Source organism: Vicia villosa, linkage group LG2 (assembly GCF_029867415.1).
Source record: "Vicia villosa cultivar HV-30 ecotype Madison, WI linkage group LG2, Vvil1.0, whole genome shotgun sequence".
Lineage (NCBI taxonomy): Eukaryota > Viridiplantae > Streptophyta > Magnoliopsida > Fabales > Fabaceae > Vicia > Vicia villosa.
In genome coordinates this window covers 50,391,654-50,463,742 of record NC_081181.1, presented here as the reverse complement: position 1 = coordinate 50,463,742, position 72,089 = coordinate 50,391,654, and the positions used below count along the sequence as shown (strand labels likewise).

Here is a 72,089-nt window from a genome sequence, read left to right as displayed (position 1 = left end):
AAATAATTCAAGAGAAAAAAGAAAGACAAGTGATGATGCAATAATTAATAGGTAGGTCAACCATATGTTTATCACATAACACACACGATATGACTCGTGAAGCTTTAAGATTTTGATTAGGATACCATTTTTTTCTTTTCATCTAAACTGAACCATAACCAGTAATTATATTAGGTGTTCATTACATATATAGCTACATGGTCACGAACACATACAATATTCATCCTAAATAAGGCAATTACAGATATATGTACTTTTGTTGGGGTTCATGCTTATGTGTACATCTACAATATAAGAAAATAACATGTTCTGCCAAATACCATTTTACCCCTCTGTTCTTAAAATTGGCCACGTGGATGACTTCTGCTTTAAGCTCTCATTTTATTCATTTGTTCATTCTTTCTTTAGTTGCTTTTTAATACAATCTCAAATTAATATATCACATAATATTCTAACCTTCTCATTTATGGCTTATGTTTCTCTCTCTTCATTATCCTCTCTTCTACGTCTTGCCATTCTCCACTTCTTCTTCTTCTTCTTCTATACAACCTCATAAAAAAAATTCTTTTACACCTTTCCACACACATTTTATAAAAAATGTTGTCTTTTAAAATGCAACATTTCTTCTATTCATTTTTTAAAACATTATTTTGTTTGCATTTTACTAATAATTTTGGTGCTAATTTTTGCAGATCTTCTATAATGAGATGAAACAAAAAACTTTTAGATCTGAAATGAGACCGTGTAAAATTAAAACGGCTTCCAGCAGATCTGAAATCAAAATCACGGGAACATCGGATCTGAAATTGAAATCACTGGATCTGATATCAAAACCACCAGATTTGAAATCAACTCTCATCTTCTTCATACTTACAAGGTTTGTCTTTTCACTTTTGCCATTGTTTTCCATGTTTTGTTGTGTTTTGAGGTTATGCTTTTTATTTTCGATTTTATCGTGTTCAAGGTCAAACTGTGAGCAATATGTGTGTGTTGCAATGCTGAAACTTTGATGTTGCGGTTTTTTTATTCTTTTCCTTTTGTGTTTTTCAGATCTCGCCATTTTCTTCTTTTAAATTTCACCTTGCTCAACTTTTGTATTTTGTCTGTTACGATTTTTGGCCCTGATTTAAAGTAAGTTTGTATTTTTTTTCATTTTAGAAAGTCTTTTGTAAGTGTGCAATTGTTTTTTATATTTCGGTAGCCAATCCAATGAGTTATTTGTTGAATAAATTGATATGTTAAAATTAATTTATATTTGTATCAGCAACTATAAAATTTTGATCCTAATTATTTTTCTGTAATTTTAATGTAGCAAAGATTTGTCAAATAATTATTATGTTTTGTAAATATTTTTAAGTTTGTATTGTTGTAAAATTCAACATTATTAATTTGTTATATGTATTGAATAGGATTATGAAATGGAACAATGGAAGGAGGGTATCAAAATTCAAGAGGTATCAAAAGGATTATGAATTTGAAGATTGTTATCGACTGTAATTTGAGTTTCAATTTTTGGTTTGAGAAATGATTCTATTTTAGATATCAGATCTAGTGGTTTTGTACCATTTTAAAATCAATAAAGTTTCAATTTATTCTATATATTCTATATATAACTTTAAAATGGTACAAAATCTGATTTACTTTTACACAATATTTTTTTTATCTTTTCAGACACGTCACATCAATCTTTTTCTTCTCTTTTCTCTCATGTCTCATCTCTTCTCTACAATATTTTGCAGGTATGAAAAATAATAATCTCACTTTAAGGCTTTTTGCTACAATAACTGTACAACTCTATCCAACTTTATCACTATTCAAAAAATGTGTGACAAGACAACACACATTTTAGTATATTTTTATGTGCATCATATATATTCAATATTTTTTTCACTCATAAACAAAACTATTAACTCTTTCCCATCTATACATTCCAACATAAAATAGGGATTACCACATAACATTTTAATTTTTTTTTAAAAAGGCACCAACTAAAAACCAATACTATATTATATCAACTTTTTCATATCTATTTTCAAAAATACTAAAACACAAAAAAACTTCTCAAATTAATTTTATAATTAAAAATTAAAAATTGTTTATAATAAATATAAATAAATGATTGATAAGTACCCGGATAAAAGTTAGCTAATATTTGGTCCACATATATTCAATAATATTCAATAATATCAAATTGTAAAAAGAATGATGAGATGTTAGTATTATTTTATACCATTTATAGTATTCAATAATAATTACGATAGTAATTATTAATGTTTTGGTGTTAATTTATGCAGATCTCTTTATTTGATTATTTTTGTTGAAAATGAAGTATGATCAATATTATTTATTGTGTTTATATTGATTTTAAAAAAAATTATGTGCAATTTTGTTTCTATTTTTAAGATTGATTGTTATTTGTTCTTGATATTTTAATTATGCTTTATTTAGACTGAATAATAATTACTTCTTTTGTATTTACATAATCGATGTATCAATTTGAAAAGGGACTGAAATATGTGTACAAGTTCAAATTCAAGTAAAAAAAAGCCACATCAACATGACAATGATATGATGTTTGTGTAGTGGTAGAAAATATCAGCATCAATGGTAATATCAAAGGAAATCTCTTATCTATTTCTTCCATAAAGTATAGATCTTCTTTTTCTATTTTTGATATTCATGCCACTTTTTTTTAAAATCTTTTTAACATCATTTTCATTTGTTTTGTTTTTTCAGGTTACTGATAAGAAAACGAAAAAGGTTAAATAAGATGGACATTTTCTTAGCATTATTTTCACTTCCTTTTATTTTTATTAGTTGTTCTCTCTTCTTTTCTGAAATTTGTTATATATATATTTTAAATTTTATAATTATGAAGTAATGTGACTATTTTTGTAATTTTTTTAAATATTGAGATTGAAAAAAAATTCTATTATTTATTTTAATTTAATGTCTTTTATCATTATTATTATAATTATTATTGATATTATTGTCATCATTATAATAAAACAAGTCTAAATATGTTTCAATAAGAAACTATAAATTTTACTGGATGTTATCATATAATGTTAAAATATTATATATAAGATTTTATTATTGTATTGTATCCTCTTAACTTAAAATCTTAAATTAAAATATTATATCAGGTTAAAATATTATATATAATAGTTTATCATATTATTCTATAAAAACCATTTAATATAATATATAATAGATTATAGAATAGGTCATAGTATATTGTGATGTATCGTGCAAGTCAAATCTACATTGTCTCTTGCAAGTCAAATCTACACTGGTCTCTTGCCTATGCATTTTTTCCTTTCATCTTCATTATAGAATAGGTGCATTTTTTTGTGTTGGAAATATGGATATTTCCAATTAAAAAATTTGCTACTATAATATTAATAAAGCACATAAATAATAAAGCACATAAATAATAATAATAATAATAATATTAATAATACAATCTTTTCAAGTTAGTGGCAGGGAGGAGAGATAATTTTTTTCTGATTCTTTTTTTAATGCTTTGCTATCTCATTAATTGTTCTTTTGATTATCATATGGGGAAATAGTGTAGGTAAAGAGAAAGAAAGGGAATATTTTTTAAATTTTTTTCTGACACAATGTCTCCTCAATGTTTAATTGATTTATTTATTATTTTCCCCCTTTTTTGAAAATCATGATTCATGATTTATCTCTATTTGTGTAGTGAAATAAGATAAAACCATTAATTTCTGTTTTACTGTTTTTTTCTTCATCATCATTATTGTTTATCCAAATTATTTCAAAATAATTAATTTTAATTTTATATTAAAGAAAATTTGAATTAATATTATTTTATAATTAATTTCTTGTATCACTTCTCTTCATTTTACCATTTTTCGTTTTCTATACTTTTTAAAAATATTCTAGATCTTTTTTTTTTTTAGTTTTTTAAACTATTTTTAATATTATTTTTTACTATTTTTAATATATATAATTAAATTTCTAATGACTAAAACTTTTTTGGATTAAATTCGAAAAGTGTTGTCAGCTCGTGTTGAAATTAAAATTTGATTTTATTCAATAGTTTATAAATTATATTCACCATTCTTTATGGTATATTTATATTACTTTTGAAATGATGGTTGATTAATGGATTTTGTAATTAAAACTTTTACTCTAGATACAAGACTTGATGAGATGAGATGACAATAACTTCTATAGTCACGTGCTCAAATGTAGAGGTCTATTGCGTGTGATTATTATACTTCTTTGTATCTGCTTGGCTTCCATCATTTCCCATCACCGTCTGCATTCTTTCCTTTCCCATCATATCTGCATCAGACTAATTTTTTTTTGCTTTTCTTGCAAACATGGGCTTACCCCTATCTCTCTTCAATATCCTTCCTAAAACTATTCCAAGTTTCATCTCTTTCAGAATCTCTCTCATCCTCTTACTTGTGCTAAAGATGGTTATCGTTTCGAAGATCCACCTTTAATCAAAGTAAATATTTCGAAAACCCATGTTTGAATCTGAAACAATAAAGCTTATGATTTTTGGTGAGATAGAGAGAAATAATGGAATTTATAGTGTTATAGTGTATTTTATTTAGTTTAAAGTTGGACTTTAATTGTTACTATAATATAATTGATATTTATTTAGTTAATGAGAATATGAAATGAGAGATTGATATTTTAGAGGATGCTGCACAATAATAAGTTGAGTTTATTTTTTTCAAGTGGGAGAGAGAATAGAGTATGTACAGTGGCGGAGCTAGAATTTTTTTTAAGCCTGGGCAAGTTTCAAACAGGCACCTTCATGTCCGTCTGTCTGTCTTTGTTATGGCGTTAATTTGTGAAAATATTAACGATATTTTTTTAGCGTAAATTTAATTTTAATATAAACTATTTATATGATAAAATACGTGATATATATATATATATATATATATATATATAAAAATTATATTTATAATATGTGATAAAGTATTAGTCTAATATAGTCATATATAATAGATCTTAATAATCAAAGTTCAAATTCTATAAAAATATATAATTTAAAATATATCATGTTTGAAAAGAAAAATAAATATGTTATTTGTAAAGCTATCAATAAAATATATCAACCGAATCATAAAAAGTATAAATTAAATAATCAAGAAGTGTGTCTCTCAATTTACTAAACAAATAAAAATTAACATTAACTATATCTTATTGTTGTTCCATATAAAGGTAAAACATAAAAACAGTAGTAAAAAATATCTCTCATTTCAAAAAAAAAATTGAACTAAATTTATTAATGAGCAATTAAGTGTTAATTTTGATGTTAATCTTTCTCTCTCTCTACCACCGTCCTATTCAACCATTTACTTTTAACCACATTTGTTTCATCACTAGCCTAGAGGTAACACTTTAATCTTTTCTTTCTTTTCATCTCTCTCACACAAATAAACCAACAACCCCTTCATCATCTTCAAGAAACCAAAACCAGAAACCCAGCCCACCCCCATAACTGTTGTTGTTATAACCACTCCAAGCAAAACATCTAACAGCACTAAAAACAACAAAAAAAAGGTAGCAACAACACTATTAAACAACACTATTAAGAATCATAAAAATTAAGGTGTGTTTGTTTGCGAGATGTGGAAGCGTAGTCGGCGGAGCCTGGGCAGGTGCCCAACCTAGCCGGGAGCTGGCTCCGCCTATGAGTATGTACACAAAACTTTGTATGTTAAAGTAAAAAAAAATTAGAAAACTGGAAACATAGAGAAATTGTACTCTTTAAGAAATATAAATATAATAAAAGAACGAGTTGTCAATTCAACTTTTCAAAGCAAAAGACAATAAGTAACTGCTCTGTCAAAAGTAAGGGCATTAAATGTTATGGTAAGTTCACGGTAAAATGTTTGAATCTCAGTATATGTTTTCTTCATATCTATATAAAAATTGATCGGAAAATTGTCAAATATACATGAAATTAGGTCCGATTTAGACCGTAATAAACCATTAAAAATTGGAAAGTGTGAACCGTGGTTATATCGATTCATTTTTAGTTATCCGTTTCTTTTTTATTTATCGGTTATATCATTTTTGGTTGGATTCGGTTTTTTTGTTCACCTCTAACAAATAGTCATAGTTTATAGCAAAAAAATTGATTAATTTGTTTATAGTCTCTACCACAATCTAAAATAATTACAACAACAATGACTAGAGTAGTAAGTCATAGCATACTGATTTTTTATGTCCAACTCTATAGCTTACTTTTCGTCTTTTACAAAAGATAATGATGTACTTATTTTAACTGCTACACTTTGATTCTTTATGCAAATGTATTTCACACTCAAGTTAATAGTTAATAAATATTTGAACACAAATGTATAAGTATTTATTTAATATATAAATCAACAAATTGACTATTTTAATTACTTTAAAAAAATTCATCCGATTTTTTTTATTTAAATTATGACTTGTAATATTATTTTAGAATTATAAAATAAACTTAAAAAAATGTTTATATGATTATAGTCTTATTATAGTATTTAAGGTAATAAATTGTGTATTTATAAATATAATTAAATATAGGACACATATTTATTATTATTAGATGAAAAATTGATATAATATGACAAATATTTATCGTACTATTTTAGAATTGATGATAATAATACATTGTTTGGTTGATTTTGAATATATAAGTTTGAGTTTTTATTTTTTAAAACTGTATTAAAATGATGCAGGTTGGAGTTTATGAGTAAGGTGTAGGAAGAGGAGGGGTGAGAGGCTAAAGCTTCAAATAGTCTAATACATTAACTTTTTTACCCTAAAAGTCAATACAGTCAAATCATTGTAATTAAGTAATTGGTTACATATAAATGTTGTCTTATCAATATATATATATTTTTTCATTTACAATGACTTAATTAAAAGAAATTAAGCATCTACTTATCTAGAATAGGATACAATACACATAAAAAAATAAAAAATATAGAAAAAATAAAACTTATACAAATCAAACTTAGATTTTATCTTTTAAATCTTAAATTTCTAATATATATTCTTCCGTACACGGAAACATGAAGTTATTGATCAAAATATTGATTATTAACGGGACATGAAGTTACTGATCAAAATATCATCTATGAACGGGACAAGAAATTACTGATCAAAATATTTTTTAAGGTACACGAAGATATGAAGTTGTTGATCAAAATAATATTTGGACACGAGAATATGAAGTTACTGATCAAAATATTGATTATTATCGGGACATGAAGTTACTGATCAAAATAATGATTATTATCGGGACATGAAGTTACTCATCAAAATATTTTTTAAGATACACGGAGACATGAAGTTATTGATCAAAATAATATTTGTACATGCGAACATGAAGTTATCGATCAAAATATTGATTATTAACGGGACATGAAGTTGCTGATCAAAATATTTTTTATTAATTATACATTCAATTATTATTTTTTCACGGATATCAGACATTTTTCTATTAAAAAATATACATCTAAAACAAATGCGCGTCCCGTACCAGAACCCGTGCGAACGCACGGGTTTGTTACTAGTTTGGTATATATAATATGAAACTACGTGTCCCTCAAGAGGTTTGTTCTTATCAAACTTTTTATTGCACACGTACGTGTCAAGTCATTGGCGATAATTTTCTTTTCATATATCGGTGGGAATATATAAGAAAAACTGAATACGAAAAGATGAAGAGTGAAATGCAAAATTACTCTGATGAAATTAAAATGTAATAATATGAAGGAAACTGAATGAAGAGAATCAACGGAAAAAAAATCTAAATAATCATGTTTAAAAAAAAAATTTATCCAAAAAATCAGGTTTTCGGAAAAATTATCTGTATGACCAGATTTGGGAGGTGATCTCTACGTAGGAGCCACATCCGGTGGCGCCAACACACAAAACCTAATAGATATGCACTACCTGGGGTGGTGCCATAGTTCATGTTGAACTTGCAAGCCACCTGGGGTGGCGCCAACATGTCCCAGTTTTTTTTTTTTTTTGTTTGTTTTTATTTTAACATATTTAAAAAATATATTTTATATATATATATATATATATATATATATATATATATATATATATATATATAAATATTAAATTAGCGCAGATAAGATCAGTGAATCAGCTAACCCGAGCGTTCATGGAAAACATTTATTCATTTATTAATTAAAAGGTACATTGAAAATAACCAACAAAAAAACTAAAACATCTAAGAAATTACTACGGTTAAAACAATATCATTGGGTCCATGCATCATTTGAATGCAATCAATGTCGTATTCCACGTTATCCCAGAAACTTATTGTTGCTCCAGTCACAGCATCGACCCTTGTTTTAAGTCTCTTGATGCTTCTTATCTGTTCGCCGGATTCGTACTCCCCCTCTAAAAAAGTCATGAGAGTCCTCCTGAGTTGCTCGACGGAAGAGATATTCCAAAACATAACCGGCATGGGAGGTTTGACGGGAGAGAATATGACATGTCCGTTCCTTCTGCGATACTCCGGTTTAGGTTCGATACGCCATGTTGATCTCCGGGGCGGCGGCTCTGTTGTCCGGTGACATCCATCTGGCCTAATGCGAGACATTGTTGTGTTTGGTGTTTGGAGTTTGTGTTTCTGTGTGTAAACTCAACCCTAGGAACCCCTAATTTATAATAGTAGTGGATAGAAAAGGAGTACTGTTGCGTACTGTTTACAAGCACGCCTAACTTGTATGATAAATGAAGGCACACTGATCAATGCATGGCTTGATGGGACTAGACGAAAACAAGCGTATTTGACTGTCCAAAATACAGACTGAAAGTATGGGTCATGAAGACAGTTTCACTACAAGACAAATACATAACTAGTTGATTTAATAAGAGATAATACAAATACATAAGCGGTACAAATACAAATACAAATACAAATACAAATACATAAGCAGTCCAAACACAAATACAAATAGAAATACATAAGAAGTACAAATACAAAATACAAATGACATACAACTAATTGTTGGTGGAGGTTGATCCACGGTTAGGACAGGTATTTTTGTTGTGCCCGACTTCACGACATATGCCACACTTTCGTACCATTTTCTCATGATCCATCTCGGTTCTGATCCGGGTGTTGTTTGGTCGACCCCTCCAACTCCAATAGGCAACCCAGCCCCGACATGAGTCCAGATGACGAATATGACCCAAACGAGCAAATGATCACTCAATCGTCACTTTACCATACATCCCAACAATCACAACAATATGGCTACACCACACCCCAACAATCACAACAATATGGCTACACCACACCCCAACAATCACAACACCAACAATATGGCTACACCACACCCCAACAAACAATGCCTTTTTTCCAAGGCCATTCAAGCGCTGGGTTTTACCGGCCATATTACGCAACTCCACAGCCAAGACCAATCTTTGAGGGCATGGGGACCCGAATATTTGACAGCAGGATAGAAGACTACATGTCAAACGAGCGCATGGAGGGGCTAATCTAAGGCCCACCTACCCAAACACAAGAAGAACAACCAAGGATTAGGGGGGGTCGGGCTAGGGGAGGTCGTCGAGAAGGGGGGCGTCGAGAACCTTCCCAACGGATTCGAACAATTCCAGATTGCGGAACTGGCGGTCAGAAGGGTCATGAATAGAATAATTTTAATGCTTTAAAAATATTCTCTTTTTTTTCCGTATTTGTAATGTTTTTCCCGTACTTCCCGTATTTGTAATATTTTTCCTGTATTTCCCGTATTTGTAATGTTTCTTCCCTATTTATATCATTAAACACTACCTATCTAATTATTTATTTAATAGTTTTTTTTGATTATGTTAAAACAATTTTAAAAAAATCAAAAACAAAAAAAAATAAATATGTTAAAACAACAAAAAAACAAAACAAAAAACAAAAAAAAAGAACCAACACTTATGCGCCACCCCAGGTGGCTTGTATGTTGGAATTGAACTATGGCGCCACCCCAGGTGGCGCATATGTATGAGGTTTTGTGAGTTGGCGCCACGGGAGGTGGCTCCTACGTGTAGGCCACTTCTCAAACTTGGTCATGCAGTTAATTTTCTCCAAAACATGGTTTTTTGGGTAAAATTTTTTTAAAACATGGTTATTTGGATTTTTTTTCAAAATCAACTATCTAACCAACTAAAATTAAGAAAATATTTATGATCACCTTAATTAAGTCTTTCTAACAATATTATTTTATACAGTGCATTGTCTTTAATTATAATTTACTAATTCAAAAGACATTGTTCAATCAAAATATTCCTTTTAAATAAGTGGTACTATTTTTTTAATTTGTCAATCCTCTGGTTTTCAAATCTTTAACCGGTCTTTCTTCATGAACTCTTCGGGTTTTTTTCCTTCCAATTCTAGCGGTTCGTCACACTCCTTGGTGCATCATACCGCTGTAATGTCATCTCCACCGCAAATCAATTCATCATCTTAAGGATTCACTGAAAATGGTAAAGTCGTTGTTAACGCGGTAAAATGGCAAACAAAAGATTAGAAGTATTTCAGGTTTTATCGTGTTCACAGAGAACGGTGGAGGCAAAGAATGTCATTCAACGGTTTCCGCGTTTTTGAGCTTGGGTTAAAATGAAATAAAAGTAAAAAATGTATAAACAGAAAAATAAATACATTCTTCGAAGAGTAGAGAACTCTCGGGATTGAATTTCATCTACATGTCAAATACTTAAATCAAGTGATCAATTAGTAAGCCGGTCTGGGCCGATTCATCCGATTTTGATATTATTGACCGATTTTTGCAAATATGCAGAAGTCTTTCTCATTATTATAATGGATCCTCAAAAAAAAAAGTTTGTAACGAATAAAATATATACTTCGGTTTTCTTGTATTAAAACTTTGGCTTGTAAACACAAAAGTACTGTACGCGCTTTTTTTAAAAGATCAGGTTCAGAAGAATTATTGCAAGAATTCTTTACAGAGGAAGAAGATATTTTTTCTTTGATTTTTCCAAGAGATTCCTCTACTTTGCAGAGGTTACATAGAAATCGGATTTGGTATTTGGATATTCTTTTCAGTAACGATCTGGTCCATGATGAATGATTGGTTATGGTATGATACTTAAATATTATAGATATTTCTATATTGAAAGGATTATGAAATGTTCATGTAATTCAGAGTTGAGTTTCAAGATTACTCTTCTCAACCTAAATTATTCATCAATATCATCATGTATCACTCACAATAGAGGTTATGTCTAACACAGAGTTAAGATATCAACCGTATTGTTTTCATGTGGATGTCTCACACAACTAAACAACACAGAGCATTGAGAGTCGACACTTACGGTGAATATTAAGTCTAAATCTATGTCTAGAGTTTAGAACCTAACATATATTCATCCATGAACAAGATCACACAAGTATGTGTCTATAACAACTCAAATCTCAACAATAAAGCAAACACAGAGATAAACACCGATAAAGATTTATAAAAGAGATTTTATACAATGTCATGATCAGTACATATACATACAAGACAAATAAACTATATACAATCCTCAACAAATGAAAAATACAAAGATAAGAGAGAAGATAAACAAACACAAATGTAATTTATCCAACAAAAGTGCACATTTCACTCCCAATCATCAAAATGCATCATCCATTGTTAATTTCCTAAGCCTAATCTAACCTAAGAATGTTGGTGATAGAATTGGGATAAAAAATCCTCAAAACCGTATAAACTATTGTAATACAATTCAATATCAAAACACCAATCCCAAAGAGCGACGCCATTTTGTTGGCTCAGTAAAGCAGCAAGGAAAAGATTGGAAGTATTTTGGAATTTATCGTGTCCACAAAGAATGGTGGAGGGAAAGAATGTTATTCAACGATTTCCGTGTTTTTGAGCTTGGGTTAAATTGAACTAAAAGTAAAAAGGTATAAACAGGAAAATAAATACACTCTTCGAAGAGATGAGAACTCTCGGGATTGAATTTCATCTATCTGTCAAATACTTAAACCTACTGATCAATTGTACTCAACCTAAATTACTCATCAATATCATCATGTATCGCTCAAAACAGAGGTTATGTCTAATACAGAGTTGAGATATCAACCATATTATTTTCCTGTGGATGTCTCACACAACTAAACAACATAGAACATTAAGAGTCGACACTTACGATGATTAGTAAGCCTAAATTTATGTTTAGAGTTTAGAACCTAACAAATATTCATCCAAGAACAAGATCAGAGAAGTATATGTCTATATCAACTCAAATCCTAACAATAAAAGTAAAAACAAGGATAAACACCGATAAGTATTTATAAAAGAAATTTTATATAATGTCATGATCAGTTCATATACATACAAGACAAATAAATTACATGCAATCCTCAACAAATAAAAATACAAAGATAAGAGAGAAGATAAACAAAAACAAATGTCAATATCTCCAACAAAAGTGCACATCCCACTCCGAATCATCAAGATGCATCATCCATTGTTGATTTCCTAAGTCTAATCTAACCTAAGAATGTTGGTAATGGAATTGGGAGAAAAAATCCCCAAAACCATACCCTAAAAATGCGTTGAAATGAGAAATATAAAGGCAAAAAAAGGACTGGGCTAAGCCTGCTGAGCGGGCTAAGCAGGACTGTGTTAAGCAAGCTCAACGGGCTAAGCCCGCTTGCGAACCCAACTCTTATTTTTCCAATAAAAAGTGGTAGCGCGCTGCAACTTGGGCTTAGAGGTCTCAAACATTATTTTCTTTCAAAATTACATTTTTGAAGCGCTGTCTTCGACGCTTTATTGCTCGAGGCTCCAATATGCACCAACACATATAAAATGAATGAAAAATGATCGAACGGTACATAAATGATTCACAAACTCAAGTTATACACAATATGTACAAATATAACGAAAATATATTCATTCACGCACAAGATGAGGAAAAAGAGTCGATAAGTTCCGCAAAACTATATATAAAAATAAATACAATTCTACACTTAGCAGTCATCTGCTTTCTCTTTCGAATCTGGTTGCATTCGTATTCCTTTCCGTTTACGTTTTCGCTATCGTTTTTACATTTCTATTTTAACTATAAATATGTGTATTTTCTTCTAGCTCAGGATATCTGAATCCTATGTAGGGTATGGGAAAAATGTTGTTTTGCGAGAGTTTCTGATTTGAAAAGAATGAAATCTGCAAGGACAAAGTAGCAATCATCATAAATTTAAATCCTGGTCTTGACGGTGAATGATTTCATCGATGATTCTATTGCGGCCGGAACTGAAATGATATTTGGTTCAAGGTTTTCAGTAAGTATATTTTTATTTTTTCTATGTTTTCCTTTTTAATCTTTTACTCTTCTCCTTATGATTATTTGTTTTGTATTAGATTTAAGTGCATTTCATATGTGGTTTATTCCATCTCTAAAAATTAGAGAGGAGAAGCATCTCAATGTTGTTGCAAGAAAAAAAAATGTGAATGGAGACGCTTTAGGAAAGTGAGACTTGCTTCTCTTTATCTCCAGTAATTGAAATTGCTATTATAATGAAAAATAAAATTGCAATTCGATACTCTTTGTATGAATTAGGGTGTTTCTGTTTATTTGTGACTGTAGTTTGGATATTGCATTGTTGTGTTTGTTGACATTAGATATTAAAGGGATTCAATTTCTTAAGGCTTATTAGATTTTTTAACTTTATGTAGTTTTTAACAACTAGAGAATTTGTGGAGCCACTATCGTGTTTAATTGCAAAATATTATATTTATGTTTTTTATAAATTGATGAAGATGAAAAGTACAATCACAAACTTTCATCTGGGATTTGTATTCCTCAGGTAAGTTTATTTTACTAACTAACCGCTTCAAAAAATAGTATTGTATTTTTGCATATTTGTTCATCACGATGATACCTTTTGTTTTTATGAATGTTCAGACAAAGAGTTGCAAACAAAACTCAGAGTGATGGTTCAAAGAAGCATTGGGTTTGTGTCCGTGCTGTGAAAGCTTTTCCTGTTCCTAAGGCCAAAGAAAGTCTAATAACAGATGTAGGAGATTAAGGATATCTCTTGACCAAACCATTACATACATGGGAAATACAAGGTCAACATTTAGAAACTGCTTACCATGTATTTAATTTGTGATTCAAGTTTGTTGTAATTGTTAATCATAAAATTTATATTCAAATATTACAAAGAGAAAGGATATATGAACATGCTTAAACTATAAAATGAAAGTGATAATATTTATGAATAATTATTATTTCCATGTAAAGCACATTATAGTGATTTTAGATGATTTATTATAGGGAAATTGAACTTTTGAATACATGAAGCTAACTGTAAAGTTCAAGTCTTGGAGAGAAACTGAAGGTACTTTTTTAGATTTTGAGAATGTTCTAAAATCACTTCATGTCATGGACACATGCGCGGTGCACCGGCTATATAGAGTACTCGAACTCTTTTATGTGCAGTTGAATCCTATATTGCACAATGCAACATAATGTAGGACTGCTGAATCTAAATGCAACTGCTCTTGAATTTAAATTTAATTGTCTTGATATCTATTGCACGGTGCAATTTCTCTAAGGGTTCAAAATCAATAACACTATGGAAAAATAATATATAGTATTGATATACCATATACCATATTTAATATAGGAACTTTGATGGACATGGTCTGGATCCTTCGCACCGCTAAAGCGCATGCGAACAAGAAAGGTAAAGAATTCTTATTCTTTAACCACAACTAGTCAGAATGTAAAACTAACAGTACAGTTTGTGATGATTTCAATTAACTAATTTTTGCATAACCAAGTTATGAATCAATTCATATCAGAGCTACATAAAAGGGCAAAGGAATTGAAGGAACAAAATAGCAAGTTATATAAGGTAGAAGCTAAATTCCTACATTCTTATGTCTGAGGTAGAAGCTACATTCCTACATTTATTATTTTTGTGGTTATAAAAAAGTGAAAGAGAAAATCGTGAATGAACAACAACATAGATGCATCTAAACCGTCATAGAGCAATGTTCATCATCCCTCAACTTAGGTAGTTAATTTGTGAAAAACCTAGATTCATGTAGTCAATTTGTGTTAAAACCTATATAAAGACCTTATCTAGTGATCCATGATTGATTATGTATCTTGTAATATTGGTTAGATGAAATGGAAAACCTAGATTCATGTAGTCAATTTATGTTAAAACCAAAATAAAGACCTTAGTGATCCGTGATTGATTACATATCTTGCAATATTGCTTAGATTAAATGAAAAATATTTCTATACTCGACACATTGTGTAATGATTGTGGGAAATACTAACCATTTGAGTGATACATAGTGAAATCATGATTCTAATGAATAATTGACCGTTGGTCAGAACATGTTTTAAAATTATAATTTAGTAAAACAGGTTTTTCATATTCATGTTATAATTTATGCATGTTTATAATGTTGATTATGAACTTGCATTTGAAGAAAATCATGTCATACTTCAAACCTATTTCAAAAACTTCTTGATTAAGTCTTAAGACCTCACAGGAACTATGCATATTGAAATTTTCTTAACCATCAGTATTAATTTTGTTAAGGGTAAACAAAAACATGAGTTAGGGAGAGTCAATATGTGCTAAAAATACGTAAAATACATAAGCACTTATTAACTTATTTTGCAAGCAATTAATGAAAAATCCAAAACTTTTAAGTAGAACCCGATAAAACGCAAGTATGAACGTTTTAATTGTGTATTCATTAAGTACATCTAAAAAGAACCGAGTAAACACAAAAACCAGTTAAAAAGCACCAAAGATCTCTAGTCCAAGAAAAATGTCTCATTAATCAAGAAAATGCAGCAAAAGAATACTTCAGAGCCAAAAAACTTCAAAGCTAAGCAATAAAACTAGCTTAGTGCAATGTCAAAATTGCTAAGCGAGGTATGGTGATTCACGACTTCAAGGCTAAGCTACTTCATGGGCAAGGAAGTTTTTGCTTGTTAAGCGAGTTTGGGCAACGCACTAAGCATGATAGGCAGAAAAGAAAAGTTGCAATGAGCTCGCATTTCTTAGTTGAGAAGAAATTAGGTGAGCTAAGTGAGCTATAAGCCTCACTTAGCGAGAATGGAATACCAGGACCTATAAATAGGAGTGCCAGTTAGTGAATTAAAGAGAACTTGGTAGAAAATTTGGTAGATAATAAGAAAAATTTAACACAACAGAATAGGAAAAGAGAGAAAGTTTGAGGGTGGAAGCGCTTTTTGAGGAATCATCACAAATATTATTCAACTTATTTCTTCTAGGTCTTAATTGTAAAGCTACGACGAGTAAGCGTAACTACTATCTCTTATGTTTAGGTTAGATGTAGTCTTCCTAATACTCATGCATCGATCTTGATCAATGCACTCTATGTCATTTTTCATGCTTTAATATTGATGAAATCTTTGTTTGTAATGCTTATTTTTTATTGACTATCTAAAACATGGTTTCATGGTTTAACTCAATATTCTAAACGTACTTGTCATTAATAGATCCATCTATTAGATTTGTTAAACTCTAGACATAGGTTTAGGTCTAGTATATATTTGAGTTACCAGAGCTTAATGCTATCATATTGGTTAATAGGCCGAGAGATTGTCTATTAAGCAATACAACTGATGTCACATTGTTGACTAAGACATGATCTATGATCAATAGGGATGGATGGTAATATTAATAGTTGGTTAGAATTGCATATTACTGATTAATGATAATACATAAGGATAGGTCAATGAAATATAACCCTAACAAGTTTTCTCAACTGTTAACACCAACATTTAATTTACTTTCTGTCATTTTAATTTTTGTTATTGTAGAAAATTCAAATAAACAACATTTGATATAACATCCTTAAAATTATAGGAACTACTGAGCGGTCTTTAAATCACAATCAATCTTATGGAGACGATAAAACACTTGCGCTTCTGTGCTAGCCATACTAGGTGTATGAAAATCTTATTTGGCATTTGTGAATGAGGAGACCCTTTTCCGTTCATGAAGGACCAATAGTCGTCAATCTTCTTTTTGTCTGAAGGTTTCACTCTTTTCAAGGATAGAGATAATTGGAGTTGGAATCATGGAAAAAATGATTTTCTTATGGCATCCTCTCCTTATAAAGCTCAAATAAATCTCGATAATTCTTTCACCTTGTCTCATGCCAAAAATATGACCCTTTCCCTCATCTAAGTTAGTTGGGTTCCACCTAAGGTGATAGTTTTTTGGCAACTCTTACAAGATAGATTCCTTTCTAGAGAGAATGTGTTTATACGGAGGGTGTGATCAAGTCGTTTTCTCATCTATTTGTCACTTGTGAGATAGCTTTGATTATGTAGTAAAAGATCTTTAACTGGTTAGCGTGGCAGGTGGTTCTCTTAGAGTTCTTAGACTATTTTTTATTTTATTCTCTCATTACTAGAAAAATTGTTTTTACTGGCCGAATTAGAGACCGAAATAGCTTAAAATTGGTCACTAAAACATTTTGCGGCCGATTTAGCGACCATTAATTTTTTGTTGAAAAAGTATCTGTAACTAAGCTTTTGCGGCGAATTTTGTGACCAAAATTTAGAGACTGGATTGGTGATTGAATTTTGTGACCGATTTTAGTGTTCTTTTTCGTAAAATAAAATTAAAAAATGTGATACCTAGGAATCAAACTCGTGAAGTCTGCATATTTTAATAAAACTTTGTCACTACACCACTTAACATCTATTATTTTATTTTAGATTTAAACATATATACATATATTTTTATATAAATATATTATTTGTTAAAACAATAAAAAAATGTTTCATTTTTAGTAAAAATTAAAAATTAAAAAAGAATTGAAATCTTTATAAAAAAATAGAAGGAAATAGTAATTTAATAAAGAGGATTAAAAATAAAAAAAATATTAGTGACCGAAATTTCGGTCTCTAATATTTATATATAAATTAAATGGTATATAAATCTATTTTTTGTGACTGAATAGACGGTCACATAATTTTGGTCTCTAAATCGATGGCTGATTTATTTTAGTGACTGATTGAGGGACCTCTTAAAATTGGCTTATGAATATCAAATTTCGGTAGTTAATTTGGTCACAACAGGGAACAAAATTTTCCGATCACTAAAAGTGATTTTTTTAGTAGTGTCTATTTAAGTGGTAAGCCAAAGGCTATAGGGTTTTACTATAATTTGACTGATGTTGTTCGGACTATTTAGAGTGTTCATAATGACATTATTTTTTTCCTATTTCTTTCATGTTGAAAGAAGTAGAGGAAAAATTATTTTTCTAGCTTGGAAATAATTTTTCGATAGATAGTGGGTTCGCTAGCTTGAGTTTTAGCCCAATATTTTAAGGGATGATGTCTTTAGCCTAACACAAGAATTGTTAGCACTTAACTAGATTCGAACTCACGATTTTGAGAGGGACACATTCTCAAGACCCAAATCTCCATCACTAGACCAACCCTTAGGGATTATTTTTGGATTGTTGTATTTACTCTTATTCATTAGTTTCTATTTCATTTTTTTTAGTTTTAGTTTGGTACATTTTGTGCTATTCGAATATCTTTTTATACTTTGTTGGATTACTTATCTCACTCCTATTATTAATAATTAATTTACCATTAAAAATAATAATTATGGATAAAACTACTAAAGATTTGTCCTCTCCTATTTTATCTCTCATTTAAAAAGAAAAAATTAACCTCTTAATTAGTTGTTCATTAATGATTGTTACACTTGAACTAGATTAAGTCGAAAATTTATTAAAATAAAATATGTGGGCAAGTATCCTCCAAAGCTTGTTATTGGTGGGAAATTGTATCACTTTAACAGATTGCTAACATTGCATTCAACCTTTTCCCATTGTTACTGGATAAGTCTTTGTCCTATGACTAAGACTGCATGAATATTTTTATGGGAAATACTAACGAGTGCTCCAGGGGGCACTGGTTAAGAGTCTAAAAAAGGAATGTTTTATTAAATATATTTGTATTTAATACATTAAAAATAAAAATAATTGACTTCTTTTAATGAACAAAAATACATGTTTCATTAAAAAAAACTTGTATTTAGTGCATTGAAAATTGAATTGATTAATTTATTTAGAGAATATTTTCTTTATATAGAAACCTTAAAGAGTGTCCCTGAGGCACTCGTTAGCATCACCCTATTTTTATTATAATCAAAATAGTGAACTTACATGATTATCATCACTTAAATGAATGACTCCGAAGAAAACAAATTAAACATGTATATAAATATTTATAAAATTAATTTTGGAAAATATATGAATAGGAAATTGTGGTCAATTTATTGGCACGTAGTTTCACACTAATATATCAAATGCATGTATACATGAATATGAATATGAACACAAACTTGAACAGAAGTACACTACACACCAACCATATATCTGTAATTGCCTTATTTGGGATGAAGATTGTGTCTGTATGTGAGTGTAGTGTGTCCATGACCATGTATGTAGCTTTGTGACGGTCACCTAATATGCATTTACATGTTAGGGTTTGGTTTAGATGATTAAAGCAAAATGGTAACATAATAAAAACCCTAAAAAAGTTTCACGAGTCCTATAGTGTGTTTTAGGAAGATTTAATATATGGTTCACCTACATAGAAAGCTCAGTTGAGATGATCAAATAACAATAAGATTTTCCCCATAACATGATTTGATGAGATTAGTGGAAGAAATTATACGTATGATCAAAATCAATGAGTGTGAGCCAACTGTGAGGTGATAACAATAAGCCATTATCTAATTGTTAGTTAGTTGATTGATTAATGTCTCAAAAGTAATATATATGCATGGTCCATTATTAAATAATATTTTTACAAAAATTATTTGTACTTTATAATTTTGATATGGAAAATATCCAAAACAAAAAATATTTAAATTCAAATTCATTTTAATATACTTAAATGTGATTTTTTTTAAGTCGTCAATTTATAAATATCAATAATTTATTTATATTAATATATAAATATAAATAAATGATGTCGCGAGAGATTAAAAGATAGACCAATAATTTATATTTATATAAGTCAAGTACCGTACATCAGTTGAGCTATTTTATCCTATTAAATATAATTTTGTTTAAGTGACAAATCATAAATCTCTTCCTCCTAAATAAGTTTCATCCAAAATAATATATTACTTACCTTAAAATAATATAGTCTGAAGATCAATGTTATGAAGACTCTGAAGATCAAGGTTCTAAAGTTCTGAAGACAAAGTTCTGAAGACTCTTATTCAAGTTTCAATCCTTCTAAACATGCTTCATCAACATGCATTTTGAAGCCTCTGAAGATTAGAAGATAAGATCAAAAAGGTTTTATGTGAGGAAATAATACACAATACAAGATCAAGTATTCCTTCCACTATACTAATTTTATAAATGAAGGACAGTACTATTGTACCATTTTGTCTTCCACCATTTCAAGTTGTTATGCAAGCATATAGCTGGAATTTGGTATTTCTTTTATGCCCTCCAACAAATCTTTCACTTCTTATATAAGGAAGCCTTTGGAATAATGCATAACGAGCTTTTGCTGAAAAAATTTATAAGAACTTTTGAATGTGAATATTCCATTAATGTGAGAAAAGAAACACGTCAAGAAATGAACTTTTGTTCATACACTTGCTCTCAATAATTTTGTGTTAATCTTTGTATTTTATTTGTGTAATCAAATTTTTAAGAAGAAACTGTGTAACACACTTTGTATCTCAACTTTTGAGTTGCATTTGTTTCTTGAGAGGCTAGGGTATAGTCAGAATTCTCAAGAAGACATTGGTAGTAGGTCTTTGTGGTTGTAATCAGTTTGGTTATAGTGGATTAAGTCCTTGTGAGAAGGCGAAATCACCTTGGTGGATGGATTATAGTAGCTTCACTGAACCAGAATAAACTATTGTGTTCATTATTTTTATTCTTAGTTCCTTTTTGTTTGTTGTCTTGGGTCACAAAAAAATTTCAACCTCGAAACTCAATTCAAACCCCCATTTCTTGTTTGTTGTCTTCTGGGAGATGAGGCTTGAGATATATTTAACCTAGATGTCGTCATCAGAGGATATCAAAGGTGATCATTAAATCCTAATTCTTCTCCTTTATTCGCATGAAGAGCTTGAACAAACTATCTTGTTCAACTTTGACCGTTTAAAATACTTGCTTTCTTTGAGTTAAGTTGCATCTTCACAAGTTGTCGTAAAAAATGAGTAGTCATCGTCGAAACAATGATAGACATGTCTTGCTTAGCTTTGATTACTTCTTGATTGAACCTGCAATCACATAGTTCCACAAAAATGACATGCCAAATCTAAAACAAATGGATCAACATTAACCCCTATTAGTATGCTCTTAGAAAATTAACCTATGTCAATTGAAAACCCCTAAAAATAGCCTTAATAGTTCAATATTCTCAGTTGACGGGTCAACCAAGATAAGGGTAACACTATCCACATACTAAAGATGTGATGCCACCACGTTATAGGACCCTACTCTAAACCCGAATTAAAGATCCAACTCAATTTCCCTATTTTTTTTAATCAATAAATTTTGATTAATTCAAAAAACAATATGTACACGGCGATCGCTCACGATCCAGCCAAGCTCAAAGCCCATAAACAAGAGGAAAACTATAAAACTGCACCGCCTATGTCATAAGGCCTGCAATATAACTCCTATATTTCCTGACATTCCAAATTCTATACACAATTCTATCTATGATTTCCTTATCTATATCACCTCTAACAGTAGTATGACCAAACACTCTATTGTTCCGTAAGCTCCAAATCGAGTAAATAGCCTCTGTGATGGCACACTTAATAAGACTAGCTCGCCAACTCTTCCCTTTGCAATTTCTAGTGAGCCAATCCAATTTACCATCCCAAGGCAAAGGGGTATGGTTAACTTGGATCCATCTAAGTACCTTAACCCAAATATTCTTCAAACCGGGACAGCAGAAAAACAGGTGGTTCAAAGTTTCCTTTTCCTGACAGAAACAACAATTATCCTCACTAATCATACCATATTTCTTCAGTCTAGCCTTCGTAGCCAGTCTCCCATTGCAAACAAGCCAAAAGATGAACACAGCCCGTGGCCTAGCAAAGTTCCCAAACATCAGATGCCTCCAGGCAGGTCTGGATTCAGTACCTATTACAGCATTATACACTCTCTTAGCATGAAACATCCCACCATTGCTTATGTTTAGCTCCTGATACAGCACCCTGGATTGGAGCAAATGCTTCATCAACCAAGATTGACTATCCTTAAGTTGAACCTGCAGGAAATCAGAATTCTTCAGATAAACTCAATTTCCCTATTGATGAAACAACTAAGACCTTATGCCACTAGCAAGAAAAGGAAAGGATCTAGATGGTCATTTTGTTTCAAACCCCATTTGAATACTAGTTTCTTGAGTTAAGAAATCATTAACCAACGCCACAAGGTTTCCATTAAACATACAAGCTCTCACCCAAGATCTCCACTTATCAATAAAAGCATATAATCTAGAAACTCATAGCTAAATGAAACACACTCTTTCTCAAAACTGCCTTAAAATAATGCATGACTTTCTAGGTTTCTTTGTCAAGTAAATCAACTCATTCATAACCACCGTACCACACCATCAACCAAAAATCTTCCTTTGAGGAATGTCGATTGGTTTGTGAAAATAAGTTTATCCATTACCAACTCTAATTTAGTTCTCAACACTTCGTCCACCAAATTATATAAAGAACCAACCAGAAAAATAGATCTAAAATTACTCAACTAAGAAGGGGACTTACCATTAGGGATAAAAAATCCAAACTTTTATTGGATTAAGTACATTTATTTAAGTAATATAGTACATTTATTGGATAAAAGTTTTAAAAGTCAAACTTTTATTTAATAAATGTAAACTAACTAATTCATTAAAAGTACATTTATTTAAGTAATCTTGTACTTCTGCTTGTTTTATCAATGACTATTTGGTTCTCTTTCCATTTGTCCTGTGGTTACATCTGAATATTTTACATTCTTTTTGATGTTATGACAAAAAGGGGGAGAAATAGTGATAAATGATTTGATTTATATTAGCAGTTGCCGGGAAGAAAGCCCCCACATTTCTAACAGAAGCTGCAAGCTTCATATGTTTCTAAGTTGTGTTGTTGCAGGAATTGAAGATTCAAGATCAATAAGCAACAAGATGAATCAAGTTCTTGGATTCTTGAAGCAAGCTGAGTGCTATGAAGCTTCAGAATCAAAAGCAAGAAGGAAGAATGTTCAGATATTCTGATGATAGAATATGTTCTGATACATTCTATATGGCTTATATGGCTCTGATACATATTATGTGTTCTGAAACATATTTTATGTTCTGATTCATTCATGCTGACTTTTGTCGTTTAGTTTTGTTCTGTAACATTTCAGGATGTAGAGATGCTCTGATGATGCTCTAGTACATTCAACAATGTTCTGATACAATCTAGCATGAAGTGATGTAAGAAGAAATTCAAGCTTTGAAGCTGTCCGATGGAAACAGGAATTAGAAGCTGTGAATGTTCTGAGGATCAAAGAAATTCAAGTTCTGAAGCTGTCCGATGGAAGCAGAAATCAGAAGCTGTGAATGTTCTGAGGATCAAAGAAATTCAAGTTCTGAAGCTGTCCGATGGAAGCAGAAATCAGAAGCTGTGAATGTTTTGAGGATCAAAGAAATTCAAGTTCTAAAGCTGTCCGATGGAAGCAGAAATCAGAAGCTGTGAATGTTCTGAGGATCTAAAGAAATTCAATGTTCTGAAGCTGTCCTATGGAAGCAGAAATCAGAAGCAGTGAATGTTCTAAAGTTCAAGCATATGTGAACGTCTCTACTGAAATACTCAAGGAAGTCTTTTATTTATAAAATTCTTCTAGTATTAATTTCAGGGGGAGATTATTCATCTCAGGGGGAGATTGTTAATCTCAGGGGGAGACATATTCACATGCTTATGATATAGCTGTGTAATTGTCTTTAGCCGTCTGTTATTCTGATCGCAAATTCATATCATTTATATATGTTTTTGTCATCATCAAAAAGGGGGAGATTGTTAGAACAAGAATTGTTCTGATCAAGAATCTTAGTTTTGATGATAACAATGTATATGAATTTTGCTCAAGATAATGTGGTACTCTAATCCTATGCAATTTCCTTTTCAGGAAATATATAAAGAGTAAGCACAAATCAGCGCTAAGAAGCTTTGACTCAGAAGGTTCAGTATGCAACTTCAGCACATGGTCTGGCAAGACATCAGAAGATGGTCAAGCAGAATCAGAACATGGTCTATAGAAGCATCAGAAGAACTTGAGTTCAGAAGCAGAAGCACTGAAGTCATGGAATCACGCTCAGAAGCATATCAAGATCAAAGGATCAGAAGATGCTCTGCACCAAGCTGTTTGTACTCTGATGATTTTCAACGTAGTATTTACAAAGAACAAATCAGAATCAAGTACTAGATGGCAGGCTACGCTGACTGACAAAAGGAACGTTAGAAGCTATTAAAGGCAATGTCAGTAGTCACAGCAAAAGCAAGGCTCGAGGTAGTTGACAAAATAGTGAAACATTAAATGCAATGCTGTACGGAATACGCAAAGCATTAAATGCTCCCAACGGTCATCTTCTCAAACGCCTATATAAATGAAGTTCTGATGAGAAGCAAGGTTACCAATTCTTGACAATTTCTGTGAATATTAACTTGCTGAAACGCTGTTCAACTAAAAGCTCAGAAACTTCATCTTCATCAAAGCTCACTACATTGTTGTTGTAATACTTTAGTGAGTCTAAGCTTAAATCTGTAAGAGAAATATCACAGTTTATGATTATCGCTTTTAAGAAGCAATTGTAATACTCTTAGAATTTGTTTACATTAAATTGTAAAGGACTAGAGTGATCGGGTTGTGATCAGTATACTCTAGAGAAGTCTTAGAAGGTCTCTAAGCAGTTGTTACTAGAGTGATCGGGTTGTGATCAGTATACTCTAGAGAAGTCTTAGAAGGTCTCTAAGCAGTTGTTACTAGAGTGATCGGGTTGTGATCAGTATACTCTAGAGAAGTCTTAGAAGGTCTCTAAGCAGTTGTTCCTAGAGTGATCAAGTTGTGATCAGAAGACTCTAGAAGACTTAGAAGTTGACTAAGTGGAAAACCATTGTAATCTCGTGCGATTAGTGGATTAAACCCTCAGGTGAGGTAAATCACTCCGTGGGGGTGGACTGGAGTAGTTTAGTTAACAACGAACCAGGATAAAAAATAACTGTGCAAATTGTTTTTATCTTACGAGTTTTTTAAACTACACTTATTCAAACCCCCCCTTTCTAAGTGTTTTTCTATCCTTCATGAATGAAATTGGATTGATCAAGTCAGTTGATGTAATTATTCAAAGTATTCCAGTGTAGGAAATAGTCTGCACTCGTAATGGGACATCGAACTAATCAAAATTTGGTATTATAAAAAAAAAATCAATTTAGTGACAAAATACATCTTACATATACAATAAAATAAAATAAATAAAACATTATGAGTTCTTCATGAACTATACAATGTTATTTCGCTATCCTTCAGGGATGCTTAGCTTTTGTTACAAACAATAATCTAAAAATTATAACCATCCTTATGGGATGCGTTAAAATTAAAACCATCCTTCTGGGATGCAAAAAGTTATTTCTTCTTTCTCTAATTCAATTCCACCGAATAAACAAAAATAATTCTTTCATGCTTTAAGCCAAATCCACCTTTTAATCCTTTGACACAATTAAATTTATTTGTGCACTATCCATCAAAATTGGAATCATTGTAAAGTCACATGTGTTATCCACAACCTCAACAACATCAACCCATCTTACTTAAAGTTGAGTTGCTACCTGAGTTTTTTTTTTAATATAATATTCTTAAACATACATCAATTCTATGACAAATAAAATTACAATAAAATTACATAATCTTAACCATAAAATTACAATAAAATCATTGAACAATAAAATTACAAAATTTTAAATTTCCTAATATGGTTATATTTCCTGAATATCATAAATAAATAAAAACAATGATCTCCTCCAAATCATACCTGAGAGCGTGGTGCTGATAACGTATTATAAACTAAATGAAACTATATAGAGATCAAAAGATAGGAAGAGAAGAGAACAAGCAACATAGTATTATATTCTTCTCAAAAGTGAATTTTACATTATAATATGAGTATTATTTATAGGACCCAAGGGAGGTAGGAAATTATGTACATTAAAGTGAAATAGAAAGATGAAGAATAAGAAGAGGGATGGACATCCACTGGTATAAATGTTTATAATAGTATTTGGTTATTGAAAAATTTGGCAACCTATGAGATTTGAGACCCATTAAGTATTATTAGCATTTTCTTTCCATAAAATGCACTGTTGGAAACTTCATATTACACTTATTTATTAGGACATTGTGCCAATGTTCTTCTACATAGGTCAAGTTTTTAATCTATCTTTTCTCGTACAAATTATTATGCTGAACTTAGATTAGCAATAACCTAATTAGCATGATAAAACATCTCATAGAGTCTGAAAACAAACCTTAGACCTACATGAAAAGTACTCTTTACATGAAATTTTGCAACTAACATGATAAGTATGCACTTTTCATAAAATGGAAAACAAAACAAATTTTGTATATGCATTCTCAACCATTCAATATTAGATGTCACATTAATTTAATAAATTAATGCTTACATATATTTTGAAAAGGCAAAGTGTGATTAAGACTTACTAACAATATTTCCGTATTGACTTAAGAGTCTAAATCATGATGTATTGTTTTAATTCATAACTCCCTCACCCTGTCTATATATGTCTCCTCTCTTTTTATTTAGTCTTGGCATTACTTATGTGGTATGTTCGGAAACATGAGATTCAGTGCACTTTATTGAACCAAATTAAAAGTTATTTACTTTAAGAAATAGCAAAGTTTATTTTTTCAAATAATAATAGAAAGTTTCTCAACCCAAGTCATCTTACACAACACATAAAATTTTAATTTTATCCCTTGTTTGTATATAAAACATAGTAAAATTTTGAATTTTTATAATTAATTGGAAAAATATTAAGTTTCGTAGATGCATCTACGGAATACTCTATTGGCAAAACCCATCAAACATTTTTGTAGATGTAACTACAAAAGATTTTTCCTAATTAATTGAAAAGTAAGTGTAACTACGGAAGATTTTTCCCAATTAATTGAGAATTTGAGATTTTCTCAATAATTTAATTGGAGATTTTCCCGATTAATTAAGAAAATCCCAAATTAATTAAGTTTGACTACATCTACGTAATCGTTAAAACACAGTGAATTTGGGAAAATCCTAAATTAAGTTATAAATTAATTGAGAAAATTCTAAATTAATTGGAAAAATCTCAAATTAATTAAATTCATGAAATCTTCCGTAAATATATCTAAGGAACATTCTAATTTTCTCAATTAATTGGGAAAATCCCACATTTCACTGTGTTTTAAGAGTTCCGTAAATGGTTGCAAGGGGTGTCCAACAACCATTAGGCTAACTCATATATATATATATATATATATATATATATATATATATATATATATATATATATATATATATATATTACAGTATTTCAATTAAAGTAAATTATAACACTTTAATAGGTTTAATATTATTAATTTATTATTTAAATTTTTATTTCATATTTAATAAATTATTTATTATATATTTTTAATTCCACGTATTTAAACAATATTTGCTTCTATAAAATATATGATTAAAATGAAAGTGTAATTTAAAAATAGATATTTTTATAAAAAAAATTATTTTTTATATGTTAGTTAACATTTTAATTTAAAATAAATATTAAAATATATAATTCAAATGAAACTGTAATTGAGAAGTATTTATATAATATGATGTAATTGAAAAAATATTTATAAATATTTAAAATTTCATATTTATTTATACATTTATATAATAAATATTTTTTAAAAAATTATGTAATAAATATTTAGTAATTATATTATTAAATAAATATGTTTTCAGAAATTATGTATTAGAAATATATTAGTAATTTAACATCAATATATTGTAACAATTCAATAATTAATAATCTAAAAAATACTGCAACAATTAAATAATTTAAAATAATAATTAATAATTTAACATCAATATATTGTATCAATTTAATGTTAAAAATATTAAAATTATTTTAGAATTAAATGAATAGTTTATATGGATACTATTTAAAAAAATACTGTAGCAATTATCCCATTAATATTTCTTTATATTAACATTACTTTTAAATATTAAAGTTATTTAAATATTAAATTTTTTAAATATAAATAGTATTTAATATTTTTTTAAATATTTATGTTAGAATAGTTTAAATATTAATGTTAAAATATTTTTATAATAATTAAATAAACATATTGTATTAGATAACATATATTAAACAATTTATGTAGTAAATATATATGTGAAAAATATTTAGTAAATTGTTTTTTAGTAATTAATTAACAGTAACTATTATATTTTTACAATGGCAATTATTCAACAAAAATGAAGGTGCAGCCTAGTGGTAAAGGGGTTTTTAACATCCCATGAGACCAATTTTTAAAGTTTTGAAATTTAAAAATTAACAACTAAATAATAAAAAAATAATAATAAAAAATACAATATGAAATAAAATAAATTAAAAAATAATAAAAATGTCACCTAAGTCAACAATATAATTAAAAATAATAATTATAAATTAAAAAAAATTGTCATGTCAATAATTCTGATGATTTGATTTCTTGTGGGAGTAAAATATGAGAATCTTCATATGTTAGGGAGCGAATCCAAACTTTTTTTTACAGGAGATTTTTCAAACCTCGTCCATATATGGCAGGGACAAAATAGCTATTACCCATACTTTATATAAATAACTTTTTATTGAATTTACTTAATTTCAAGATATTATTTCATCAAGTTAAATAAAAAATAGAGAAAGATATATTATAAATTTTATCTGTATTTGAATTTGTTAAAAAAAACTATTCTTTATTGAAATTACAGTGATTTTAAATTTTTTGGTACTCTAAAACTTAGTTGGGTAATGTTATTCTTTTAAATAAAATTTATATAAAATCTAAAATTATATTTAAAATAAAGTAATCTAAAAGTAGTATATTTAATAATTAAAAAATTGAAAGTACCAAATTGTTCACCTAAAATGATATAGATATCTCTTTGATTAAAGCGATCAAAATCAAGCTAAACCACTCATTTCAATTAAGAGCTTGATATGATCTGTCTGCCACATAAAATACACTTTATTCTTTTTTGAAAACTTTGTGCCATGTAAGGTTTGATGAGATGGATGCAACATTTTAATAAGGCTTCTTTCTATTTAACAATATCACTTTAATGACATTATGAATCTAAATAAAAATTTAAATTCTAAACCTGTAAATATATTAAAAATAATTTATATTTTAAATAAAATTTAAAAAGTTAACTATACTTAATTTATATTTTTTCGAATCGATCGAATTTTTATTTAATTAATAGTAGTTTTTAATTTAAAAGTAATACTTTATTTGACTAATCTTTAAAGAAAATGACATTAGAATAATTAATTAACATGAGTTGTAGTTTTACGTCAAACTAATTCAAATCAATAGTTGGGTCCTTGGGGTCTTTTTGCTTATTGCTTTATGTAACTATCACTAATAGAAGGACCATTATTGGTCAAATTGTGTTTATGTATAAATGTAGCTAGTTAAACTATGAGAGCTAGTTTCTTAACTTGTCATTATTCAATCAATAATCTCATGTTAATTAAATATCAAGTGCTAGATTAGAAAATGACATATGTTAACATATCCTTTGAGGTGCTTATAACCATTCATTATATTCATTCCATGCAACTAGTATATATATTAATTAATGCATGTCTTTCTTCAAACAGAAAAGCAAGATTAAAACAAAAGTCTTTGTCCATTTTAGAAAAAATAATTCAAGAATTTATAATTGTTGACGATCCTAATCAAAAAATTAGTGTGAAATTTGTACTTTTTAATATCTTTTTATCATAAGCAAGTCCACTTCAATTTAATTTTTCCAACACTTTATAAATACGCACTTATCACTTATTATATGCTATGTTTTTTTTTTCAAAAAAATAATTTAAACAATATTGTTACTTAGTTTAAGAACAAAATTAATTTTTTCCAAAAATAAAAGATGATAATTGATTGAATATATAATCATGATCGGTCTAACAAAATTAAATATTTAAAAACAAAATTATAATCGCTAAAAATACAATGAAGGTGAGAGTCTCCTCGTGAGGGTTGCTAGAGACTCAGAAAATGTTGTTTATGTAGAATTAGTGAATCTCATTCCTCAATTCTATGATTGAAACATTTATGGACGAATCCTTGAACTTTGACTAGAAATGCAAGAGCGACTTCACTCTTTTCATGACAAAAAACGTGGAGATATTGGAAGACTTGTCCTTCCTCATAATGGGGAGACGGTTTTTCTCCTTTTTAAAAACCCCACATGCATCTAGTTACATGCTTGATCACCATACCCGCTAAGCAGTTACACTACAAGAAAAAAGATATATAGCTGCGGTTTTGAGAGTAGGTTGCGGCAGTTAGAATCGCCATAAAACTGACATTGTGACAATTTGTCAATAGTCATAAAACTTAGTGTCATGAGCATTGCTTGTGACAATTTCAAAAACTGTCATGCAAATTGTCGTTAGTTGACATACGACGGTTGTAACTGCCGTTAAATGTTATGTACATTTTAAAATAAATTTGTAATTTGTGAAGATTTTTAAAATAAATTATGAAGGTTTGTAACCTCCACATATTTAGTTCTTAAATAAATAATTTACGTTATAGCTATATTTTCAAAATATATTAAACTTCAAAATTAACTTAATCTTACAACTCAAAAATCTATGAGATAATATATCAAATAATACTGGAGAAAAAATAAAAAACTACTAATACCTAAAGATTTTCTTACATCCAAGGGGCAAACAATGTTCACTTGTAGCTTTTTTTCTTCATTTCTCAAACATCTCCTGTATATATCTCCTCCGCCCGAGCGTATTCAAATAGTGATGGACTCATATTGTATCATAATTCACTGAACTCTAAAAGCTTCGATAATAGATAAGATGGTTGAAGTTATAATTACCCTCATCATATTCAGAATCAAGAGGTAAAATAAGCATTGAAAAGGATAAGTAATAGTAAGACGGTTAGACCAGACAACATATGCATTGAAGTGTGAAAATTCTTAAAGAGAGAGGCGTTGAGTGGCTCACTAAATTATTTAATGAAATTATAAAGTCAACGCAAATGTCACATGAATGAAGGAGAAACACTTTAATCCCAATCTATAACAACAGGGGAGATACACAAAATTATGCAAATTATAAGGGGATTAAACTCATAACTTGTTCTATGAAGTTGTGTGAAAGAATTATTGAAATGAGACTAAGAAAAGAGTCATTGAGAACCAATTTGATTTTATATTTGGGAGGTCAATCATGGAAGCAATATATCTACTACGAATTATGATAGAGCAATATCAGATGGACAAACAAGACTTGCACTTAAATTTCATTGACTTGGAGAAGGCGTGTGATAGAGTTCCTAAAGGGATTTTGTAGAAAGCTCTAGAAAAGAAAGGGGTTAGGATTGGATATATTCGAGATATACAAAATATGTATGAAGGGGTATCAACTAGTGTGAAGACATAGGGTGGAAAGATGATTTATTTCCCCATTACAATAGGTTTGCATCAAGGTTTCCTTTGAATACTAATTTCTTAATTTGAGAAATCATTCACCAACACCACAAGGTTTCCATTAACCATAACCACCGTACCACACCATCAACCAAAACCCTTCCTTCGAGGGATGTCGATTACCAACCCTAATTTAGTTGCCAACACATTGACCACCACATTATATTAAGATCCAACGAAAAAAATAGGTCTAAACTTACTCAACTAAAAATGAGACTTAAGATTAGGGATAAAAATATCCAAAATCCTCGCCACATCTCTTAAGGACTCAATTTGGAAAATCAAGAATTCTAAAAATTAGTTTATATTAAGGACTCAATTTAAAAAATTAAAATCTCTAAAAATTTGTTTATTTCAAGCCTGTAAAACCGATTTGAGAGATTTACAATTCTCCAAAATCACATAAATTTTATATTACTATTAGGTTGTGGTAGGGGTGACATGACAATTATACCCATTATTTTATAAATACAACTGATTATCTTAAGTAAGAGAAATATTATGTGGACATCATTTTAGGTGTTCAACACCGTATATGTATACGGTATGGATACGATTTCAATTTTTTATTAATTTTTTCTCTCTCTACATGTTTAATCAATATCTATAGAAGATGTATTTTTATATGGTATATGTGTTTATTTTTAAGTGTTGAAATAACACCACTCTTTAAATATAGTATATTTATTGGATAAAAGTTTTAAAAATTAAAATTTTATTTAATGAAACTATGTTAACTATTAAGTATATTTTCTTATGAATATCACCCAGAAGAATCATTCATACTTGATTTTACTCTTAGGCTCATTGTCTTCATTAGACCCTGATATATTTAACAATAATTCTATATTAAACCATAATTAGCAAAAAAGAAATTATAAAATAATTTAAGAATGAATGGAATGGAATTGGATTGATCAAAGTCGGTGTGTGAGATATTGAATTGTATTTTAGAGGGTCGAAGAGTAGCTTCGGGTTCGACAAAAGTTAGCATGCCGTCAAAGTATGTTCACATGTTGGTGTCGAAGACCTACATACTGTAGTCGAAGTGTGTTCTAGTATGTGGGTGTCGAAATGCTAGGGTTGTTAGTATTTCGAATAGGGCCTGTCTATTATGTCCAATTGTTTAAGTTAGCTTTTACCCAAAGTTAGCTTGTAATTGTATTTGTGAAAAACCATTAGTTTAGTATGTTAGGTTTTATTATCAATAGCATACTACTATCTCATTATTGCATACTATAAATACTAATTTAGAGTGAGATGGTTATTTGTTGTTCTTGTAACACTTGTAATTTTGTTTTAAAGAGAAAGTAAAGAATAATAGTTATAACCAATTCTCGTTGTTCTTCCTGTTTCCCATTGTGTTCCCTATTATACTCTGTTATTTACATCCTTTTCACAACAAATTGGTGCGGTGAGCGTGAAGAAGACGCCTCCAACAAAGTATGAGATTGAAAAGTTCATTGGAGTGAACGATTTCGGTCTATGGCACTTGAAGATGAAAGCCCTACTGGTCCAACAGGGTTGTTTGGAAGCATTGAAGGGAGCGATAGCTATGGATATTGTGTTAACAGAAAAAGAAAAACGGCCATGATAGAGAAAGCCCACAGTGCAATTTTGTTGAGCCTTGGTGATAAGGTTCTTCGACATATATCAAAGGAGACGACGACATCAGAGTTACGGGTGAAACTTGAAAGTTTGTACACGACCAAATCGCTGGTAAATCGACTCTACCTGAAACAAGCTTTGTATTCGAAGGAGTGGCGTCGAAAAGATACAAGGCAAGGTTGGTCGCAAGGGGTTTCACACTCAGAAAGAAGGTGCCGACCTTAATGATATGTTTTCTTCTCTCGTGAAGCATAGGTCCATTCGAATGTTGCTTTCCATGGTGGCATTGTTCGATCTTGAACTAGAACAAATGGATATGAAGATTGTGTTCTTGTATGGTGATCTAGATGAAACAATCCTGATGAGGCAACCTGAAGACTATGTCAAAAAGGGGAATGAAGATTATGTGTGAAAGCTAAAAAGATCGTTATATGGACTAAAATAATCTCCTCGACAGTGGAATAGGAGATTCAACAAGTTCTTGGCACGCATAAGTTTCATTAGAAGCCAGTTCGACCATTGTGTTTACTTCCGATTTCAACCTGGTAATTCATTTACTATTTTGTTGCTTTATGTGGATGATATTCTCATAGCAAGCAACAATGTCGAAGATGTGATGAGGGTGGAGGCTGAACTCAATAAGGAAATTATAAGAAGGATCTGGGAGTTGCATCCAGGATTCTTGGGATTGACATTCGAAGAAATAGAAAGCAGTCGAAATTATGCTTATCTCAAGAGACATACCTATGAAAGATTCTCGAAAATTTTGGTATGTCGAATTTGAAGCCTGTTGTGACTCTGACGAACCCTCAATTTCAGCTGAGTATAGATCAGTGTCCCAGTACTGATGTCGAAAGAGCTTATATGAATAGCATTCCATATGCTAATATAGTAGGTTCTTTGATGTATTCTATGTTATGTACTAGACCCGACATATCATATGCCGTAAGTCCTTGTAAGTAGGTACATGGAAAATCCTGGAAAGCAACACTTCAAAAGATTGTTGCTTTATCAAGTTGTATGGATTCCAGAAAATCTATTTCTGGATATGTTTTTACTGTGTTTGGCACAACAATTACTTGGAAAGCAACACTTCAAAAGATTGTTGCTTTATCAACGACTGACGCCGAGTATATTGCCCTAAGTGAAGTTATGAAAGAAGCATTGTGGCTTGAAGGTTTTGCTAAGAAGCTGAAACTTCACGATCGAGATATCATTATTAAATGTGATAGTCAAAGTGTTATACACCTGTCAAAGAACTCAACATATCATGAGCGAACCAAACATATCGATGTGAGGTTGCATTTCGTCAGAGGAGTAATCGAGCATGGAGAGTCCAAGTACTGAAGGTTTCCACATATCACAATGTTGCTGATATAATCACCAAGATATTGTCGAGTTGCAATTTTTTCCACTGTATGCAGTTGATAAAGTTGCATGACGAATAGTAGCTTCGGGTTCGACAAAGGTTAGCATAACGTCGAAGTATGTTCACATGTTGGTGTTGAAGACATACATACTGTAGTCGAAGTGTGTTCTAATATGTGAGTGTCGAAAAGTTAGGGTTGTTAGTATTTTGAATTGGACCTATCTGATATGTTCAATTGTTTAAGTTACCTTGTAATGGGTATTTGTGAAAAAATTCATTAGTTTAATATGTTAGGTTTTATTATAAATAACATACTAGTCTCTCATCATTACATACTGCAAATCTTAATTTAAAGTGAGAGAGTTATTTGTTATTTTTGTAACACTTATAATGTTGTTTTAAAAAGAAAGTAAAAAATAGCAATTATAACCAACCCGTGTCGTTCTTCTTATTTCTCATTGTGTTCTCTATTATATTATGTTTTTAATATCCTTTTTACAACAATGTAATTATTCAAAGTTTTCCGGTGTAGGGAATAGTCTGTGTGCACTCGTAATGGGCCATCGAACTAATCAAAGTTTTGTGTCTTTTTTATTTTAAAAAAGGCAACCTATCAAATTTGAGAACCAATAAATATTATTAGCATTTTCTTTCCGTAAAATGCACGATTGGAAACTTCATATTACACTTATTTATTAGAACACTGTGCCAATGTTCTTCTACATAGGTCAAGTTTTTAATCTTTCTTTTTTCGTACAAATTGTTATGCTGAACTTAGATTAGCAATAACCTAATTGGCACAATAAAACAACTCAGAGAGTCTGAAAACAAACCTTAAACCTACATGAAAAGTACTTTTGACATGAAATTTTGCAACTAATATGATAAGTTGCACTTTTCATTAAATGGAAAACAAAACAAATTTCTTGCACTTAAGACTTAAGCAAAAGTATTAATTTTTTGAATTATATTTTGAAAAGGCAAAGTGTGATTAAGACTTACTAACAATATTTCGATATTGACTTAAGAGTCTAAATCATGATTTGTTGTCTTAATTCATAACTCCCTCACCCTGTCTCTATATGTCTCCTCTCTTTTTATTTAGTCTTGGCATTGCTTATGTAGTATGTTTGGAAACATAAGATTCAGTCCATTTTATTGAACCACACATTAAAAGTGAGTAGTTACTTTAAGAAATATAAAAGTTTTTTTTTTTAAATAATATTCCCTCCGTCTCATAATAAGTGTCTCATTTGACACTTTTTTCATGTCTCAAAATAAATGTTTCTTTAGATTATCAATGCAACATTTATTATTTTTTTCCACTACTATACCTCTGTATATTAACTTTCACGTTTTTCAACTACTCTACTATCTATAATAAATAAGGGTACTTTAGTAAATTATACAAATTTTATCATTAAAACCAACACATTTAATCATTTTCTTAAGAACTGTGCAAAATCCAAATAAAACACTTATTATGAGACGGAGGGAGTAATAAACATGCGCTTAATTCTACTGTGGCAAAAGTGATTTTTTTTTTAATTTTTTTTAATTTAAATCATCACAATAAAAAATTTAATATATATACAGGAGTAAGTGTACTAAAATGTCTTTTTCTTTTACAAGAAAATCAAAATACTACAGTTAGTGTTTACTTTATATAAATAATATTTTATTGAATTTACTTAATTTCAAGATATTTTATTTAATAAACAATAGAGAAAGATATGTTATAAATTTTATCTGTATTTGAATCTATTAAAAACCTATTCTTTATTAAAATCACAGTGATTTTAAATTTTTTTTACTCTAAAACTTAGTTTGGTATAGGGGTGGCAAAACGGGCCGCCCGCCCCGTCTTATGCCCGCTAAAAAATGAGCGGGGCGGGCATGCCCGCCAAGTAAAATGGGCATCAAAATCATGTCCGCCCCGCCAAGATGGCGGGTTGGCGGGCGGCGGGCTTACCCGCCTATTTTTATTTTTATTTTTTTAATAGATTAATATGTTTTTTTTGCCTTTTAATTAAACTTTTCACTTATTTTTTAAAACAATTTTTTATAAAAGTAATTTTTTAACAAATTTACTCTAAAAAATATTACATATATTTATAAATAAATGTATAAAATAAACCATAAAAAATTGCAATTACTAGAATTAACTAAAAAAAGAGTGAGTTTTGGAGGATGAGCGGGTTTTGACGAGCGGCGGACTTTGGCGGGGCGGGTATGGCGGACGGCGAGTTTTAGCGGGGCGGGCTTTGGCGAGCGGCGAGCCTAAAATGCCAACCCAACCCGTCAATTTTTGGCGGGTGGCCCGGCGGACCCCAACCCGTTTTGCCACCCCTAGTTTGGTACTGACAATCTTTTAAATAAAATTTATATGAAATCTTAAATTATATTTAAAATAAAGTAATCAAGTAGTCTATTTAATAATTAAAAAATTGAGAGTACCAAATTGTTGACCTAAAATGATATAGATATCTGTTTGATTATAGCGATCAAAATCAAGCTAAACCACTCATTTCAATTAAGAGCTTGATATGATTTGTCTGCCACGTAAAGTACACTTTATTCTTTTTTGAGAACTTTATGCCATGTAAGGTTTGAAGAGATGGATGCAACATTTTAATAAAGCTTCTTTCTAATTAACAATATCACTTTAATGACATTTATTAATCTAAATAACAATTTAAATTTTAAATGTAAAACTATTAAAAAACTAAATTATATTTTAAACGAAATTAAAAAATTTACCTATACTCAATTTATAATTTTTTAGAAGAGTCAAAACAAGATATCCGAGTTCGGTTTTTTTTTTACTTGGCTTAAAAAGTCTAATTTATAAATATTTTATAATTTGGTTATATAATACGATTTTTTAGATCAATCGAATTATTATTTAATTAATTTTTTTATTTAAAAGTAATATTTCTTTTGACTAATCTTTGAAGAAAATGACATTTGAATAATTAATTAACATGAGTTGTAGTTTTACGTCAAACTAATTCAAATCGTCTTTTGCTTATTGGTTTATGTAACTATCACTAATTACAATTAGAATGTTAAATCAATAAAAGGACCATTATTGGTCAAATTGTGTTTATGTATTAATGTAGCTAGTTAAACCATGAGAGCTAGTTTCTTAACTTGTCATTATTCAATCGATAATGTCATGTTAATTAACAATCATCATATTCATTCCATGCAACTAGTGTGTATATATATATATATATATATATATATATATATATATATATATATATATATATATATATATATATATATATATATATATATATATATATATATATATATATATATATATATATATATATATATATATATATAGGGGCGGAACCAAGGCCCAGCTAGCCCGGGCAGGCGCCCGGGCTCAACCCCTATTTTCTTTATACTCTCCCTAAAATAATAGTCAATTTTTAAACAAAATCAAAGGTAAAATTAGGGGCAAAATTAGTAAAAATAGGGTGTGAAAATTAAAACAAATGAATAATCAATGGTGTAAAGTTTTTGCCCAGGCTGCATAAAATTCCTGGCTCCGCCACTATATATATATATATATATATATATATATATATATATATATATATATATATATATATATATATATATATATATATATATTAATTAATGAGCATGGATCCTCTCCAATGGTCATGCCTCTAATCCAATGGCGAGGAGATTTTAAAGAAATGAAATAAATCAAAGAAAATTATATTGAAAAAAAATGAATGGTGGAAACTGAAGCTGGACAGACAGAGGGCAGGAGAGAAAAAGCAGGAGACAATCTGGATCCTTAATTAATGCATGTCCTTTTTAGTAAAATGACATACGTTAACATATCGTTTGAGGTGACCATATATAGGGGTGGTAAAACGGGTCCGGCCCGCGGGGAAAGCCCGTTTTACCTGCACTTTTTCGCGGGGCAGGGCAAGGTTTTAGGCCCGTTCTCTTTAATGTGTCCGCCCCGCCCCGCCCCGTTTTTTGTGGGCTTCTGCGGGCATTTGTTTTTTCATAGAATTTTACTATTTTTAGGCCTAAATAATCGAATGCCCGCGGGCTTTCCCCGCCCCGTCCTCACTTTTTTGCGGGGCGGAGCAAGGTTTTAGACCCGCACTCTTAAAAAAGCTCGCCCCGCCCCGCCCCGTTTTTTCGCGGGCTTTTGCGGGGAGGGCCTAAACGGGGCGGGCATGCCCGTTTGCCACCCCTAACCATATATTCATTCCATGCAACTCAATACTCTATTTTTCTGCGAATTTATTTGTGGATTTTGAGTTAAATTTTTGCAGAAAACAAGTTTTCTGTGGTTTTTCTTGCAATTTTTTGTCCCCAATTAAAACTTTCGTAGATAATATTTTTGGCAAAAAATTTCACAGGTAAATTTGTGAAAAATTTAAATTCGCAGATACTTTCTGTCTCAAATTAAAAAAAAATTATTTTAGTAAATTTCTGAAGCAAGAGAAAATTGTAATTAAAATATTTGAATTTATACAAGACAAATTCATAGAACATGTTACGATAAAAATTGCTACAAAGTTATTAGTATTCGAAAGATTAAAAATATAATAATAATATACACTATTTTATCATTCTATAAAAAATTACTTTTTCAAAAAATGTCAAATATTATTCTATATTTTTTTTAAAATTCATTTTCGAAAGCCTTATTCTCCCTTCCCCTCTAAACTCTCAAACATAGCATAAGAGAAGTTATTAAAAAAATATAAAGGTTAATGATTTTGAGATAAGCATGATCTTACATAGAAAATTATGGCAAAAGGTGATCCATGAAATTGATCTCTCACTTTATGAAATAAAATTTGTTGTACTTATTGTAGTAGCAATAAATTTTTTTTATATATAAATACATTAAATAATCTGACTGCATAGAAATTATTTTTTTTAAAGAAGCATTTATTTTTCAGTTGAAATAGTTTATTAATGCTCTATCTAAAATGATAGAAGGATATGTGTTAGTTTGTTGTAACTTGTAAGATAAGCTTTCTAATCCAAATTAAGCCTTAACTATCAAATGCCTTCATTCTCCTATGCTTTTCAATAACTATAACTAATTATCATACTACTTAAAAATATTATCACAAAACAAGATGCATACATGCTAGTTACAACTTGCTATAATCGAGTGACTAATTTGACTAATCTATGAGAAAATGACATTTGAATATATTAATTAGATGAGCTGTAGTTTCACATCAAATTAATTCAAATCAATTTGTTGGGGACTTCTTGTTATTGGTCTATGTAACTATCACTAATTACAATTAGAATGTTAACATCTACAAAGCAAATGGACCATTATTAGTCTAATTGTGTTCATGTACTAATATAACTACTTAATCTCATGTTAATTAACTGTCAAGTGCTAAATTAGAAGATGACATACGTTAACATATCCTTTGAGGTGCTTATGACCATTCATCAGTCTATGCAACTAGTATATATATTAAGTAATGATGTCTTTTTTCAAACAGAAAAGCAAGATTAAAAAATCTTCTAAAGGAATACTCCCTCTGTGGTTCTTTAGATTATAATAATTAATTGTGTTGATTTCAATGATAAAATGAATATTATTTATTAAAATAATTTTATTAATAATAGATGCTGGAATAGTTACATGATTTAAAATATAATAAATAAGAATAAGTTAGTGGAAAGAAATAATAAATAATATATAGATATTTTAAAGAGACAAATAATTTAAGACAAATAAAAAAAGACACAGATGGAGTATCTTTCTAAAATAAATCGAAAAATAAAAAAAATGAAAATCAAATTTTATTAATTATAATTTAAATCAAAATTAAAAAAAGTAAATCTTATAAAGCAAAATATAATTAATTATGATTGCAGGTGTGATTCATCTTAGCAGGTGTGGTTGTAATCTTGCAATTTGTTAGCTCAAATCTCTTTAGAAGTTCAAGTTCATACTTTAGCTGATGCAAAATTATATCCTTCTCAGAATACATAATCTTCATCCCTATAAAATATACCATATTTCTCATATCAGTCATCTCAAACTCATTCATTAACATCTTCTTGAACTTGACTATCTCATTGAACAACTCCATGTTAGCATTATATCATCAACATAGAGATACATGAGAATCACAGTGCTTTTAGAGGTATGTTGAACATAAACACCATATTCTATCTAACACTTTATGAATCCTTGAAGCTTGAAAAAAAGATCAATTTTCATATTCTAAGCTCTAGGAGCTTGTTTTAGTCCATAAAATGCTTTATGTTACCTATACAGCATCCCTTCCTTGTTCTTCTTAACAAATTCAGGAGGTTGTGACACGTATACCTATTATTGTAATGGAACGTTCAGAAATGCAAATTTTACATCCAGATGCATCGGAGGCCAATTTCAATTTGCGGTTACAGCAATCACCAATCTAATTGTCTCATGTCTAGCTACAGACGCAAACACTTCAAAGTAGTCTAAACCAGATTTCTATAAAAATTCTCTAGCAACTAACCTTTGTTTGTGTTTGCCAATTGATCCATCTAGCTTTAGCTTTATCTTGAAAACCCATCTGATACTGATGGCTTTCTTCTCCTTTGAAAGCTCAGTCAACACCCAAGTCTTGTTTCTTCCTATAGCCTCAAGTTCTTATTTTACAGCATCCAACAACACTTTCTTCTTGAGATCTTCTTCAGTACTAACTGGTTTAGAGTCTACTAACATGGCACACTGAAAGATTTCTCCTTCACAGTCTATCTCAGTATCTTGGAACTTGTCAAACTCTGCGAATCTTCTTGGTATTTGTTTGCTTCTTTGTAGCCTCTGAACTTTTTCACAATCTTCTTTAAGTTATGTATAATAGTATCAGATGTTAGACCACCTTCAGAAGTTGGACCACCTTCAGAAGTTCCACCTTTAGACGCTTGACCAACAGATTTTGGATCATCATCAAAATCTGGATCAGAATCTGATTCACCTTCAAAGTCAGACTCGCTTTCACACTCACCTTCAGCTTCTGAATCATCTTCAGAGTCTCCTTCAGAATCAGACTTGACTTCATATTTAGAGTCATCTTCTGAATCTGACTCATCTTCAAAGGCAGAATCACATTTAGATTCACAAGTATCTTCAAAAGTTAACTCAGGTGTTCACATTACACCAGAGTTGGATTGAGACTTGCTCCAATCCTATGCTAATAATTATTTCACATTGACGTCTCTGTTGACTTCAAGTTATTAATGACTGAACAATAATGCTTATAAGCACATGTACTATGGTACCCAATCAACACCATTATTTCGCTTCAATCATCCAACTTCTTTCAAGTAGCACCTGGAACATGTTTGTAACAAACTAAACCAAATATCCTAAATTGGCTTAAACATTTCTTATCTGTCATACCCCGAAATTTGCCCATCATATTTAATCATATTTCAGTCTATCTGACTTTCAAATGCTCAAAGATACACAAGAAGGAAGCATGCAGTCTCTCTCCTAAACAACAACCCTCAAACTAGGGTTTTGATCTCTTCAAAGTAAAATCAAGTTCTGACAATTCAAGTGGACCTCATAAACTCTCATATGCCTCATAGTATCCTCACACCAAGTTTCAAGCTCTGACTCACAAGTTTGATCAGTCAACTGCTCAAATAGACAACAGTCGACCAATTTGACCTAAAAGTCAACTATGGTCAAACCACAGTCAAAACTCCTGATTTTTGGTCAACATCCTTATTTTGAAGTCACATTCATCATTTGATCAAGGTTTGATCATGATTCATCAAGGAGAGCTCCGAAATCATCAAAATCCCAAGTTACTAATTTAGGGTTTTTTAACTAAAAGTCAACCGAACTTTGACCAGCCATATCTCTCTCATACTTTCTCAGAAATTTCTCAACCAAAGCGCATTCTCAAGGAAATTTAATTCTCTACAACTTTGATGTTGGGCCTAAGGTCAAGAAATGCTTCCGCATAAGAGATATGAGCCAATACATTACAGGTCCTTCTAGAAGATCGCAAAAAGCTATTTTCTGTCAGGAGCCATATCTTCAAGATAAAATCATCAAATACAAAAAGTGTTCCAAAAGGGGTTATAGAGGACATCTTGGGATTTCCAAAAAGTCTTAGATCATCCTCATACAATCAAAATTGAATGAGTTATGGCTGGAGCAAGTTAGCTAAAATTCAAGAAAAGTGAAAAAACCTAATTGACAAAATTCATACTTTTGAGTGGTGGGCCTATAATTATGAGATTACCACGTGATTATAAGCTTATAGGAGGCCCATAAGCCAATCCTCATCAATTTTGTGATTTTATTTTATTTAATTTTGAATTTATTCACATAAAATCAAATTAAATCAAAATAAATTAAATAAATCACAAATGAATATTTTTAGATGCATGAATCATAGTATAATCACTCAAAGAGGATTTTGAGGGCCAAGTTATTTCATTGGTGCATGGCTAGTGATATTGTTTTTATTTATTTTTGATTTTATTCTATATAAATCAAAATAAATTAAAATAAAAACACAAAAGATTGCATTCATGCGTGTGAACTTATTTTTCAACCAAAATTAAATCTCCAAATTAATAGGAATCAAGTGAAATTGATTGGAAGGAAATTGTGCTCCAAAATAGCAAGTTTCTATAAGATTTTCAATCAAATTTTTTTAATATTTCCAAATCATCAATGGCATGAGTTCTTTCCAACATGGTTGACCTAATTCTCCTCATTATAAATACAGAAGGTCATCTATGCAGTAGGGGACGAAAAATTGGGTGGAGGAGCTAGGGTTCTAAAGTTGCAAGAATTCAACAAACTAGGGCATATTTGCATTCTTGGTTCCAAGGCCGTTCAGAGGTAAGCAAGTGTTCCATTCCGATTCTGAGGTATTATAAGGTAAGTCCATGTAGTTTTTAAACCTCAATCACGTTTCAAATTCACATACCATAGTCAACAACTTTCATGCATATTTCCAAATTCTGGTATTTTAATTATTACTATGATTTAATGCGATTTGATGATTTCATTGTGCTCCTGGAACCTTTTAGAGAAGGATTGGATCGATGGTTGGAAGGTTTAACGTATATAACGTTATCTACCATACTTAGGGCATGAGAGTTGATGCTCGACGGATCCTCGGTTGCGGGCATTTTCAGGACAAACCAATGGCACCATTGAATTCGCAAGGTGCCAATTGGTGGGTCTGGGTACTTGTGACTAACGTTTAAAGTGGTTTTGTTAAGTTTAAATTCTGCAGGAAATTGCTAGGGAACGTTCGCAGCAAACCGGCATATGGAACCGAAGCCAAATCGTAGCAAATTATGGAGTCCCATGGAAGAAGACGATGAGCTGTCTTCTGGACCCACCTGCGATACATGCGTACGACGGCCATTGGCCAGTCAACCATGAGAGCTCTCTCTCTCTCCGCGTGCGTGTCACAATATCGTTCGCTGGTCAAACTTTCAAAGCTCCCTTTCCCTCTTGTTGATTGGTTCGCGTAGTGGGACCCAGGCTGACGGCATCTTTGACTCTTCACAATTTTCCATATGCTTTAATATTTTATTAATTTCGTGTAACACAATAACAGATTAATCGTGTGGCACAGTTGGTAATGCAGAGTCCTTGGTATTCACCACGCCCTGGGTTCGACCCTTGTGCATGACAAGGACAATTTTTGTCAAATTGGTTGCTTTCAGCTACTACTAAATCCAGTGCAGCACACCCAGGCGAGATCACGACGTAGCCCCATCTTCTAGCCTTCAGATCATCAGGTTTTCAGATCCAACGCCTATCAACTTGATGGTACACCATGGAATTCACCAGCATGCCACACCTGATTCTGAGCTGAGTTTCTATTAATTTTTTTTTTAATTTATTTTTCTTATTACATAAATCTTTTTTATTTATTTATATTCTTTTCTTTTTTTTCTTTAAATCCTTTTTATTTATTTTTATAGATTTAGCTAATTAATGTTTTATATAATATTTTTATGATTATTTATTTTCAATTGAAAACTCGATTTTTCCACAAATTTATCAATAAATTGTTTTTAAACAATAAAAATTATCATTTTTGTATGTACTTTTAATTAATTAATTAATTGAAAATTAATAATTAATTTTTAGGTTTGTTAACCTTGATACATTTATAAACCTTAATAGCCTTAGGTTTACTGGTAGGTGTTGCCTATTAACCCTGATTAACTTTTGTATCTTTCGGGGTTTTGCCTTTTGCCTTGCCTTTTGTTCACCTAAATTATTACCATTTTAATTTTTGATCTGTTACATTATAGTCATTAGATCATTAATGCACTAACACTTTTCTTCTTCGTGGCTAATTTTCAGGGTTAACCAAAATCTTTCAGCCACGCGCCATCAGATCAAAAAGCTGAGTTTCTAACTCTTTATTTGTTTAAACATCATTTTATTTTTATTTCGCCCCTTGATTAAAATAGGGTTTGCGTCAATAGTCCATGAATCACTCATACACTAACTCTTATTTATTTTCGTTTTAATTTTTCAGAGTTCGAGGAAGATTAAGGCATTCAAGATATTTAAACTAATTATTAATCCCTCTTATTTTCTGCCTTTACTTTCCGCCTTTTAATTTCTGCACTCCCCTACAGGTTTTTATTGTAATTCCCCTTCCCCGCAGGTGTTTATTGTAATAGCGTAGGGCTTTAATTCTGCCTTTATTTTTCTGCTGTGGTTAGTAATCCTAGGGAGTGCAAGCTTCGCTAAATTAATTAGATCATTAACAATACAAGATAAATATAATCGAATTGAATCACGTGATTGTTGCACCCACACACCTTTAGGGTAACCCCTCTTGTTGCCTGTTGCCTATTAATTGCTGCCTTGTTGCCTTAACTTTGTTGCCTAAAAATAGTCAAGTTTCTCGATTCCTAGGATACCTAAAGCAAATGTTGCCTTCAAAGTTATTGAAACTCCCTCGATGTTGCCTCGGAAAAATAAAATGATTAGCCCTATTGCTAAGGTATCCTCGCCTGTTGCCTAAAGGTTAAATGACTATTATATCCTTCCCTTAGACTACCTGCCCTCTTTATGGCAGGGACAATCTTATGGCGAACGATAATCTCGATGACCCTTCAACATCCAATTGAAAGACTTCCTGCCCTCTTATGGTATGGATAGATCCTTTCGCCTTAAAAGCTAAAAGAACGTTTTTTCAAACTTAGGGTAGTTGCTACTAATTGCTTGCTCTAACATTCAAATTACTTTTCACACCTCTTTTCAAAATCAAATTCAAAAAGACTACGCTTATTTACAAGCTAAAGTTCTACTTCAAAATCTTTTCCAAACGCACTTCAAACATTTCAAACAATTCAAAAGTGAGCTAAGCAATTAAGAGCCCATGGATAACCATGGATGCAAAGGGTGCCTTATACCTTCCCTTTGTATAACTTACCCCCCGAACTCAAAATCTTTAAAAGGTCTTTTTCTGTTCTTTTAGCCTTTCTTAATTGGATAAAATAAAAGTCGGTGGCAACTCTTGCTTACCGCGACATTTCAAATAAATGTCAGTTCACCGTATTGCAGAACTGGAGACTCTATTGGGGATTTCGATTAAAAAGAAGGTTACCTTAAAAGTATAGGAATCACTTAAATGTTTTCTATTGTTTGCTTTGTTTGCTTTATTTTTGCAGGGTTGTTTTGGTTATTTTGCTGTGTGAAAGATCCTAACCCGAATCTGAGTACCTTACGTAAATGGCATGAGATCAAGGAGACTGCACAACGTATACTGATGTGGTTGATCTGATGGCCATCGTTAGTGTGACACATTGGTTTGTCCTGGTGTTCCTTGGGATCCGACCTTCGACACATCTTCTGCAACCGGAACGTAATTGTCAATGATGAGATCAAGAATATCTTGAGCACCGAACAACACACGCATCTGAATCATTTATCTATTCTAATTCTTTTCATCAAACACTAGAATATTTGTATTCAAGCTATTTGTGTCGTTCATCTTTGTTCTTGTGCACTGAAACTCACTCAGATCTCATCAAACACTCGTGTTTCCTGATCCCGCGAAATTAAGAAATGAAATGAAATCAATCACACATGCCTCACGTACACTTGTGTTTCCTTATGAATCAAACTGAAGCTCTAGATACCAATTGTTGGTGCACAGGGTTGAAGATGAAGATGAAGATGGAAGAAGAGAGAAAAGAGAGAAAAATGAAAAAAAAACTCTCATTGGTGAAAATTTTAGTTATGAAAATTTGTTACACCAAGATGTTTAAATACACTAGTGAAACATGTTACGTAGGCACAGTTAAAGAAGCTAAAACAAAGCTAAACTGTCACATTGGCATAACAAACTTTTACTAAAACTCATAATCTAACAACAACTTTTAAACAACAACTATTGACTAATGCAGAGCTCCTGACTAACAGTCTCAAAAGCTACTGCTATTGATTAACCACGACTTCTGAATATGAATTACTTCTAACATCATCCTTTAATTTATATTCAGCTAATTAAAATCTACAACACAAATTTTATCCCTCAAATGAATAAAGTGTTTAGTCTTGATAACTTTATTCAACACATCTGCAAGTTACTTCTAAGTGCTGCAATGCTAGGGGTGTTCGCGGTGCGGTTTGGGCGGTTTTGACGAAAAAAATCATCCGAACCGCAAGAGAAAAAATAGTGCGATTTGATTTGGTTTGGTTCGGTTGGCTTTTAAAAAAAATCCGAACCAAACCAAACCAAACTAATGCGGTTTGGTTCGGTTCGGTTGGTTCGGTTTTTTACAAATATTTTATTGAGCCATACATACACATATAGATGATAACATAATTTTGTATTTATACATTCATACACTATCAAATAACAACAAAACTTGTCATATTTTGACAATAATTTTCCATTTAATATGCAAAAATTAAATTAGACAAAAGTGGAATATTAAACATAAAATAATAGCATAAAACAATATAAAAATTACTATAACGAAAAAAAATAGAAGAGACAAAAGATTAGCGAAAGTGAAAAAGAAAAAAGTGTTGAGAGATTAGAGAAGAAGATATGCGATAAAAACGAAACTGAAATACGAAACATTTACATAAAAATGAGAAGGTCTATAAAATTAGAAGGTGAAAAAGAAAGAGTATAAGAGAGTAGAGATTATAGAAGAATAGGGAAGATGTATGTGGCAAAGAAGGTGCGATAATGTTATTAGAGATTTTAGAAGATCGGGACTGAAATTATATGTGTAAGGATGAGAAAATTGTTCGTAATCATAATGCTAATGTATAATAAGTTTAAGTTTGGGTTGGATGTGAGTTAAGTAAAATTTAGGTTGTAACATAATGCGGTTTGATTCGGTTTGGTTCGGTTTACAAAATACAAACTGCAAACTGAATCGAACCGTGCGGTTTTGTAAAAACTGACCCAAACTAATCCGAACCAAATGCGGTTTTTTTGCGGTTTCGGTTTGGTTTGATTTGGTTTGCGGTTTTTTATTGGGTTGGTTTTGTTTTGATCACCCCTATGCAATGCTGACTAATGCAGAATTTCTGACTAACAACCTCAGACTCTACTGCTTCATCTGATTAACCACAACTTTTAAATAAGAAAAAATCAAGGTAGTTAGTGACATTTGAAAGGAAACATCAATACAATTTAGGCTAAATTACAGTTTTGGTCCCTCTATTTTGGGTTTTCCACGATTTTGGTCCCCCTATTTTCTTTTTAAACAGTTTTGGTCCCTCATCCCAATTTTGATGCAACTGTTCATGCACTGTTCATGTACGGACATGTACTGTTCATGCACTGTTCATAGACAAAATTGGGATGGGGGACTAAAACTGTTTAAAAAGAAAATAGGGGGACCAAAATCGTGAAAAACCTAAAACAGGGGGACCAAAACTGTAATTTAGCCTACAATTTAAAAAATTAAAAGCTAAAATAATTTGTTTTTTTAACTTACGAAACCAAAATTAATCCCGATACAAGAAATGGAGGAAAAAAATAAACGACATCAAACACACAAATATAATGATAATAAATATATAAAATTATTTGTTTAAAAGAGAAAGACTTTTATACATTATGTGTCCAAGCATATACAAAATGACAATTTAAATAGTACTACTAAGTATTAAAAGAGGAAAACTAACTTAACACTATCTATTTCCTAGTTGACCCTTTTAACAAAAAAGACAACCGACAAACGAAAACCCAACAAAACTACATGACAATAATTGTCACCACTCCCCACCGGGTCAGGATCCTCTCCATTTCTCTCTCTTCATTTTCTCCATTATTATAGTTTTATATGTAAATAACACGTATTTTTATGACATGTGACATTTATTTCACATTTATTTAATTTTATATACCCAAAACTATAGTAATGGACTCTTCCATTTCTTTTAAGAAATGGAGAGGATCTCAATCCCTCCCCACCATGCTTTCAATATCCCTTTTTTATACAAAACAAAATATCATCAATTTGAAGACTCTTGTCCACTATACATGAATCATGATGAATCACTCTCTTTCACAAGCCTGCATCAAACGGCACACCACTTCCAGATATCCATGACTCACCAGCCAAGAAATTACCAACTGAAAATTTAACTGCTTCAGATGGATTTGTAATTACATGAAAACCAGACCAATTTACTCTCCCATCTGTATTAGCACTATCGCCGATATTCATATATTCACCATAATAAAGTGTACTTAAAGCAAAACCACCACTCCATGAAGCCCAACCTTGAGAGTTTATAACACCATCTATGTTACTTTTCATCACAACAGTTCTTGAATACTTCTGCCACGGTCTACCAAGATAACTTTTCACTGAATTCTGATATGGTTTCAAATCACCTGCGGCGGTTATACGGCAGTTATGGATCACTATTCCCGTGTTCTCGTTTGGATCTGTTCTTCCCTGTGCGGTTACCGAGTTCTGTTGGTTGCTCATCGGTTTTCTAATTAAGATGTTGCAGTTTTGAAGGACTGTTACAGCGTTGCCGAAGATGAAATCGACAGTTCCGTAGATGTTACAATCACGGTAGAATTGACGGTTGGCGTAGACGTAGAGAGTATCCTGATATCCTTTGAAGGAACAACGGTAGAAAACGGAGTAATCGGCGCCGGAACGGAGAGCCACCGCTTGGTGCTTTTGTGGTCCGGCTGTATTCTCGAAGGTCATATCTTTTGCTATGAATCCATCTCCCATAACAGCTGCAGTAATTATTCATTTTTTAAGAGTTAGAACTTTAGATTTTATTTATATATTCAATATTTATATTCATGTGATTAAGAAAGTAAGGATAAAAAGACATATAGAATACAAGTCTTTATCTGTTATTGTTGATTAATATAGAATACAAGTGTTATTATCCAATTTGTACATAAATAAGTAACGCATGTCCCTATCTTAAGAAATGGGTCCAAAGTATATTGATTTAGTTAAATCCAAAAAGTGTTTTTATATTACTGTTTCATTCATTATATGCATGTAGAAAACTACTCAAATATTCTTACACATAATATTTAGAATCTAGTGATTGAAGATTAAAGAAACTTACCAAAAGTAGCTGAACGGAAAGTTGTAGAGCCATCTTGAACGTTATGATTACCCGTAACAATTGTGGAATCCATTCCATCTCCAAATATCATTATGTTCTTCACTGTCTTCTTTATATCTATGTTCTCTTTATATACACCTGCTTTCACATGAATCACAACTCTTCCTTTTCCACTTCCCTTAGCAGCAGCTACACCTTCTGATATTGTCTTATAGTCCCCACTTCCATCTTGTGCCACCACAATATCAGCACTTGGTGTTGTCTGCAAAAGTTTTCTATCTGAACCAGAAAGCCAATAGGGAAATCCATCTGATGATAACAATCTTCTACCTCCATTTTGTTTAGTATTTGACAATGAGGAGGACGGTAATGAAGACGGGGTCGAAGAAGCTAGAGTGTTGCTAATGGACAGGGAATTGCTAATAAGTTTAGTAAAGTTTGTCAACATGGAAGGGAAGTAGTTTAAGTGAGAAGGAAGGTTGAAATCAATGAAACCATTTTGACAAGTTTGATGATTGGTAATGGAAGCACTTTGCCAAGTTAACTTGTCATTTAAATTGTTTGAGTTTATGGAGCGATTAAGTTGATAAATCGTATCCTCATAAAGTTCTACACAATCTTGCCATGCTGACTTGGCTCTATTGTCTTTGAAATTATTCAAATTCATGGTTGACACAAGTTTGTATGCTTCAATAGCTTGGTCCATGGTAACCTTAAGGGAAACATCATGGAAGGAAATAGAGTCTAGGGTTGATAGTGTATTAGTGGTTCCAATGTAATGGTTACAGACATGAGGGTATGGTGTTTGATTGCATGATAATTCTTTGGCTTGCACAAACAAGAAAGAGAAAAGGATAAAGTATGCAATGCAACAATTGTATATGAGTTTAGCCATGTGACTAGGTGTATAGGAATGGAAGAGAGGATTTAGTTATTGAATGAAAATAAAGTGCAAAGGAATGGTGATATTTATAGGTAAACAGATTTGGCTTTGGTAGGCCATAAAGGCATACAGATTTGTGGTTGTCACTCAAACAAAATCATACTTAAATATTTTTCTGTAAATTTTAAAATTTTCATTGTTGTTGTGTTTTGGATATCCGTACCTATCAAAATTGTAAGGTACAAATAATTTTCGATAAAAATAATGGAGTAGTAATTTAATAATGGACCATGCATATCACTACCTTTAAGACATTAATCAGTCAACTAAATAACAATGGGATAATGGCTTAATGTTCTCACTTCACAGTGGGCTCCCACGAGTTGATTTAGATCGTAGGTATAATTTCTTCCACTAATCTTCTTCCATAAAATGGACAATATTATGATGATTATCATCTTGTTATAGAATCTTTTCAATCGCGCTTTATAACTTCCTAATTTACCCAAATGTTAAAAAATATATTAAGGAGAAGATGTATTTAATAAACTTGTATTCATATTCAAAAAATTTAAGTTTGTTATCATCCTATATGATCAATTTATTCAAGGAGATTAATTTTATTGTTCATTAATAAAATTTGAAACCGATACCTCTTGATAGAAATATATTTTTAGAATCTAAATCTTTACAAACAAGCTAATCTTATGAGGGTTAAAAAATTTAAATAACTTATAATATGAACGAATGAATGAAACACTTGTGCGGATTTTTTTTTAATTTAGGCCGCATCTTCCGTTCTTTAATTTTTTATTTTATTTTTTGTAATGGTAAAAAAAAAAGTGATTTTGTAATAATATTAAGATTTGATTTACCTTTTTCTAAATTTATTTGTTATTGAGAGAGTCTGGGCCTAACCTGCTTTTTTATTTTTTATATATGTTTTTTTTTCTAATATAGGGCCTTTATTTTAAAAAAAAGTTGATGAATCTAATTCAATTTTAATATTAAATTTATTTTAAAATTAATGTTTAATGTGGTCATCTCCTACTAAAAAAAATATTTTTTAAATAAGCGGAGAATATGTGTTTGTTTGTTGCACTTTTTTAAATAATAATTTTCATAAAGTTAAATATATTTTGTTTATATTATAAGAAATTTATATTATTTTTTTAAAGAAAAAACCTCAAAAAAAATTAAATTAAATAATTTTTATAAAATTTTATTTTGGGCATTTCATATTTTTTTAATTATTTTTTTTTAATATCAAAATTTTAAAATATTCATATAGTATGAAATCATGTTTTTTAATGTTTTATAAAAATATATTTGAAATACATCTTTTTTAAAAATTATAATTTTGACTTTATTTTAATCTTTAATAAAGTATATTTATGTCAAGTATGTTAAAATTAATCTTTTAATTTATCAAATATAAATTTAAACAAATTTTAATGTTAAAAAATCCTTTTATAATATTTTAAAATAAATTCATATTTTAAAACAATTTATTTTAAAGGTACTGGTAGGCAACTTAAACTCATGGGTATCAAAGAATTTATTATCAGATATTACATGATATTAAAATTAATCTTTAAATTTATTAAAAAAAATTATTTATTTTAAATATAAAACACACAGGCTACATAATTTATAATTTATAATTTATAATAATTTTTTTTGAAAGAAAAATAGAGCGTATCAAATAATTCAAAAGGAAAACGAAAACCAAAGGATCATGCACTAATTAATTAGGTACACCATAAGTAGGTTAACTATATATTTATCCCCCTAATACACACCATAAGACTCGTGAAGCTTTTAGGGTTATAATTATGATACAATTTTGCTCTTTTTATTTAAACCAAAACCTAACAAGTAATTATATATTAGGTGACCGTCACAAAGCAACATGGTCATGGACACACTCCACTCACATATAGACACAATTTTCATCCCAAATTAGGCAATTACAGACGTATGGTTGGTGTGTGTTATGTACCTGTTCTTATTCATGTATACATTTGGTATATTATTATGAAACTACGTGTTCCTCAACAGGTTTGTTCTTATCAACCTTTTTAATTCACACGTAATTGCCAAAATATTGGCCACAATTTCCTATTCATATATCTCCTAAAATTTGTTATACAAATATTTATATAGATGTTTAATTTGTTTTGCTTCTGAATCATTCGTTTAATTGATAATAATCATATAGTTCATTATATGTGAAGATTATAATAATAATATTCAAACAGTCTTAGTCAAAGGATAAAGACTTCTCCAATAACAATGGGAAAAGGTCGAATGCAATGTTTTGAACCTGTTAAAGTGATACACTTTCCCACCAATAATAAACTTTGGAGGAACCTTACCCACGTATTTTATTTTAAAAAGTTTGTTGACTTGATCTAATTCAATTAATGAAATAATAAATTAGTTTAAGCAATCATTATGGAACAATATATATATATATATATATATATATATATATATATATATATATATGTTAAAGGTTAAATAATTTTTCTCAAATCTACTCCATTGACCTAAGGTATAAAACTCAAGTCGCATATAGAGTAAGGTATATTATCTGATCTTCACTTTTCAAAGTCTGGTAGTGATAGAAGTCGAATAATGTGGATAACAAATAAAGAAGAAAGCAAGAAAACACACAAGCAATTATCTTGTTTCCTCCTACAAATCAGGAGTAGCCCAGTCCCCTTGCACTTCTAAGAGATTTCCACTATAACTGAATTTGATTACAAGTTGCTCAAGCACACAAGCAATAGTCCAATGCACAAACACACAAGTAAGGGACTTCAATGCTCAAGCACACAAGCAAAAGAATTGTGATTTCTCAAGCACACATGCAAGAGACTTCAATGCTCAAGCACACAAGCAAGAGATTTTCAAATGTTTAAGCACACAAGCAAGAGACTTCTAAATGCTCAAGCATACAAGAAAAAGATTTCCTACAATCTATCTAGCAGTTAAATTATAGTGATAGACTGATAATTACACTTGATATACAATCAAAAGTGTAAAAAGAATACAACACAGAAAACTCTAAGACTTAATAACTTCTAAGAATGTACAATTAATAAGAAGTTCTAAGTTAACTTGTGTTATTTTTTTTATAGAGTAACTTCTCTTTTTCTTGTCAAGGTGCACTGTTGTGTGCATCTCCAAATCTTCAGCTCCTTATATAGAAAATCATGAAAGAATTGTTGGAGAGAACTTCACTACGCCAAATAAGCTATTTAATAGCGTTTTTCTTTGTTTTTGATAGCGCTTAAAAGCGCTATTAACCGTGCCGCTATTGTAAACTTTTTTTGTTTAATAGCACTTTAAAAGTGCTATTAAAGTGCTGTTTTTTAATAGCGTTTTTCTTTAAGTGCTACTGAAGTAGGCATTTGTGCATTTATTTTATTTGACTTTGATACCACTTTCAAACTAAGCGCTATTATAGGACCCATGTTTGATAGCACTTTCAAACTAAGCGCTATTATAGGACCCACGTTTCATAGCACTTTCAATGAAAACGCTAATATATGGCCTATGTTTGATAGCGCTTTCTCTTAAAAGTGCTATTATAGGATAATTCATTAATAGCACTCTTTACAAAACGCTATTGTAGTACATCTTTTATTTTTATTTTTTGTACGCAAAATCATTCTTTTGGTGTGCAAATATAAAAAAAAAACTACATTCAATTCAATACCAAATAACGCTTTAAGTTACTCATTGCATGCATATTATGATCCATCAATACCAAATAACATTTTAAATCAAATCCACTTATTTACAAATATCATAACATATATAGAGGGCATTTAAAAAAACAGGGCATTTGCATATAGCCAAATTTGTAGTTGCATTTGCATATAGCCAGATTTGTAGTTGCATGCAAAAAAAGAGGGCATTTTACAGATTCCAAGGTAAAACTTTCCTGCTATCTTCAGCAAAATAGAGCATATCATGCAATTTTCCATTTCCAATATGTTCATAAATTAGAAGCCGTTGGCCATGTTCTGCACAATATCCAGCCAGTGTGACAACATTTGGATGCCGCAAGCGTGACATATTTGAAATAGCTTCAAGAAATCTTCCTGTTGTATGGACAGTGAGGTGGCTCGGTCAATGAGCTATATACAATACCGAAGGAGTTTTAATTTAAGCAGATAGTATAGGATTCGAACACCGGGAACTAACTAACATTTTGCATATAAAAAAAGTTCAAATCCCAAAGGAAAAAGAACGTACAAAGCATCCAAAGGCAAACCAGCAAGAACAGTGAGAGAGCCGGTCAATCGGTTGTTCTGCAAGAAACTGCAAAAGTTTTGAAAAACATTAAATTGACATTTGTTGAAAATTACTACAAGTTCATCAAATAAAATATCATCGAACCTACAGAGAAAAGAGATTTGTCAGTGAGTCAAATGAAGGTGGAAGATCCACGGAAAAGTTATAAACGATAGATCCCTGCATCATTGGAAATGAATACAAACAATTCATCAAATATAATCAATTGTAAAGAATTACATATTTCACTAGTTCCAAAGACTACAGTCAGTAGAGTCGACAAAATAATACATATTCGGTACGAAATACAAAACAATACAATATGAACTCTTTTCTTAGTAGGAATACTATGAAAAGGTAATAAACGACAGGGAAATGAACTACGGAAATGGTAAGAAATCTTACATGGTATCAAGACGGGAATGATTAACAAAAAAGTCGCTGATTGACAGAGAGAGCTTGTTATGGCTCACATTCCTGAAAACAACATATAAATGGTTATTATTAGACAATTTTACCTAATTGAAATTATATACTCTATAGCACACAATTGGTAAGTTACTTACAAGTGCATGCTCTCCTGTTTCAAATATTCACATATCCAGAACCTAGAAATACAACTTTAACATTTCCAATTAGATAAACTCTTATCATACAAGTACTTATACATAAGCTTATCGTATTTGTTTACCTCACCACAGTCTTCATAAATGTAGTCCAATCCTTTGTAATAAGGTGGGTGTCCAACATAAAGATACTGAAACATTAGCCTTGTACATGTTATGTTAGTATTCCTCACTATAAATGAAACTAAATGAATAATCGTGTTCTTACATTGATGCTACTGAGATATTTCTCCTTGTCCACTCTCACAATCTGGCCTTTCTTTACTGTCCACAAATCAACAAAAATGAATCACAGAGACAACAACACATTCGCCGGCTTGAACCGCACGAATCAACGGGAAAGAACAATGGCCATACAAACTATATAGATAAGAAAATAAGATGATACTCTTTTATTTATAGTTAGTGAAAAATCTCATGACACTATATAGAATTAATAATTAATTAGTTAGTGACAGAAACTCATGATAAAAACTACATAGAATTAATAATTAATTAGAATAGTTAAATGCATAAAAAAGATAGGTAGGTATTTGAATAGGTAAATGCATAAAAAAGCAATGCAACCTTAGGACTATTACCAAGTCATGTCGACCGAAGGCACGTCAAGCAAGAGTGGTACCCTTATAAAGTAACTTGTGGTGACTACTATGAAACTATTATATTTCTAGCAATTTTTACAAACACATACTAGCATAGCAGGGATGGTGATGAATGCCCATTTAGTAACATTATTGATAGGGCCAACTTACCACTTAGACAACAAATTTAACATCACATTACTTAAATCAATAAGAAAACAAACTAAGCTTGCTGGAATTTTATATGTTTTCTATATATTTAGAGATTCAAGTGGCACTCAAACAGCGACGATATGACTCAGAGAAACATCATTGGTTGATACTCGCAGAAACATCATTTATATGAACACATTTGGCCAACTTGTAACTAAATAGAGATTGCCAAGCTCGTACTTGGTTATTGCATTGCACACAAACAATGACGTCATGCTAAAAGTCAGGCCAAATATATTCCCCTAGTATTAATTATGGCTAAGACTTGATCTCATGTATTGTTGAGTGAGACAAAGTGCTCATCTACTATTAAACAAATCATCTCTGAGTCAAGTTAATATCAGAATTGAATTTTCTCAATAGCTCAAAGCTTTCTATTTGCATCTCTTATAACATCTCTTATTTCTATAGCTCAAAGCTTTCTATTTGCAAGTAGTCTCTCTAAGATTTTTCTGAAGCAATCAATATTTCCAAAATACACATATTGTTTCAGGTACATCTACCTAAGTCAAATCTGTAGCCATCTATCTGAGGAATGTGTCATCTTCCAATTACCACACCATATTAGTTAGTTTGGAACTATAAGTTAAGTTACCTTGCACGTATATATGTTTTTATGAGGGTACAAATTAACATATCCATCACTCATTACATTACCTCTTATGTAGAACCCTTTGTTTCATATATTGATAAGTCTTTTGTATGCTTTTGATGTGAAATGTATATGATAAATGTTAGAATCCTCCAAAAAGTTGTAACTATTATTTAGTCAAAAAGAGGGAAAAAACAAACTATGTGCAGCATCCATTATCTCAAAAAGAAAAACAAAACAATTAAACACAGTCAACCAACACATTGACTAGAATTTTTACCTGAACAACATAAACCACAATATTAATTGTTTAGAAACTTGATTTCAACACGTGCCTGCAAAAACACTTACAATAATCAGCCTGTTAAAACTAATTGACAAACACACTATGACAAGTTCTGAACCTATGAGCAAACATCGATTTAGGTTGTGCAGTCCAGTTTGGAAAAATAAATCAATTAACCCTTTTCTTCAATGAGCTAACTTTATTGGTCATCCCTCGTCTAACATTCATCAGACCCATCATCCCTCATTCTTCCTTTTCCAAACTCTTGGTTTGAAACTCTTAGAATGGGATCCTAGGATTCACTTATAATTAGTCACCTATCATTAATTTCAAATCCCTACAATTTTACAAACGCAAAGAAATAAATGAGTCGTGCACAGTAGCTTCAAAGAGTGCAAACCACACTAAAGGTTGAAATCATTAGTAGGAACAGTTACAGGAAATTCTAACTCAACTCAAGTTTGAGCAGTGGCCCGGATAGTCATCTCCATGTTATAGCCACATATTGCTCCACAAACAACAGGAAGACAACACAATCAAATTGACTCAACTGGTTTTATTTTACTCAAGAGTCAATTATCCTGTCACAAGGTTCAAATACAACATTACTAGGACACTGAGAAAAGAAATATTACCATATACCGATGAAGAGTAGGACGACGGTGGTGAGCTGACGAAGGGCTGAGTTCGACGTAGAATAGGTTTTGTCCGTTCTTTCTTTCCGGCGTTTCCTCTTTCTGTTTGAGTGGTGATTCGGAGGTGAATCTGAATCAATCGTGTTTTCCCTTTCTGGTGGTGAATCAATGGTTGAAAAATGGATTTTGTTCATTTGTTCTTTCCGATGAAACGGTGGTGAATCGATGAAATTTAGGAAGGGCCAACGGTGGTGAATCGAAGCGAAGGAAGGGCTAACCATGGAGAATCGATGGGTGACGAGGGAGAATCAATGAAACGAAGAAAGGGAAAATTGATGGGTGACGAGGGAGAATGGATGCAAAGGTGTGTTTTAGCTTTTGGCGGTGAGTGGTCAAAATATGTGCGCGGAGATGAAAAGTTGAAAACCATCTGCCAAAAAGTGTTTTGGTTTTTTATTTATTTTATTAATTAATTATATATTATGTAAAAAATAGCACTTTTGGTAAACGCTAACATAGGGTATAAAAGCATAGCGTTTTATAAAAAAGGATATCTTAAAGAAGAATATTAATAGCGTTTTAAAGAAAGCGCTATCTTAGCGAGGTTTAATAATAGCGTTTTGTCACAAAGTGCTATCAAAATCACATTGTATGTATTCTATAATAGCGCCCGACCATAAAGTGCTATTATAAATATGTTTTTTCCTTTTTAATAACGCTTTCTTTAAAAGTGCTATTAAATTAGGCGATACAAAAAATCAATTTTGGCGTAGTGCTTCTAGCACAAGAGGGTCTTTGAGAGAAGCATTAATGTATCTGTTGCAAAGATTCTTGAAATGGTTAGTGCCTTTGAAATGCCATTTATAACTCCTTTTCTACAAAAGGAATTATTAGTTGTAAATTTCCAGGCTTCTGCAACTTTCTTCTAAGTCTTCACGTGACTAGTAGAAGACAAATTGATCTCAGAGTCTGATAGCGACTTGTTAGATATTCCCTAGTTCTTGCGCTTTGACTGACTTCAGGTTCTGGTCCTTAAGAGTCTGAGTCTTAGCTTCTGAGTCTTTAGAGGTTGACTTGATCTTCAAATTTTACTTGATTAGAGTCTAGAGTCTTCAGGTTCTGATCATCAGAAGATAACTTGATCAAAAGTTGATTCTTCAGAGTCTGATCTTCATAGTCTGCCTCTTAAGAGCTTCTCTTTGAATGTTCAGTGTAGTTTCAGAACTGACTTCATCAAATTACCATAGTAATCTTTATACATTCACACTTGAACATACAATAGTCTACTCAATTGTTCTTTAAATACTTTATTATCATCAAAACCTAAGGGATATGGTTTTAACCAATTTTGTTCCAATAATCTCCCCATTTTTTATGATGATAAACCCAAGTATTTAAGAACAATGGTTGTTGATTTGATTAACATTCTGACTTCATGGTCTGAGGTTTGTAAGCTCCCCCTGAGTTTGATAATCTTAAGGGTGGGGTTTTTAAGATTCCTTTAAGTCAAATAGTTTTAAGAGTGAGGTTTGTAACCTCCTCATAATTCCTAGCTAGATTAATTAAATTTATATATGAAACATAGTAAACAATCCTTCAAAATTAAAGAAAAAATAATACCAATCAATCAGATTCATATTCTTAAATACTTATTCTTCTCCTCCTTCTTTTGTCATCAACAAAAAGATAAAAATAGAAGTAAGAAATGACACGGAAGAAAATATTTAACAAAAAAAAATCAAATTTTGCAATAAAATCATGTTCAAAATAATTGTCAAGACAAAATAAAGGGTTTGCTAAAATCCTAAGGCCTAGGGTTTTGCTTCAGAATCTCCAAGATAGCTTTCAAGTCAGAACCCATTTCATCTTGTCTTGCAATCACATTCTTTAGCTGATTTTCCATCACATCTTGCTTCATAGCCATGACTTCTTGAGTGCCAAAAAAAAAAGAAACCAATTTAGCTTCTAATTGCTCTTGTCTCTGACAAGATAAGGCTACAAAATCAGAAGAGAGATTTTTCACATTCTGCAGAACTGATACCATAGATGTTGTGAGAGAATCCCACTTAGCAGTATAAGCTACAAAGTTAGATGTTGCGAGCCTCACAATAATGAATTCTTGCATTCTATCAAAGACAACAGTTATATATTCCTCCACATGGTTCTGAATAAGAGAAATAAGGATTGAATGTATGGATTTTGTCAATGAAAGGAACTGGTATTATTCCTCCACGTGTTGAAAAAGGATCATGATGAGGTTTGGCTTGTGGTTCAAGTGATGTTTGGTCAAGAAAGGTTTGAGATATCTCTGGTACAAGATAAGCTTGGTCTATGATAGTTTGTTCAAATTCAGTTCCATGGTGAGTTTGAACAAACTGGTTTTGGATAATTTCTGAGTGGACTTGGGTTAGGGTGTCGTGTTCAACTCCAGTCTGAAGTTTAGATGAAGGTTGGGCTTCAGATTAAGATTGAACAAGATTAGGTTGAGGTTTAGATTCATAAGTAATAGCTTGGTGAGGTTTGGAGTGAAAAGGTAAAAGCTTTGATTGTGAATAATCAGAGCTAGATGACGAGGTTGATGTTGGAATGGTTGAAGAAGTGGTATGTTATTGAGGGTTGTCACGATTTTTTGGGATAGGTTCCATGATCTGATCAGGATCAGTTATGGTGTTCAGATAAGGGGGTAGCTCAAGTTCTGAGATGATATCACCATCTAAATGTCTAGACAAATTATATAGTGCAAATGATGCATTAAAAGTATCCAGAACTTGAGTAATGGTTGGGGATTTTGAGTCATACGAAGTCATGACATTTTCTGACATAGTATGTGAAGGTTAAAGAAACATAAGAAAGGTTTGGCGTTTGAATTGGGTTTTAAAATTGAAAATTTTTCGCTACCTAAAACAAGAAAGGGGAACTTAGAATAAAAATAATAAACAACAATATTTTTATCCTAGTTCGCTGTTAACAAAGCTACCTCCAGTCCACCCGCCAAGGTGATTTCGCCTTCTCACAAGGACTTAATCCACTATAGCCATACTTGATTACAATCACAAAGACCTATTGTCAGTGTTTTCTTAAGAACTTTTTAATATACCCTAGTCTCTAAAGGAAATACAACTGAAAAGTTTATATACAAGGTGTGCTACAAAGATGCTTCTAAAACGCAGATTGCACAAATGAATATCAAAGAATTACACACAAAGATATTTTCTATGAAAGAGTGTGAACAAAAATGTTCTTGAGTGTGTTAAAAATATTCTTGATTTTTTTCTCTCAATTTGTTAGCAAAATATCGCCTTAAAGATGCTTGATCAAAAATTCTTGTTTTCAATATCTTTAACACTCCTTTATATAGACAATGAAAGATCCATTAGAAGGCAGAAAAGGAATTTCAAAATTCCAGTTGTATTTTTGCATATTGGTTTGGAGGAATGGTACAATAGTACAGTTCGTATCCCATGAAATTAAGGTAGTGAAGAGAATGATGATCTTGTACTGTGTACTATTTTTCTCACGTAAAACACTTTTGATCTTATCTTCTAATATTCAGAGGCCTTGTAATGCATGTTGATGAAGCATTACTTAGAAGGATAAAAAATTGTATGAGAGAGTCTTTATAACCTGGTCTTCAGAATCTGACGAAATTGTTCTTTAAAATATGTGGAGCGCAGAACTTCAGAACTTGATAATATTTCGAAGCTCCTTTAACAGAGTCAGAGTCAAAAGTTATTTGATGAGTATTCCAGAACTTAATTTTTCCTTGTAAAGCGCACTTTATTATTTCTTTATAAACTCACATTTATAAAAGAGTGAATATTTGTGCGGATTTTTTTCTAGCTTATGTCGCATCTCTCCTTCTATAATTTTTTTTTTACTCCATCTTTTTTAATAATCAGGTGGCTTTGTAAAAAATAGACTTGATTTATTTTTATTTTTATAAATTGTTTACTATTTATAGGGTCTTGGCTAGTTCCCACTCTTAGGGTTATTATTATGATACAATTTTGCTCTTTTCATTTAAACCAAAACCTAACAAGTAATTATATTTTAGGTGACCGTCTTAAAGTTACATGGTCATGGACACACTACACTCAAATATAGACACACTCTTTATCCCAAATAAGGCAACTGTAGATATATGGTTGGTGTGTAGTGTACTTTTACAGGTTCATGTTCAAGTTTATGTATACATTTGTTATCACTAATATGAAACTACGTGCCAAGACGTTGGTCACAATTTCCTATTCATGTATCTCCTAAATTTTGTTATATAAATATTTATATATACATGTTTAATTTGTTTTGCTTCTGAGTCATTTGTTTAATTGATAATAATCATGTAACTCATTGTACTTTTATTAAATAATTATAATAAAATTATTTATTAGTCTTAGTCATGGGACAAAGACTACTCCAATAAATATAGTTATAATGCATTGTTGTGAACTTATTTAAGTGATACACTTTCCACCAATAATGAGCTTTGGAGGAACCTTGCCCACAAATTTTATTTAATAATCAAATTCTATTAATGAAACAGTAAAATAGTTTAACAATCATTAGTGAACCTCTAAGAGACTAAATTTTAAAATTGAACAATACTATAGAGAGGAAAAAGATAATTTAATTTTATCCACAATTATTTTTTTAATGGTAAATAATATATTAATAATGGGAGTGAGATAAGTACCCCCAACAAAATATAAAAAGATATTCACATAATATAAGAGGTATCAAACTAAACAGTCAATGTAAACATTTTGAGTAAAAAAAAATCTTAAATAAATAAAAAATACAGAAGAAAAATCAAAATAAACAACCTAAAAAAATTAATAAAGTCAATACAAAAATAACACCAGAGAGAAAACTCAAACAACTAAAAAATATCATCCCTTAATAGATACGGACTAGAATCCAACCCTGCATAACCACATTCAATAAAACAATTAAAAACCTTTAAGAAAAGCACCAAAATCATAAACATATGTAGAATCAAGTTAGAATTTTTGACCTGTTATTAATTAAGGCAGAAATTATGGTTTTGAAGTGAAACAAAGAAAGTATATGAGTTTCTCACCTATCTACCTAGAAACCATTTCTATCCACTTCTTTCATGGTTGATGAAGAAAAGTCACCTCAAAAACAATATATCTTGTATTCCAACTCTATTTTTCTCTTTTTTAGAAAAGAAAAGAAAAGAATAAAGCATGAGAGAACATAAAGAAGATTGGCGACTAATGTCTGGCCCGACCCTGCACAAGTTCAGAGAGTGGTTCCTAATTTTTTTTATAATTATTGTAGTTGTTGTGAATTCAATGCCACGAACAAAGTATGAAATAAGGGATGAATAAAGGACAAGGAAGAAGAGGAGAACACAAATATTGGTTATAACTGCTATTCTTTTACTTTCTCTTAAAACAAGATTACAAGTTTACAAGAATAACAAATAACCTCTCTCACCCTAAATTAGGATTTGCAGCGTAACAATGATGAGAGACTAGTATGTTATTTATAATAAAACCTAACATACTAACTAATGGACTTTTTCCACAAGGCCCATTACACAAGGCCCATTAAACACTAAAATCTAATTTAACATGCTAACAACCCTAGCATCTTCGATACAAGCATGTGAACAACCTTCGACTTCATGCTTAACCCTGTCGAACCAAGAAGCTACCCTTCGGCCATACAAGAGTTCGATCCAATATCTCACAAATCTCCACCTTGGATCTAACTCTACAACATCAAGGGAACAAACTAGCTTTCTTCATGCAGCTTTAGCAACTGCATACAGTGGAAAAACTTGCAACTCGGTAATGTCTTGGTAATCATATCAGCAGCATTGTCTTCAGTCGAAACCTTCAGCACTTGGACTTCTCCACGCTCGATTACTCCTCTGACGAAATGCAGTCTCACATCAATGTGCTTAGTTCGCTCATGATAGGCTGAATTCTTAGACAGGTGTATTGCACTTTGACTATCACATTTAACAGTGATACCTCGACCTTGAAGTTTCAGCTCTTTCGCAAAACCTTCAAGCCACAATGCTTCTTTCACAGCTTCGGTTAATGCAATATACTCCGCTTCAGTGGTTGATAGAGCAACAACCTTCTGAAGTGTTGCTTTTCAACTAATTGTTGTGCCAAACATAGTGAAAACATATCCAGAAATAGATTTCCTGGAATCCATACAACCTGCATAATCAGAGTCGACATATCCTCCAATTGCTGCTTTACCATCTTCACCCAAGGCTCCACCATAAATTAGGACTCTTTTCAGAGACACATTTATGTACCTTAAAATCCACTTCAATGCTTGCCAGTGAGCCTTTCCAGGATTCGTCATGTACCTGCTTACAAGACTTACTGCGTATGCTATGTCGGGTCTAGTACAGACCATAGCATACATCAAAGAACCAACTATATTAGCATATGGGATGCTATTCATATAGGCTCTTTCGACATCAGTACTGGGACACTGATCAATACTCAGCTTGAATTGAGGGTTTGTTGGAGTCACAACTGGCTTCGAATTCGACATACCAAACTTTTCAAGAATCTTCCGTAGGTATGCCTCTTGAGATAAACATAACTTAGACTTCTTTCTATCTCTTCGAATGTCAATTCCAAGAATTCTGGAAGCAGCTCCCAGATCCTTCATATCGAACTCCTTATTGAGTTCAGCCTTCACCCTCATCACATCTTCAACATTGTTGCTTGCTATGAGAATATCATCCACATAAAGCAACAAAATAACAAATGAATTATCAGGTCGAAATCTGAAGTAAACGCAGTGGTCGAACTGACTTCTAATGAAACTTATGCGTGCCATGAACTTGTCGAATCTCCTATTCCACTGTCGAGGAGATTGTTTCAGCCCATACAAAGATCTCTTTAACTTGCACACATAATCTTCCTTCCCCTTTTCGACATACCCTTCAGGTTGCCTCATTAGGATCGTTTCATCTAGATCACCATACAAGAACGCAGTCTTCACATCCATCTGTTCCAGTTCAAGATCGAATTGTGCTACCATGGCAAGTAACATTCGAATGGACCTATGCTTCACAACAGGAGAAAACACATCATTGAAGTCGACACCTTCTTTCTGAGTGAAACCCCTTGCAACTAACCTTGCCTTGTATCTTTTCGACGTCACTCCTTCAATTCCTTCCTTAACTTTGAAAATCCATTTACAGCTGACTAACCTTGCCCCAACAGGTTTCTTGATAAGTTCCCAAGTATGATGATCATGAAGAGATTTCATCTCATCATCCATGGCCTTCAGCCATTCAGTCTTATTTCGACTCCTCATAACTTCCTTGTAGTCTCTAGGTTCTTCGTCTAGAACCTCACTTGCAGAGATTAAGACATAAGCTATAAGATCTGCATACCCAAGCCTCTGAGGTGCCTTTATGACTCTTCTCGACCTATCTCTCGACAATAGGTAGTCATCGTCAGTTTCCTCAACTTTCTCAGCATCTTCTGCTTCTTCTTCGACTTCATCAGGGATATGCAATTCAGCATCAACATGCTCCACCTCAACAAGAATCTCTACCTGTTCCAGCTCTTCGTCAGATGTTTCTGTACTTCGACCAACATCATCAGTTTTCTTAAAAGCCATTTCAGCTTCGTTGAAAACTACATCTCGACTGGTGATACACCTCCTGTGACCTGGCTCTAGGCACCATAGCCTATAAGCTTTGACTCCTTCTGGGTATCCCATGAACATGCATTTCAGAGCTCTAGGTTCGACCTTGTCTTGCCTAATGTGAGCATAGGCTACGCAGCCAAATATTCTCAGTTTGTCGAGATCTGGTGGATGTCCCGACCAAACTTCTTCAGGTGTCTTCATATTTAACACTATCGAAGGACATCTGTTTATCAGATATGTTACTGTCGAAACAGCCTCAGCCCAGAACACCTTCGTTAACCCCGCACTAGTCAACATGCATCTGACTCTCTCCAAAATAGTTCGATTAAACCTTTCAGCCAAATCATTTTGCTGTGGAGTACCTGCAGTAGTTCTATGCCTTGCAATACCAGAGGCAGCACAAAAACTGTCGAATGCCTCATTGCAAAATTCAAGGCCATTGTCGGTTATCAACCTCTTGACCTTTCTGCCAGTTTGATTTTCAACCAGAGTCTTCCAACTTTTGAAATTCTCAAAAGTTTCATCCTTGGTCTTCTGGATGAATACCCATAATTTTCTGGAATAATCATCTACTATGGATAGAAAATACCTTGCTCCTGAATGTGATGGACACCTTGCAGGCCCCCAAAGATCAGCATGGATGTAATCAAGGGATCCATGTGTTCTTTGTTTGCCTTTGTTGAACTTCACTCTGCAAGATTTTCCAAGTACACAGGGTTCACAAAACTTCATCTTTTCGACTTTGTCTCCACCAAGCAGATTTTGTTTCCCTAATTCGACCAGACCCCTTTCACTGACATGGCCCAATCTCATGTGCCAGATTTTTGTTTTCGACAAAGGTTTCGTGGATGCAACATTTGTCGAACCACTTACAACTTCAGCCTCAAGGGTATACAAGCCTTGTTTCTTCACGCCTCTCAAGACTTCCTTCGAACCCTGCATGACTCTTAGGATACTTTTCTCTCCTTGGAAAACATATCCTTTCTTGTCGAATTCACCAAGAGAAAGCAGATTTCTCTTCAAATCAGGAACATACCTGACTTCAGTCAACAACCTTATTGACTCATCATGGAGCTTGAATCTCACAGATCCAACACCTGCAATCTTGCAAGCCTTGTTGTTTCCTAGCAATACTGATCCACCATCTTGATCACATAATTCCTCGAACAAGTCTTTGTTTGGAGTCATGTGCCAAGTGCAACCTGAATCCATAATCCACTCCTTCTTAGAGTCACTGCTTGAAACCACAAGAACATCAGATGATTCGAAATCATCTTGAACAATGGCAGCGTTGCCATTATCCTTACCTCCATGATATTTCAGGCGTTCAGGGCACACCTTTCTTGTGTGACCCTCCTTCTTACAATGGTAGCATCGAATGCCAGATGCTTCGCCACTGTAAGACTTCGACTGACTTTTGCCTATCTTCTTGTCGAACTTACCATCCTTTCGTAAGAGTTTTCCTTTAACGGCCAAACCTTCGCCAACAGTCGAAGGTTTATGCTCCTTTCGTTCATTCAAGTCCTTAGAGTACAAGGCTGATTGAACTTCTTCAAACGTCAGGGACTCCCTTCCATACAAGAGAGTTTCTTTGAAGTGAGCATGTGATCGAGGCAAAGAACACAATAGTAACAGCGCTTGATCTTCATCATCGATCTTCACATCAATATTTTCAAGATCAAGAATCAGCTTGTTGAACATATCCAACTGCTCAGCCAATACTTTGTCTTCAATCATCTTGAATGAATACAAAGCTTACTTCAGGTAGAGTCGATTTACCAGTGATTTGGTCATATACAAACTTTCAAGTTTCACCCATAACCCTGATGCCGTCGTCTCCTTTGATACCTGCCGGAGAACCTTATCACCAAGGCTCAATAAAATTGCGCTGTGTACTTTCTCGATCATATTCGTCTTCTCCGCTACCGTCAATTCTGCATTCATGGCTGCCTCTCCCTTCAACGCTTCCAAACAACCCTGCTGAACCAGTAGGGCTTTCATCTTCAAGCGCCACAGACCGAAATCATTCACTCCGGTGAACTTTTCAATCTCATACTTTGTTGAAGGCATCTTCTCCACGCTCACCGCACCAATTTGTTGTGAATTCAATGCCACGAACAAAGTATAAAATAAGGGATGAATAAAGGACAAGGAAGAAGAGGAGAACACAAATATTGGTTATAACTGCTATTCTTTTACTTTCTCTTAAAACAAGATTACAAGTTTACAAGAATAACAAATAACCTCTCTCACCCTAAATTAGGATTTGCAGCGTAACAATGATGAGAGACTAGTATGCTATTTATAATAAAACCTAACATACTAACTAATGGGCTTTTTCCACAAGGCCCATTACACAAGCCAACTTAATAAACAAGCTAACTTAACAAATTAGGGTTTAAACACTAAAACCTAATTTAACATGCTAACAACCCTAGCATCTTCGATACAAGCATGTGAACAACCTTCGACTTCATGCTTAACCCTGTCGAACCAAGAAGCTACCCTTCGGTCATACCAGAGTTCGATCCAATATCTCACAGTAGTGGGTCAAAATGTCGCAATAGTAAAAAAATGCCACAATATACTATTTTTTTTCTTGTAGCTCTTCTGCTTGATGCAAAACTTGTGCAGAAAAAGCGAAAACAAATGAGTTGGTTGAGAACGTCCATGGCGGTCCATACTAATTAAGAGTTTGTAATAAAATATTTAATATAATAGGTGACATTTTAAATAATCCAATATTCAAATAATTAACAAAATTTATTTTTTTTATAAAATAATTTAAGGATGAAATGGATGGATGTCATAGTTAGGGCTGACAATGAATCGAACGAACTCGAAAATAGTTCAGAATTCGGTTCGACAATTAAATCGTTGAACTAAGTTCATGAATCAAATGAGTTGAATATGAGTTAAAAACTAAATTTGTTAGCTAAATGAGCCGAACTTGAACTATACATAGTTCGACTCGTTAGGTTCATGAGTCAACTCAATTATTTATGAGAAGAATTATATTGTCTTTAAAAGTAAGTTTAAATATTTGCTCCAAATCTTAACCCTATCTTTTTTTAGTCTAACGATTTTAATTGGTAATTTATATTCTCAAGAGAACAAATTATTTCTAAAAAAAAAAATTATACAAATAGAATTAACATCGTATAAATTTCAATCTTATAAATTTTATTTTATTTGTATATTTTACTTTTAAAAAAATTAATTTAAAATGTCATATATATATATATATATATATATATATATATATATATATATATATATATATATATATATATATATATATATATATATATATATATATATATATATATATATATATATATATATATATATATATATATATATATAATAGATTTTAAAAATTATTTTTAAGTTCGGAAAATAAACGAGTTGAACCTAACAAGATAAACCTAACAAGGAATAGTCCACAATCGACACTAATGGGATATCTAATTAATCCAAGTTTGGTATTTCGTTTAAAAAAAATGATAACCTATTAAATTTGATACCCAATAAGCATTATTAGAATCTTCCATAATCTGCATGATTGAAAACTTCATATACACCTATTTATTAGGACAGTATGTTAATGTTCTTCTACATAGGGCAAGTTTTTTAATCTTTCTATTTTCGTATAAGTTGTTATACTGAACTTAGATTAACAATAACCTAATTAGCACAATAAAACAACTCATAGAGTTGGAAAACAAACCTTAAACCTATATGAAAAGTACTCTTTATATGAAACTTTGCAACCAATTCAACATGATCAGTTTGCACTTTTCATAAAGTGGAAAACAAAACAATTTTGTTAAATGCATTCTCAACCATTCAATTTTAGATGTCATATTAATTTAATTAATTCATGCTTACATATATGACAAGCATGATCCACTAAAACATACTTTGTCCTTGTCCTTAGGTAAGCTAGCGAAGCTCTAGCATTTAAGTTTTAAGCAATTAAGCAATAATATTACTTTTTTGAAATGTTCTTTTGAAAAAGAAAAATGTGATTAAGACTTACTAACAATATTTCTTTATTGACTTAAAAGTCTAAATCATGATTTGTCGTCCTAATTCATAACTCCTTGTCAATATATGTCTTCTCTCTTTTTCTTTATTTTTGGCATTACTCACGTACTAATTCAGTGCACTTTATTGACCTATTTTAATTGTTGTTGTTTTTATAAATTTTCCTTTTTAATTGTCTTCCTAAAATTTAAAGTAGTATTATTTAAAAATTAATAATATTTATTAACTTTCTTAGTATGGATAAAAGGTTTAATAAAATCACTTAAAAAATGGAGAAAACTGTAAAAGGTAAAATACACTTTATTCTTTTTTTTAGAAATTTGTATCACGTCTTTGGTAAGAATAGCGGTCGATTGATAAATTAGTTGATAGTTTATAACTTATAATTGATGGTTGGTGACTAATAGCTTATAATTTATAGCTGATGGTTGAGACTAATAACTAATAAGATAATTGAAGTGTTTGATGAATTTAACAATTCAACTAACTGTAAAATGACATAAAAGATAAATAAATAATTATTTTATTTTAAATTAAAATATAAATGATAAAAATAATTTTTTTAAAATAATAAGGATAAAAAATAAGAAAAAATAATAAGCTATAAGTTATAATCTAAAATGTTATTTAAAATAGTGTCTAAAAAATAAATTATAAAGAAACAAAATAAACTATAAATTCGTGAGAAAAATATTGTTAACAAACATAGATCTAAATTATCATTTGAGCTTATACACTAAGTTATAAGTTTAGTGTATTGAGTCTAACTCAACCCTACAAAACCGGCTTGTAGGGTGAGAATTGTCCCTTTATAGACACATGTTTAGGCTATATATTGTTCGATGTGGGACTCTTAACACACCCCCTCACGACCAGGACTAGACAATTGGAGCGTAGAAATAATTGGTAGGTGGTTTGATATATAGCGGAAACCATAATAAGTGGTCCGCCGAGTCTTAATCCAGACTGTGATATCATATTGAGAAATGTGGTTGGACCTAACTCAATACTACAAAACTGGCTTGTATGGTGAGGATTGCCCCCTTATAAACACATATGTTCAGGACATATATTATCCGATGTAGAACTCTTAATAAAAAATTAATTAAATTAATCAAATGTAAATAATAAATAAAAATAATATAATAAAAAGAATTATTATTTAAACATTAATAATATTTATTAACTTTCTTAATATAGATAAAAGGTAATAAAAAAATCAGTTAAAAAATGGAAAAAATTGTAAAAGGTAAAATACAGGTTATTCTTTTTTTAGAAATTTGTATCACCTAAAAGTCTTTGGTAAAAATAATGGTTGATTGATAAATTAGCTGATAGTTTATAACTTATAATTGATGATCGATAATTGATAGTTTATAATGTATAGTTGATGATTGAGACTAATAACTGATAAGTCAATTGAAGTGTTTCGTAAATTTAACAATTCAACTAACATATAAATGTATAATGACATAAAAGATAAATAAAAAATTATTTTATTTTAAATTAAATTATATTATAAATAATAAAAGTAAATTTTTTATTAAAATAATTAAGACAAAAAAGAAGAAAAAATGATAAGTTATGAGTTATAATCTAAAATGTTATTTGAAATAATGTCTAAAAAATAAGTTATAAGATAACAAAATAAACTATAAACTTGTGAGAAAAATATCATTAACAATCACAAATCTAAATTATCATTTGAGCTTATATATTAAACTATAAACTTAAATATATGTCTTACCAAATATATTGTAAAGTTTCAAGAGGTAGGAAGGGATGGATGCAACGGTCTAATTAAACTTCTTTTTAAGAGCTTAAAGGTAGTGCACTGTC

The 72,089-nt window shown here is 31.2% G+C and overlaps 3 protein-coding genes across 6 annotated transcripts; 1 reads left to right on the top strand and 2 right to left on the bottom strand.

The window, feature by feature from the left end:
* The first annotated feature begins 500 nt into the window (after positions 1–500).
* On the top strand, positions 501–1,853 carry LOC131646156 (uncharacterized). 4 transcript variants are annotated; one of them, XM_058916288.1, is made up of 4 exons: positions 501–877; positions 1,051–1,131; positions 1,410–1,454; positions 1,740–1,853. In XM_058916288.1, exons 1-4 carry the CDS (start codon positions 708–710, stop codon positions 1,750–1,752), a joined length of 309 nt encoding a protein of 102 aa, XP_058772271.1. In that variant the 5' UTR covers positions 501–707; the 3' UTR covers positions 1,753–1,853. The 4 variants fall into 4 exon arrangements, 2 of the variants coding, with proteins under 2 accessions (XP_058772271.1, XP_058772270.1); XR_009297322.1 differs by lacking the exon at positions 1,051–1,131; XM_058916287.1 differs by lacking the exon at positions 1,740–1,853 and having other exon boundaries at positions 1,410–1,722.
* A 19,831-nt stretch (positions 1,854–21,684) lies between these two features.
* On the bottom strand, positions 21,685–40,938 carry LOC131649040 (uncharacterized). Its single transcript, XM_058918788.1, has 2 exons — positions 40,861–40,938; positions 21,685–22,311 (listed from the first exon to the last, which is right to left on the bottom strand). Exons 1-2 carry the CDS (start codon positions 40,936–40,938, stop codon positions 21,685–21,687), a joined length of 705 nt encoding a protein of 234 aa, XP_058774771.1.
* A 7,936-nt stretch (positions 40,939–48,874) lies between these two features.
* On the bottom strand, positions 48,875–51,338 carry LOC131646155 (pectinesterase-like). The gene is made up of 2 exons (XM_058916286.1): positions 50,418–51,338; positions 48,875–50,070 (listed from the first exon to the last, which is right to left on the bottom strand). The coding sequence occupies exons 1-2, from the start codon at positions 51,310–51,312 to the stop codon at positions 49,379–49,381; spliced, it is 1,587 nt and encodes a 528-aa protein (XP_058772269.1). The 5' UTR covers positions 51,313–51,338; the 3' UTR covers positions 48,875–49,378.
* Between the last annotated feature and the right edge of the window lie 20,751 nt (positions 51,339–72,089).

Coding starts and splice junctions, on each gene's coding strand:
- LOC131649040 (XM_058918788.1), bottom strand. CDS start 40,938: ATGGAGTTGTTCAATGAGATAGTCAAGTTCAAGAAGATGTTAATGAAT. Junction 22,312..40,860: donor TGACTGATATGAGAAATATG/GTATATTTTATA, acceptor GATTTCCTGCAG/GTTCAACTTAAGGATAGTCA.
- LOC131646156 (XM_058916287.1), top strand. CDS start 708: ATGAAACAAAAAACTTTTAGATCTGAAATGAGACCGTGTAAAATTAAA. Junction 878..1,050: donor ATCTTCTTCATACTTACAAG/GTTTGTCTTTTC, acceptor TGTGTTTTTCAG/ATCTCGCCATTTTCTTCTTT. Junction 1,132..1,409: donor ATTTTTGGCCCTGATTTAAA/GTAAGTTTGTAT, acceptor TGTATTGAATAG/GATTATGAAATGGAACAATG.
- LOC131646155 (XM_058916286.1), bottom strand. CDS start 51,312: ATGGCTAAACTCATATACAATTGTTGCATTGCATACTTTATCCTTTTC. Junction 50,071..50,417: donor TTTCCGTTCAGCTACTTTTG/GTAAGTTTCTTT, acceptor TAATTACTGCAG/CTGTTATGGGAGATGGATTC.